Source organism: Anolis carolinensis, chromosome 5 (genome assembly GCF_035594765.1).
Source record: "Anolis carolinensis isolate JA03-04 chromosome 5, rAnoCar3.1.pri, whole genome shotgun sequence".
Classification (NCBI taxonomy): domain Eukaryota; kingdom Metazoa; phylum Chordata; class Lepidosauria; order Squamata; family Dactyloidae; genus Anolis; species Anolis carolinensis.
The window spans coordinates 80,829,300-80,885,341 of NC_085845.1; the positions used below are offsets into that span (position 1 = coordinate 80,829,300).

General features: G+C 41.1%; 2 protein-coding genes across 2 annotated transcripts; both read right to left on the reverse strand.

The window, feature by feature from the left end:
• Positions 1-4,223: 4,223 nt before the first annotated feature.
• chrna9 (cholinergic receptor nicotinic alpha 9 subunit) lies at positions 4,224-16,264 on the reverse strand. Its single transcript, XM_008111624.3, has 5 exons — positions 15,813-16,264; positions 11,805-11,950; positions 8,971-9,125; positions 6,577-7,109; positions 4,224-5,059 (listed from the first exon to the last, which is right to left on the reverse strand). Exons 1-5 carry the CDS (start codon positions 15,877-15,879, stop codon positions 4,491-4,493), a joined length of 1,470 nt encoding a protein of 489 aa, XP_008109831.2. The 5' UTR covers positions 15,880-16,264; the 3' UTR covers positions 4,224-4,490.
• A 6,202-nt stretch (positions 16,265-22,466) lies between these two features.
• Positions 22,467-54,132, reverse strand: rhoh (ras homolog family member H). Its single transcript, XM_008111621.3, has 4 exons — positions 53,684-54,132; positions 45,697-45,830; positions 27,375-27,430; positions 22,467-25,659 (listed from the first exon to the last, which is right to left on the reverse strand). The coding sequence occupies exon 4, from the start codon at positions 25,549-25,551 to the stop codon at positions 24,910-24,912; it is 642 nt and encodes a 213-aa protein (XP_008109828.1). The 5' UTR covers positions 25,552-25,659; positions 27,375-27,430; positions 45,697-45,830; positions 53,684-54,132; the 3' UTR covers positions 22,467-24,909.
• Between the last annotated feature and the right edge of the window lie 1,910 nt (positions 54,133-56,042).

A 56,042-nucleotide genomic window follows, 5' to 3' on the forward strand; every position in this document is an offset into this window, starting at 1 on the left:
TCCACCCAGCTATATAACCCATTTATAATCTTATATTATCTGCTTTGCACTGGATTATCTGGACTCCACACCTTTACCCTTTACCTTAACTACCACCAATTCCTCAATACTTTATTTCCCATACCACCATACTTCACCACAGCAACGTGTGGCCGGGCACAGCTTGTAGAATATAAAGGTGTAATTTAGAGGGGCTGGCTTCAAGAGAATCATAATATTTTCTTTCCACTCCCACTGCTTGTAGCACATGCCACTCATATTGCTGTGTTCCTTTGCTGGTATGAGAAGTGGACCTTTTCCTCAGCCACTTTGTAACTGATGAATTTGCACTCAGTATGGCCCTCAGCTGTGTGCCGTCTTAACATTAATCCTAGCCTTTGAACCTTGCATTATGCATGACAGTCCTGATGCGGTTACATCTTTAATTAGCCTACACAAAAGGCACAACCAGCCATTAAGAATTCTATGTATCATTTATATGATCATCTAGGATTCTAGATCATCTTCCTCCCATAAATTTTGTGGGGCAAGGGGGAAAAGGACAATGACAAAGGTATCGCTATTCCAGTGTCTTAAATTGCGGTCTCACCAGAGTGCAACCCATTAACTGCAGCAATTATGAAAATGAGTTTCGTTCCATGACCTTTTGACTGGGATCTCTTTTCGGTGCCACCCTGCCTTTGTCTGGATCCTGTATCAGGATTTCCAAAACAAGCGCTGGTAATTCACTTGGCACAATTTAATGCTTTCCGATTCCCAGAACTTGGAAAATATACTGTTTAAACCATAACGCTTAGAAGTTAAAATCAGCTTAGCCACTGTACATCCAATGGAGGAGCCTGGATTTATAATCTTAGGACAGCGTTTCTCAACCTGGGGATCGGGACCCCTGGGGGGTTCATGAGTGGGTGTCAGAGGGGTTGCCAAAGACCATCACAAAACACATATTTCTGATGGTCTTAGGAACCCCTTTGGCAGAGAAGGCTGAAGATCTCACCATCTGTCCTTCTCTTCCTTTTTGGAAACAGACGGCCTATCCTCCCACTAAAAGCCCAATTTGCCCAATTCTATCATTGGTAGGGTTCAAGGAACCCTTTGATTGTTCACATTTGGGCATATAGTATTTGTGCCAAGTTTGGTCCAGATCCATTATTGTTTTGAGTCCATGGTGTTCTCTGGACAGGGCTGTAGCCAAAGGGGGGGGGGGGTTAGGGGTTCACTTGCCCCCCCCCCCTGAAAATTTTAAGGTTAAAAAAACGGGTTTACTCATGAATTTTAACTGATTAACCAAATCCCCATGAATGTCCACTGAAGTTAATCGATGGAGCCTGATTTCTAAAATATTTTGCGTTATAGAACTACTCTTCATGATTCACCAAAAAAAAGTTTCAACTCCCCTACCCACAAATTTTCTGGCTATGGCCCTGTCTCTGGATGTAGATGAACTTCAAAACTCAAGGTCCATGCCCACCTAACCCTTCCAGTATTTTCTGTTGGTCATGGGGAGTTCTGTGTGCCAAGTTTGGTTCAATTCCATTGTTGGTGGAGTTCAGAATGCTCGAACTATAAATCCCAGCAACTACAACTTGCAAATGACAAACTCGATTTCCCTCAACCCCACCAGTGTTCAAATTTGAACGCATCAGGCATTTGTGCCAAATTTGGACCAGTGAATGAAAATACATCCTGCATATCAGATATTTACATTACAATTCATAACAGTAGCAAAAGTACAGTTAGGAAGTAGCAACGAAAATAATGTTATGGTTGGGGGTCACCACAACATGAGGAACTGTATTAAGGAGTCACGGCATTAGGAAGGTTGAGAACCATTGTCTTAGGACCTTATCCCACACACACTGGGCTCCGTTTCCACAGGCTTCAGAAACAGAGTCCCGTAGAGGCCATTGCATGACATAAAGGCAACAACAACAATTTATTGATTAGCCAGTTGGCCTTATCAAAGACAGACAATACAAAAACAACACACAACATACATCTGGTTCACTTAAAATAAAATACAGATATACAGGTGTCTGCCTGCTTGGTGCCAATCTAGTTTAGCTAAAGATCTATGCATCAACTATCCTCATCTCCCCTGCACTGCACCCCAATCTCATCTATGTACTCTGATCTCCTTTTAGCAGCTTTAAACAAATACAGGGCCACTTTTGTTGTCAGAATGGGGTTATAACCGGCCAACAAAAATGAATTTTTGGCCTCAATAACCCAGCTTGTTTTATTACCAATAAAAGGCCATAAGTATTGTTTCCTTTCTTTTTTATATAGGTTACAGTTGTGCAAAATGTGGTTCAAATTTTCAACTTCAGGGCTGCCACAAATACATAATCTTTCTTCATACGGGATATGATTGAATCTGCCGTGTCTCTCCATGGACTCTATTTGTTCGAATCTTGCCCTAGTGAAAGTGATTCTTAGGTGTCTTGGCATATCTGCTTTTAGGTACAGTGCCCTCTGGAAATTACGTTTAAAGCGTCCTAACCACTTCAGAGATCCTGTATTAGACAGGGTGGCTATGTCTTTTTGGGCATTTCCACTGGGACTCTGTTTCTGCTTTTTAAGGAGTTGGGTAGCACTAGAAAGTAGGGGAAAGATAGACCTCGACAAGGAAATGGCATGGGATGGCTGATCATTCCAGAAGATGGACCTCGATGGGAAGGAACAGAGTAAGACGGTTCCCTCTGCTTTCCCCAGCTTTCCCTTCACTTATGGGATGAGGCCCTTAAACTAATGGTTGGGATTCTATATTGCAGTTATATTATTGTAACTTAGAGTTACAAATCTGTAACTGTTCCATATTCAGTGATACTATGTAGTTATGACCATAGCATTATTGCCACAACTCTAAAATAATCTCAACAGCCAAGAGCTGCTCTGAGCTAAGGAGTTCTGGTCAGCTGCTAATTGGGGAGATGGAGGGTGACATTTCCAACCCTCTTCCATCAGTGAGTGAGGCTGCGACAATATGACAAACAGGGCCCTTATCATAATTCATTGGTGCAGCCTCCCTCATCGGTGGAAGGGGGCCGGAAATGCCATCGTCCAAAATCTTCAACTGGCAGCTGCACAGATGTCCTTCACTCAACGTGGTTATTGAAATTCTTAGACTACATAGAGAAGCCACTGAAATCCACAAGCACATGGACAATTTCAACATAAAGGAGGAATCCAGGAAAATGAACAAAATCTGGCTGGTAAAGATAAAGGTTTCCCCTGACGTTAAGTCTAGTCTTATCTGAATCTAGGGGTTGGCGCTCATCTCCATTTCTATGCCGAAGAGCCGACATTCAAATCAAATCAAATCATTTATTTCAGTCATAGACCAGCACAGGTCTATGACCGAAAGTTTGGCAGTTCAAAGAGCTGGCATTGTCTGTAGACACCACCAAGGCCATGTGGCCAGCATGACTACATGGAGTGCTGTTACCTTCCCACTGGAGCGGTACCTATTGATCTACTCACATTTGCATGTTTTTGAATTTCTAGGTTGTCAGAAGCTGGGGATAACAGCATGAGCTCACCCCACTCCCTGGATTCGAACTGCCAACCTTTCAGTCAATAAGTTCAGCAGCTCAGCGGTTTAATCCACTGCGCCACCAGGGGCTCCTAAAATCTGGCTATCAGTATTTTAAAAACTCTAAAATCAGGACACCAAATAAAGAATAACACTCAGAAAACAGGAAATCCAGACATGAAACAATCAGGGCCAGCTAAGACATCCCAACAAAGGATTCCCCCAGGCAGAAAGCAGCCAGGTGTTGAAGCTGCAAGGCAATTCAATGCTAATCAAGGTGGCCAATTCACACTTGCCTCAAACAGACAAGCGTTCTTTCTCCCACCCTGGACTTTCCACAGATATATAAACCCCACTTGCCTAGTTTCCAACAGACCTCAAACCTCTGAGGATGTGGGCCACAGATGTGGGTGAAACGTCAGGAGAGAATGCTTCTGGAACATAGCCATACAGCCCAGAAAACACACAGCAACCCAGTGATTCCAGCTATGAAAGCCTTTGACAACACATAAGAAACAATTATCTGCCTTTTGTTCCATCCAAAATTAGCTGCTGGAGGGAGTTGTCTCATTCTGACAGAACTAACCCTACCTTCAAATGTCGGGCTCTTTGTACAGATTGAGCCTTGAGTGTCCTCAAATGAGACATCTTAACATGTGAGAGGATTTGAAAACAAAAATCAAAAATGCCTAACAAAAGCATAATTTATTGAGAAGAATTGAAATACACATTTCAAAGATCAGTTTTTTAAAAAAGAAATACCGTTATAATTCCAAAGAGAAAAATAAATAAATTCTATTTTTTGAACATATAGGTCCAGGAATACTCTGGCCACACTGGCTAAATTGATTAGGGATTCTGTAATCTTTCCCAAAAAGTAATTTTTCCAAACTTTTGCTAAAGTTTGCAGTAAAACTTCTGGTGGTCCAGCTAGAGCCCAAATATATATTGCCCATTAAAGAGCTTTGCCCATAACCAAAATGCTCATGAAAAACACCATAATAAAAAAAATCCACATGAAGAAACGGTCCATCACTTTGGCTACCTTTTTCCACTCTACCCCTTTTGCATGGTTGGCTTTCTGGCGTCTCACACAGTTCGCAATATATTCAATATTCTTAATCAGTATCCGGTAACAGGAGCAGCAGCTCACAATATCCCGACTATTTTCCCCTTGGACGTCATAGCCGTTGCTTACGTCTTCTGGGAACTTCTTTTTCAGGGTGCTGTCATGGTTCCTGATATTAGCCAATGGTTGACTTTTCCTTTCGTATTGTACTGGCTCTTTGGGGGACGTATTGGGTTTTTTCAAGATTAGGTCTTGTCCTTTTGCATGCTGTGAACTTGTGCAATTTTCACCAACATCATAAACAAAAAAGATCTTGGACATGTAGTCTAAAATCACGACCCTCGCCCAGTGTGGGACAGGTTTGGCTCCTGATCCGCAGTAATGAATATTCATGATGATGATTGTCAGTGCTGTGGAGGCTGTGATCATTGTCATAGTGGCGATGTAGTATTTACCTGCAATGTTGATTCAAACAGAAGCAGTATTAACCTGTGCATGAAAAATCACATCACAATAGATATAAACAAAAACAGGGTGGCCACCAGACTCCCATTGAGTTAGAGTGAGGAATGCATAAATACTTCCAGTGATACAAAGTAAATTCCATTCTGATCCCCTCAATCTGTATTTATTGGGTAGCAGCCACTTCAGTTGACAGGGATCTGTTCCCCGTTAATTGGGAAGCAGCTAATTGACATTCCCATCCCTTGTAATGAACAATTTCCAGTGAGATAGGTAAAAGAAGGACCCTGTTGCAATTACCACTTGTACCAAATATCACTTGCTACAGGAGAACAGACCACAATTGCTACCTAGTAAGTAGGGAGTAGGGAACCTTCATGGTCCCTATGTATCTCCTAAATGGCTATGTGAAAATTGTGAATATGAAACAGTCACAAGTGCATACCTTTAGGATATGCATTCATAATCATAATTGAATAAAAAGGTTATAGAGCCCATAGAGCTGATAATGACAGCTTGGAAAAATTATGTTTTGGACTGTATGATCAAAGGAATGTATGATCAAATGGGCCAGAAACATAGGAAGAACTATAATGTTGGATGAATGGGAAATAATCTGGAATAAAAAGCTAAAATAAATCTACTCGTATGATTTGAAAAATGGCTAAAAACGATGCACCAATGGTACATGACCCTCCAAAAGGTCGCAAAATACTCAAAAGACCTCAATAACAAGTGCTGGAAGCATGGGAAATGTGAAGGATCCTTCCACCACATGTGGTGGTCCTGTAAACAAGCCAAAATTGTCTGAAAAGGGATTCAAGAATCATGCCAAAAAATCCTCAAAGTAAAGATTCCACTGAAACAGGAATTCTTCCTATTGGGGATGACTAATGTGGAATGGGAAGAAAATAAAGACAAAATATTTACTTATATAACAACGGCGGCAAGAATTGTGTTTGCAAGAGTATGGAGACAAAAAGCAATACCATCAAAAGAAGATTGATGAAATAGAGAAATGGATAGAGAAAATGGTAGATATCATGAAAATGGATAAACTGACCTCCTTGGTTTCCAAATTGCAAGGTAAAAAGACAGACTGGACCCTTTTCAGGTAATGGTTGAAAGTGAATAAAATAAAGATGCTAATATAGATGGATTAGAAGAGATGACAAAAACACCACCACTGATAAGGAAGGACATTGTAGAACTTTTTCTTTTTTTTCTGTGTTCTCTATATGCACACACCACTACAAAGAAGAATGGAAGCACATCATCTTGGGTTTTTTTCTTTTTCTCCCCTTTTTTTCCCCATTCCTTCTTTCCCCACCCAGACACTCCTTCCTATCCTTCATATCCCCCCCCCCCGAAACACACCCACTCCCCCATATTACCTAATCCACATACCCACCTCTTTTATTGTATAATGAAAATTTTCAATAAAAACTATTTTTTTTAAAATTATATTATCACTGTCTATAAAACATCGCGGTAGTGTGTGATGACCTACCGATCAAAGGTACATTTTCAGAAGGAGGCATGCTTTCGGCAACCATAAGCTGAAACACGGTGAGGGCCAGCAGAACAGTGACTCCGAGAGATACTTTTTCTCCAGAGTCCGCTGGAAGGTAGAATCCCAATGGAGCCAGAAAAGAGATCAGCAGGCAAGGGAGCAACAGGTTGAAAATGTAGAAAGATGACTTCCTTTTCAAAATCAGGGTGAATGTAACATCTGGATAAGGCTCTGAGCAGCAGCCATAGGTTATCACATTCCTGACAGCTGGCATGCCATGAATCTCCCATTCCACATCTTCTATAAAGTCGGAGAGGTCACCGCTGTCTAAAGAATTGAATATATCTACCTGATTGCCATTGTAAGTCCAAGAACCAAAGGTAAGATTGCACTGTTGGCTATCGAAAGGGAAGTAAGAGACATCCACTACACATGAACTTTTGGTTATAACGGGTGCGTCCCAAGTAATTTTTCCATCATATCTCAAAACGATGTTTGTATTCACTGGCTCAGAGAAGTCATCATCAGCCCTTAGAAAAGAACAAGAGACAAAACAACCCTGAGAAAATGAGGAAGCGGAACAAGGTAATCAATGGGTGATACATAAACCCTTAAAGCAGCTTTTATTATAATGTAAATGTAAAATCATCATTGGCCAGAATGTCAATTCGCATTATGAATGAATCACCTACACAAGCATTTCTCAACCTGGGGGTCGGGACCCCTAGAGGGGTTACGAGGGATTGACAAAGGGGTCGCCAAAGACAATCAGAAAACACATATTTTTGACGGTCTTAGGAACTCCTTTGGCAGAGAACACTGAAGATCTCTTCAGCTGTTTGGCCCAATTCTATCATTGGTGGGCTTCGAGCGGCTCTTTGATTGTAGGTGAACTATAAATCCCAGCAACTCCCAAATGTCAAAGTCTATTTTCCCCAAACCCCACCAGTGTTCACATTTGGGCATATTGAGTATTCGTGCCAAGTTTGGCCCAGATCCATCATTGTCTGAGTCCACAGTGCTCTCTGGATGTAGGTGAACTACAAACCCAAAAGGTCAATGCCCACCAAACCCTTCCAGTATTTTCTGTTGGACATGGGAGTTCTGTGTGCCAAGTTTGGTTCAGTTCCATCGTTGGTAGAGTTCAGAATGCTCTTTGATTGTAGGTGAACTATAAATCCCAGCAACTACAACTCCCAAATGACAAAATCACCCTCCCCAATCTGTATCGTGTATTTGTGCCAAATTTGGTCCAGTGAATGTAAATACATCCTGAATATCAGAAAATTGCATTATGATTCATAACAGTAGCAAAGTTACAGTTAGGAAGTAGCAACAAAATTAATTTTATGGTTGGGGGTCACCACAACATGAGGACCTGTATTAAGGGGTTGCGGCATTAGGAAAGTTGAGAACCATTGACCTACACCCTCTTCCATGTTGACAAGAGTTCATTATTAAAACTGGAATGTTTTTATGCAAGATGGAAATACAGGGCTTGTGTTCTTCCCAATGTTTTACACTCCCAACAACTCCAGTGGTCAGGGTTGGTGAAGGTTAGAGTATAACAAATCTAGAGGACAACCAGTTCTCATATAAGGTAATACAATCCTCCCTGGACAACATTTATGGGACCAATTGCCCCATAAAATATTACATTCACAAACAAACATTGAATAAAGAAGAGCTTCATGTGAGTCTGTAAACAGCACATAAGAAATCAAAGATGATTTAGCCTGATTTGTGCTTAGTTCACATCTCACCTCATCTATGATTTCACCAGTACATGCTAAACCCATCTTGTTTAAACGTTAAGGCTCCAGGAAAATTCTCTGCTGACAGTTTGATTTTTTTAACAGAAGGAACAGCGCATTTTTTACTTTCCTATTGTAATGTAGACTGAAGATGGCTGGGCAAAATCTTCAGGATGTAGTTATCATTAGTTACTTCTTGTGGCATTCCCTTCTCTCCAAAGATCATAAACATTATTGGAGCCCTCGGTGGCGCAATGGGTTAAACCTTTGTGCCAGCAGGACTGCTGACCAAAAGATTGGCAATTCGAATTTGGGGGTGGGGTGACCTCCCATCTGTCAGCTTCAGCTTCCCATGCAGGGACATGAGAGAAGCCTCTCACAGGATGGTAAAACATTCAGATGTCCCCTGGATAACGTCCTTGCAGACGACCAATTCTCTCACACCAAAAGCGACTTGCATTTTCTCAAGTCGCTCTAGAGACGGGGGGGGGCATTATTTGAGGTGGCCCCATCTGTGCCATTCAAATTTTTGAAGAGCTTGGAAAAATCTAGCTGAGTTATTCTAGAATCTATAGCCAATTTTTCCAAGTTTGGATTTCTGGCCTGAACATCTGTCACCTCTTCCTATCATACTTACTTGTTATACAGGACAATGTCTGGTCTCCATACAAGATTGCTGGGGATCCGAATAGAGTCCAACCCATCATATTGGTCTTTGTCCCATTTCAGAAAGGCATCATACCAACTTTGTCGAATCCACAGGTAAGCTGCCAAAATTTGGTTTCTCTCATCCTGAGGCATGATAGAAGGACAGTATAAACTCAAGCAGAGGATTCTACCAACTTGAACCAGTTGTGCATCGAGCTTAGCATTAGCTACAGCCACGTGCCAACAATGACTTTTCCAGTGTGTCAAGCAGAACCTTTTCCAGATTTACTGAGAGATTTTGGGAAACAAACCTGGGAACTTTTACGTGGAAAGTATGTGTATTTCCATTCAAATATGGCTTTTTTCATTAATGTGTCTGGGATCAATACAAGATTGAAAAGTAACTGCTGTGGATAGTTTTTTTGTGTGTGTTTTGTTGTGTTGTTAGATTTCTCTATATTATTAGTTTTGTATGTGTTCATGTATTTAATATATTTAATAAAACATTTTTTAAAAGAAAACTGATTTTTTTTATTCTGGTGCAATATTCAGTGTTGGTTCATAGAAAACCTGCCACAGTTATTAACTCTTTAATGTCTTGTGAGTGAGTGTTGACCATTCTTTACTTGCTGTATTATTTTGTGGTAATGAAACAATGTAATGTGGTTAATGAAGTATGTTAAAGATACCACATTGGTGGAATCGGAACTTGAATTTCACCTACGCAATAGATCTTAAGGAGAATTGGTATAAAATGTTCTTTAGATGGTACATTATCCCACATAAATTAGGATTTTTTTTACAAAAATATGCAAAATAAGTGTTAGAAATGTGGAATGCAGGAAGGCACATTCTACTACATCTGGTGGACACGTGACAAAGCTAAAGATTATTGGAAACAGATTCAGGAAGCATCCCAAAAGATTCTTAAAATTAAAATCCAACTGAAGTCAGAATACTTTCTACTTGGAATCACAGACAGTGATATGGACTTGGACCAACACAGAGAAATTCTCTTTAATTATTTGGCAACAGCAGCAAAAATTGTATATGTGAGGAACTGGAAAATTAAAGAACTACCCACGAAACAGCATTGGTTAATTAAAGTCATGGAAATTATGGACATGGATAAACTAGTCCAATTGATATCAAAAGGAACAGTGAAACCCAGCGGATTGGCAACGATTTAAAGACTATATGAACTCAGAGAGAATGATAATAATTTGAATATATTAGGCAAACTCATGAAAGATACTCCCATTAAAAACAAAGAAAAGGAAAAACATACCAAAGAAGAACTTTAAAAAGACCAAACATGAAAAGGAAGATTGGAAGACACCAACCCCCCTTCTTTTCCTTCCCTTTTCTCCCTCCCTTTTTCTCCCCCTTCCTTTTCTTTTTCCATTCCTAGTATCCCTGAAATTTCTAGTATCACCCCCTTACAGTAGGACTCCCTTTATTTTGCCCTCACTATCCCTCAATACCCATTACCATTATCCCAAAGCCTTTTCCAATTTTTACCTATATGTACAGACTGAAAAACTTTAATAAAAACTATAAAATAATTTTTAAAAGATACTACATTAGGCTATTATGTTATCAATATGGGTCTTGACTGTTGCATGTGTTCAAGTCATTTCTGACCGATGGCTCCTCTAAGCCAAACCTATCATGGATTTTGTTGGAAAAAATTGTCCGGAAATGTTTGCCTTTGCCTTCCTCTGAGACAGAGAGCGTTTCCTACTGGGTTTCCATGGCTGTGGCAGGATCCACACTGTCCTATATCCCAGGATCTGATCCCAGTAACTGCTTATCCCAGATGATCTGACATATAATTCGCTTCAAACCAGATAATCTTGGATCAGATCCTAGGAGATAGGGCAGCATTGATCCATCCTGAGTGGGGATTTGAACCCTTGTCTCCAGAGTCATAGCCTACTACTCAAACCACTGCATCACGTAACATATTAGGTATATATTGTTTTAATTAAGTGATTAAGGCTTTTTGGTCAACTGTGATCTTGTTTTGAGTAAGTTCTTGTCTTTATACAGTGACAACACAAACAGCAAATTAATTAATCTACTTAATTTTTTACAATGTGAATTTTCATGGATTTTAGCTCATTGCACCAAATCCATAAAAATGTATCCAGAATTTTAGGAACAAATGCACAACAATAATGGTTAACCCCTTCCCACTTCTAGAAATGGAAAGTACTGACTGTGTGACCATTACTTTATTAGCGTGCATGACATATACACTAGGGACCCTTCTACACAGCTGTATAAAATCCACATTGAACTGGATTCTCTGGCAGTGTGGACTCGAATATTCCAGTTCAAAGCAGATATTGTGGATTATCTGCCTTGATATTCTGGGTTCTATGGCTGTGTGGAAGGGCCCTAAGTGTGAAATTAAAGCTAATTTAGTTCCTTGGAATCTGAACTCAAAATCAAGCATACACTTGCAGATGCTGGACTGTGGTGGAGGCTCCTTCTTTGGAGGCATTTAAGCAGAGGCTGGATGGCCATCTGTCGGGGGTGCTTTGAATGTGATTTCCTGCTTCTTGGCAGGGGGTTGGACTGGATGGCCCATGAGGTCTTTTCCAACTCTACTATTCTATAATTCTATGCATATGTTATATGCTGACATTCCATTTTTGTACATTCAGTCAGACACTTTATAGTACTAAGACCCCTTCCACCAGTGCTAGGGTTGCCTTAGTGTCGCTAAGATCAGAAATGGTTTGAAGGTACACAACAACAACAAAACAACCGCAACCACAACAATCTTACTGGTAACACCCTGATTGTTATACTTACCATATCTTTTATTTGGGAAAGTGTGATCTGAAGAGTGACATTCAGTACTGAATCTGTATCTTCCACTGGTCTGAGAGCATTTGAATAGTCTTGGAAAAGTTCATTAAAAAGCTGTTGGGCATACTTCCCTTGTGCTGCATCGGCACCTATTCAAAACAAATCTATTCAGTGTATGTATTTCAAAAGTGAGGAGTGTTTCTTTATTTAACTATTAACTTGGGTACCTGGCATTGCCCGGGTTATTCGAAAAAGTAATTTTTTAAATTGTACAAAATGCATAAGGTTGTAGCTTAACTACACCTGACATTATGCCAGGTTAACCCCGAGAAACTCCATTAGTTCTTAAAGTTGGGCAAGTTTGCTCTAGATGGATCAGCGGTGGGGTTCTGTGTTTTCTGTCTGTAGGGTAAACTACAGCTCCCACTATGGTGAGTCAGTCCTCTCAAACCCCTCCAGTAGGTTGAGTTAGTCATGGGGGTTCTGTTTGCCAAGTTTGTTCCAGGTCCATCATTGGTGGAGGTCACAGTTTCCCTGGTTGTGGGTGAACTGCAACTCCCAGAAAGGAAGGTCAGTTCCCCCCAAATCCCTCCAGTAATCAAATTTTGGCATATCATGTATTTGCGCCAAGTTTAGTCCAGATCCATCGGTGTTTGGGTTCACAGTGCTCTCTGTATGTAGATGAACTATAACTCCCCCAATCCAAGGTGATTTTTCCACAAAGACCTCCAGTATTTTTTGCTGATCATGGGGGAGAGTGCAGAGTTTGGTCCAATTCCATCTTTGATTGCAGGTGAACTATACATCCCAATATCCACACCTCCATAATGTCCAGGCCAATTTCCCTCAAAACCCACATGTATTCAAATTTGGGCATATCAGGTATGCATTCCAAATTTGGCCCAGATCCATCATTGTTTGGGTTCATAGTGCGCTCTGGATGTAGGTGAACTACAACTCCTATAGGTAAAGGTAAAGGTTTCCCCTGACGTTAAGTCCAGTTGTGACCGACTCTGGGGGTTGATGCTTATCTCCATTTCTAAGCCGAAGAGCCGGTGTTGTCCGTAGACACCTCCAAGGTCATGTGGCCAGCATGACTGCATGGAGCGCCGTTACCTTCCCGCCAGAGCGGTACCTATTGACCTACTCACATTTGCATGTTTTCGAACTGCTAGGTTGGCAGGAGCTGGGGCTAACAGCGGGCACTCATTCTGCTCCCGGGATTTGAACCTGGGATTTGAATCTTTGCAAGTTCAGCAGCTCAACGCTTTAACGCGCTATGCCACCAGGGACCCCACAACTCCTATAAATCCCTCTAAAGACCGGCAGTATTTTTGTTGGTCTTGGGGGTTCTGCATTCCAAGTTAGTTGCAGGTCCATCATTGGTGGAGATCAGAGTGCTCTTAGATTGCAGGTGAACTATACATCCCAGTACCTACAACTCCTATAAATCATGGTGAATTCTCCCCAAACCTCTCTAGTATGTTCAGTTGCTGATCAATTCCTATGTTTGCTGTGTGCCAAAGAAAAAAATAGGTACAAGTTATGGGAGAGGCAGTGGGTGGGGTCATGCAAATTCCACACCAATGGAGGGAGTAAGAAACACTGGGATGTCTGTGGTGGAGGAAAAACAAAACATCTATGATAAAATTGTCCCCTTCCGAAAGCTTTCAATTGGGTGGTGGGCAGTATGGTATTTGTGGAGGACATTGGCAGGGCTCTTGTACATGTTCATGGCTCTCTCCATAACCTGCAATGTCATTGGAGGGAGGGCCACTGGTGTCTCTTGAGTAATGGGAGCATTAGCTATTTGTGGAGTCAGGAGCATAACTGTTTTTTGACTAAAATTAGTTTAATCAGACACATTAAGGGAAATCCTTAATACGAAAAAAATGGAAACAGAAATCCAAGTAGAAAAAATATAAATATAATAATAATAATATAATAATAAAACTTTATTTGTATTCCGCCCTATCTCCCCGAGGGGACTCAGGGCGGATTCCAACATAAAATGGCAAACATTCAATGCCTCCATAAACAAACAAATATTGACATAAAAATCCCAGAGAAACCCCACATATAAAAATAAGATTAAAACCTCACATCATTTTAAAATCTAACATCAATAAATTAAACCTAACATCAATCAATTAAACTACGTGTAGTCAAACAAAATTATATAAAAATTATATAAAAATCCAAACAAGCATCGACATTAGTTTACAACAGCCAACTAGAGTTCACAGTGTGGGTCAAACGTTGACCATTGGGCTGGCGTCGACTAGGAAGGTCCAATACAATACAGTTCTCATAAATAAAATAAAAGCAAACATTGAATGGCAGATTGGTGAAATTCAATTAAAGTTTAAATGGCACATAGAATAATCAAACTAGCTAGTCATAAAAGCTGTAATGTTAACACAAGCATGTGAGGATTGTTAATTTAATGAATATGTGGGCATCATTGTCCTTAATTGTAATCAATTCAATACCATCAGACTGTAATAATTCTAATTCAGGTAGAAAGGTAAAGGTTTTTCCCTGACATTAAGTCTAGTTGTGTTCAACTGGGGGTTGGTGCTCATCTTAATTTCTAAGCCGAAGAGCCAGTGTTGTCCCTAGACACCTCCAAGGTCATGTGGCCGGCATGAGTGCATGAAGCACCATTACCTTCCCGCTGGAGCAGTACCTATTGATCTATTCACATTTGCATGTTTTAGAAGTGCTAGGTTGGCAGAAGCTGGGGCTAACAACAGGAGCTCACTCTGCTCCCCAGATTCAAACCACTGACCTTTCATCAGCAATATTTTGCCTTAAAATTCCACAGGAGAATGGCAAGTCTTTGAAGTTTACAACACCTACTGGTAAATAAGATGCACGTGTAAGTGGAGATAACATTTTGTAATTAACATATGACTATGTAAGCCCCCGGTGGCGCAACGGATTAAACAGCTGAGCTGTTGAACTTTCTGACTGACAAGGTTGGAGGTTCAAATCCAGGGAGCAGAGTGAGCTCCCGGTGTTATCCCCAGCTGTTGCCAACCTAACAATTCAAAAACATGCAAATACGATTAGATCAATAACTACCGCTCTAGCAGGAAAGTAACAGTGCTCCATGCAGTCATGCCGGCCACATGACCTTGGAGGTGTCTATGGACAACGCCGGCTCTTCAGCTTAGAAATGGAGATGAGCACCAACCCCCAGAGTTGGACACGACTAGACTACATGTCAGGGGAAAACCTTCGCCTTTACCTATATGAACTGATTAAAACATTTTCAATAATAAAAGTCTTCAAAAAAGAAAAATAGGTAAGGTGCATTAAGAAGTAATTTTTTGGCATGGCTGCATTACATATTTTAACCAATTTCAAAACCTTTTCTCTCTTAGGACCCTAGGCAACTGATCCTGAAATCTCTTTAGGTAAAGGTAAAGGTTTTCCCCTGATGTTATGTCCAGTCGTGACCAACTTGGGGTTGGTGCTCATCTCCATTTCTAAGCCGAAGAGCCAGCGTTGTCCATAGACACCTCCAAGGTCATGTGGCCAGCATGACTGCATGGAGTGACGTTACCTTCCTGCCGGAGCGGTACCTATTGATCTACTCACATTTGCATGTTTTTGAACTGCTAGGTTGGCAGGAGCTGGGGCTAACAGCGGGAGCTCATTCCGCTCCCGGGATTTGAACCTGGGACCTTTTGGTCCGCAAGTTCAGCAGCTCAGCACTTTAACACACTGTGCCACCAGGGCCCCCGAGAACTCTTTATGCATCCCCAAATGTCAATATTGCTTCATTTAAACAAATTAATAAGTTTTGTCACACTACCACCCCAAAATCCTGGGCTGGGGGATTCTGGGAGTGGTCATCCTTCAAAATCGACTTTCCCGTGTTCTGCTAAATTATGTTCCAACCCTAGATTGCAACAGATCCTTCACTGAGATTCCACAGCCATACATATCTTCCCCAGAAATCCACTTTCATACATCCTGCTATAGAGAAAGAAAGCCTCTTACCATGAAGTATTCCGATTGTGAAAATGCAGGTGAGACAGAAGATATAGAAGGCTAAGCTGGTGTTCATTGTAGCAAGATGTGTTTTCCTGGGTATTGTGGGAACAAGTTTAAACTGCTCTGTGGAGGAAAATAATCATCGTCTTGCCAACCCACAATGAATAAAAACAGCAAAGAGAAGAAACTGCTATATGTACTCGTTCTTATCCCAGCTTTAGCCAGTCTGCCTTGTCTTCTGGAGTGCCAACTGTTGTCACCCACCCCTTTTCTCCATCTTTATGAGCCTTTGCAAGTCTGGTAACCTGAGACTTCTTTGCCAAGTAAAAAGGTGAAGGGATGTAATAAGGAAACCATTCTTCTCAGCTTCATTCAAGCCCTCCATGCTCAGGTTTCCTCCCTCTGGAAATAGAACTATCAAGCTAGAATGCATTCCAATAATACTCCCTTGCAAGTGAGCGATTTTTCTTGAAGCAAAAACACTAGCTCAGGGAAATCAGCCTGGTCCAAACAGTAGGGAAATACCTACTTATTAGTTCAATGCTTTGTTTGTTTTTAATTTTTTATCTTGGTTTAGAAAATAAACTAAGTGGATGCTGACATTTCAACCTGTATCTCAGAAAATGTGTTTTGTGTGTGCTGAGATGAAAATGCTGCTGCCCAATCCATTGTGGGTTTATTTGGAAATAAATCTTCCTCAGTTCAATAAAACTGGATCCTAAGCACTGACAAAAGAGCAGTGAGGTGATCAAGGTTACATGACACTTCTTTCCTTTCATTCCTAATAATATTTATTCAGAATGTGAAAAGACGGTTCCTCTTTCTTTTACTTGGCTAAAGTATTTCTATGGGGGCAATTGGTTCAAATCAACCATCCGGTTTGAATCTAATTTAAAAAGAAATGTCACAAAAATAAATCTTCTTCTTCTTTTCTACAGAAAGTATGAAGAAACCCGTTTTATTTTGTTTCGATGGGCAGGTGTTTCCGGTATAAAAAGAAAAACATCTCTGTGGTTAGACTTCTTTCCGTTAGTGGATACACCATCTCATTCACCACCCAATTGGTGTTGCACAGAGACTGAACCACAGCATTTAGGGCTTGTTTGAAAAATCCAGTGCAGGAAGTATGCATGGTATCGTTATCCTAGATATCATTATTGATCTTGTTAGGAAGTACTTAGTGTCCCTAATATCCTGCTAGCAGCATGTCAAGTATATTGCTGTATTTGCTCCTCCGGTTCATCGAAACAGCTTGTAAAGGCGCCATGACAGGCCGAGGCACCGTCAGCCGCTTCCTCTGCAGCGTCATGCGCAACGTCCAGTTGCCAGTTGCAGCACTTCACCCTCACCTTCAGCATGGACGCCATAGCACACACAGGGCCAGAGAATACATTGAAGAAAAAGTAGTGGACTTTGCCAGACAGAACCCAATCAGGCCTTAGAGATCATCTGTATTTGAAAGCCTTTCCATACAGATAACCCCAGCATTCAAGGCCAATGGCACCCATTCACAAACAAACCCAGTTTACTCAATGTGCAGAATGTTAGTCAGTGGTGTCAATATAGAATCATAGAATCATAAAATCATAGAATCGCAGAGTTGGAAGAGACCTCATGGGCCATCCAGTCCAACCCCCTGCCAAGAAGCAGGAAATCGCATTCAAAGTGTGATCGAGGTGACCACCCCCCCCCCAGGACTTTGTAAAAGATAGTTCAAAAATCAAGACTTTATGTTCTATATTCCATATATTTATAGTAGAAGGTGATTGAGACTTTTTACTGGAGTTTACTGTGGTTTACTAAAACTCTCTGTACAAAAGGTGTTTGACCTTTTAGCCTGAGGCAAGAAATAACAACTTCATGAATTGTAAAATCATGCTGCTAAAACTCCACTTTTATGAATTTCCATGCTGGGTTCTCCAGATGTTATGATCTTCGTTCTTATCAAATATTTTCAATTGTTTATATCATTCATGATTCCCCTTTATGCAATGTAACTCACTTTTATGGATTCTCCCTTATTTCCATGAAATCTATCTATCTGCCTATATGTATTTGTACTCTTTGGGATCCCCGGAAAATATGTATTTTTCCCAGCATGGTTTATATTCCAACTTTATTTTATTTTTCATTTTATTTCATATAATTGTCAAATCATGAAATCAAATAGGAAATATTTTGAACTCAACCTGAACCCCAGAACTTATCCCATTTCCTATGACCCAGGCTTCCTTTCCCAAAAACAAAAGGATAATCTGCCACCGCTAAATCCAATCAAATTCAAATTGCATGGACAATATAGGGCTTGAGTCGCCGAATTCGGAGTTTGCTGACCTAAAGGTGATTCGCCCCAAGGCAAACATTGTCATATCTCACCCAAAGGAAAAACCAGGACACCTCAGGAAGGCGCCCTGCAGAGCCTGTCAATATGGCTCATCACCACCCATCTTTGCTTCCATCTCTGACACCCCAAGGCATATCTAAAATCTGTATACGTGACAGAAACCCGGACACCCTTGATTGCTGCCATTAATAAATTAAGCACCCTTTAGAAATCGGTCTAGCAGGACTTAATCCGCTAGTTCCTGTCCCGTCACCTCATTGTTTCGATAACTCCCGCCTTCTCTTTCCTGATTGGCCCGAGTAGAGACAAAAGGCAGCTTCCTATTGGGCCAATGGAGCAAGGCGGGAAACGAAAGCCCGCCTCGTTCAACCTTCTAGCCTATCAACGATCAGATGGGCGGGGAAGCAGGGCGGGAAATTCAAAGGGTTGTCAGACTGAAATTTTGTATAAGTATGGCTTTATTTTGATTGTATGGTACCCTAGTAGACCGAATGATCGCTACTAGAGTCCTCTTCAGCTGAATTGCTCAATAAAGACTCCTTGGCGGATTTTCCTTCAACTTTGGCGGACCTTCTTCATTTCGGCTTCAGGTTGTATTGCGGCTCGTAATTCTCCTTTTGGCTTCGCCAAGGTCCGTTCTTTCAGGACCGGATCGGGTCTCTCCTTAAGGGCCCGATCCCCTAAAACGCGGTCGACAACAAAAGCACCCCCGACAGATGGCCATCAAGCCTCTGCTTAAAAGCCTCCAAAAAAGGAGCCTCCACCACACTCCGGGGCAGAGAGTTCCACTGCTGAACAGCCCTCACAGTGAGGAAATTCTCCATTAAATATGGATTTAAAAAACAGTTTGTAAAAATTCAGCATTCAAATTCTCCTGATATGGGAATTTTGTGTGTGTGTGTGTCAGGAGCAACTTGAGAAACTGCAAGTCGCTTCTGGTGTGAGAGAATTGGCCGTCTGCAAGACGTTGACCAGGGGACGCCCGGATGTTTTGATGTTTTTACCATCCTTGTGGGAGGCTTCTCTTATGTCCCTGCATGGAGCTGGAGCTGATAGAGGGAGCTCATCCATACTCTCCCCAGGTTGGATTCAAAGGGGCAACCTTCAGGTCAGTAACCCAACCTTCAAATCATCAGTCCTGCTGGCACAAGGGTTTAACCCACTGCACCCCCGGGGGCCACATGGGAATAGCAAGTAAGAAGAGATCCAAATTGCTGCATGACCATAATGAAAGACACATGAAATGCAAGTTCTAAAATGAAAGTATTCATTTAAGAACAGATAAAATCCACCTCAGTTCTGATACATAAGAATTCAAACACATAAATTGACTATGCAAGTGATTACTGATTAAAGATTTTTGATTTTAAATAAGGTACTGTAAAAGGGTCACCAAAAATTGGCAGCATTGCCTAGGGTTTGTCTAAACTGGCCCTATACTCCAAAGCGCACCAAACGTAGCTCTGGGGTGTTCAAGTGACATCCAGGTACTTATGGTCATTTGTCACATTAAGGACCTCATCACATGATGAGGTCCCCAATGCCGATTTGCCAGTCTCCATGGCATATCAGCGGGGCAGTGGGGCAATCTCGGCACACAACACACTGTTTGGCTGGCAGCGATACTTCCCAATGGGGAAGCCCCATTGTCCCTAATGGAACACAGGGAAGTTCCCATGTTTCTACCACAGCAACCTAGGACACTCTGCCCAGTTGAGCAATGGAGCTCCACCGGAAGTGAGGCTACATTGTGTGATGGGTGGCGTGGATCTCACTTGTTCAACTGGGGCAGATTGCTAAAAATTCCTCATGTGATGAGTTCATAAGTAACGTCTGCCTGAGTCTGGCACTTTGGATGAGTGTGGACAGAAAGACTGGCTCTAAGCCAAATTGGTCTGTGTCCACATGGGCTGGCACTGCCATCCTCGTTTCCCTGTGCTTGGCAGAGCAGGGAAAACGAGACCACGACCCAGTCATCATGGGAGATGGCTGTAGCAAGGCACCAGCAATAGTGCCTCCACAACCAGATAAAGGGGAGATTCTCTTTGCTGATGTCACCCAGTGATGGTCTGGCGCTCTCCTAAAGCTCCATGGCTATCTGCCAAAGCAACAGAGACAGCAAAGATGAGGTGGCATTGGAAGTGGGGAAAGTTCTCTGATTGGCTGCCAGGTGCCGCAGCCCCTCCACGTGGAGGGAGTTTCTCATCCGGTATCAGCCACTGACAGAAGCGACCCTAGGTAATTTTGCCTCGTAGGCAAGCCTAGTGGCAAGCCCCCCCCCCCCCGAAATTGCACCCCCCCAAGGCCCCGCACATACTTGCGGCAGCGGCGGGGACCATTGGGTCCCTCCTCGCCTAATGCGGAAGTCCTCAATTGAGGCCTAGCTCATCTTGCGAGACCTTGTAAGAAGAGCTAGGCCTCAATTGAGGCCTTCCGCGTTCGGCGAGGAGGGACCCAATGGTCCCCACTGCCGTTGTGGGGGCGCCTCAACAGCACCCCCGGTGAAATGAGCCACAAGCAGGTGCTTACATTGGCCGCTACGTTGGGCCAGCACTGGCCGCTGATTGAAGTTCTGAGTTTTAACCTGCCAGAAAGATGACTGAGGGAAAATCAACTCATTTGAAATGCTTGGTAAAGTAGAAGATAGTAAGAAACCAGATAGATAGACTCAATCAAAGTGGTCCTAAGTTTGCAATACCTGAGCAGAGCTTTTAATGATAGGGTGACTACAAGATACCTTGGCAGAAATGTATTATGGGCATTGCCCCTCCAAAAAGTAATTATTTCCCTCCAGCCAAAATGTCCCTCACTCCATAAATTTCTAGCATTGCAGAAATTTAAACAGAGAGTCATTTGCACCTAGGAAATTATATATAATTTTATGTGCTTAAAAAGAATACAAAATAAAACCTTCTATTACAGGATTTTTAAAATAGAAGAAATTATCTTCTACCATCTGTTGATGGGACAAGAGAACAAGTGGAAATCTGACTTCCAGTCTTTGGAAGCTCATTTACACCTACATTAAAATCTGGGGTCAGTCCAGAGTAGCAATATTCCAGAGTTGCTCCAAGGGTGACAGCACTCCATGTCCATTCTACAGTGGTGATGGGGTAGAATCCACACCATTCAACAGGTCCAAAACCAGTTCGGTCCTAATGTTCAGGTGGAATCGCCTTTCCTGTAATTTGAACCCATTGCTCCTAGTCCTAGTTTCAAGTGCACCAGAAAATAAGTCTGCTCCCTCTTCCTTATGGCACCCTTTCACATATGTATAAATGGCTATCATGTCCCCTCTCAACCTTCTCTTCTGCAGGCTAAACATACTCAGTTCTTTAAAACGCTCCTTGTACGACAAGTCCCTTCGAGGAGATAGAAGCAGGATACAAAGATAAAGCTATTATTATTATTATTATTATTATTATTATTATTATTATTATTATTATTATTATTATTATTATAGGGCATGGTCTCCAGACCTTTGATCATTTTAGTCCTCCTTCTCTGGACACCTTCCAGCTTGTCAATATCTCTTTTAAATTGTGGTGCCCAGAATTTGACACAATATTCCAGGTGAGGTCTAACCAAAGCAGAATACAAAGGCACTATGACTTCCCTCGTTCTAGACCTGTGATTCCGTGGACCACCAATGGTCCACAGCCTCACTATTACTACACTATTGCAATGAGAGCGACTGGTCTCACAAAACCCTCTTATAGTGACAAGGCAACGGGGATGTCAGGAGCGGGGAGGCTGACCACCCACGAAAGGCGTGACAAGCCTCCTGACTGTTACTTCTCCTCTTCCTCCCTCCCCCTGAGCAGAGCCGTTCCATGTGGTGCCTGGAAGCAGGGGCACCTTGGTGTCTTCATTTTTAGGCCTTTAATCTCTTAGGTGATTTTGAATTGTGAGCCTTTCTTCTGGAGTATTAGCTATCCCTCCCAATCTGGTTTCATCTGCAAATGTGATAAGCAGGCCTTCTGTACCTTCATCCAAGTCACCCTTGACCCAGTTAATACTAACTCTGAATCCAAGACATAAACTTTCAGTTTATCCTCTTGATATGTGCCTGTAAGTCACCTGTCATCTTATAGTGGCCCCATGAATTTAGTAGAATTTTCTTAGTTTATTTTTTTAACTTGACCCAGCTGCTGTACCTTTACTGACTTGAACAGCAGTCATGAACTTCTGAAAGTGTCCTGTGTCACCAAGAAAATATTTTGAAAAGAACCAAATATAGACCACATCATTTTTTCCCTTGTGATATAGTGGTCATAGTGGTCATTGACAATTCCTTAAGAAACTAAAGGATGCTGTTTACTACAAATAGCTTTATTATATAAAAAAGATTCTGATGTAACTAGGTTTCAAAAACATAAAAATTGTGTACATACAGTTTTAGTGCTAATTTGAAATCAGTAACATCAAAAACACAACTGTAATTCATAAGCCTCCACTTCGGAAGAAGTCCCACTGAAATCGTCAGCTATTTTATGTGGCTTTTTCAAGCTTCCAGTTGTATAGGAAATGACATTTATGTATGTCTTTTTTCACCTAAATTTAAGCCTCAAAATGAAACACAGTTTCCATTCTGCCCCTTCAGAATTCTGCCCCTTTGGTGTGACAACCTTTATCTTGAAAATGAAAGATAGTTAATCGTGACAGTGTAATCACCGGTAGTACAACCACCAGCAGCAGCAGCAACAAAAGAAAAAGAAAAAAAGCATAATTTATGGTAACACAACGGAAGGGTTCTCAGGATCTTCTGGGCACATGTTGAGATAGCAGTTTCCTGCCTGCTGTTCTTTCACTTGTGCGACTAATCCAGATACAAAGAAAGCCAGCACAGATCAGAGAACACGTTTTGCATTCTCGGTATAATGCCTGTTACAGATAGTTTTGAACTGAACTAAAAACACATGAAGACCAGCTTCTATGCCTTGAACAACAGCTTGGTCTTCAAAAATCAAGCAGTAAAGACTTTCATGGCATAAAGATAAGCAGAACCAGCTGGCAATGGCTGCAGATCAAGCTGATATTGAAAAATACAGGAGCACTGACTTCTAAAATGTCCATGTATGGGGGATCTGCCCATGTGAATACTAGCGAGGAAATTGTGGAGAATGATATCTGGATTAGTTTTGGCAATAATTCCAGGATATTAACGGGAAGCAAGTCTTTGCACAGTGTGTAACCACCACAATATGTAGAGATGGCCATTAACTTAAAGGGCTTTTAAAAAAGTACTCAGATATATTAATTGGTGCAGCGGATTAAACCTCTGTGCTGCTGAACTTGCTGACCGAAAGGCTGGCAGTTCAAATCCGGGGAGTGGGCAGCTCCCGCTTTTAGCCCCATCTTCTGCCAACCTAGCACTTCTAAAACATGCACATTTGAGTAGATCAATAGGTACTGCTCTGGCGGGAAGGTAATAGTGCTCCATGATGATGCCCACATGACCTTGAGGTGTCTATGGATAACACCGGCTCTTTGGCTTAGAAATGGAAATTAGCACCAACCCCCAGAGTCGGACTAGACTTAATGTCAGGGAAAATCTTTACCTTTACCTTATATTATTTACAGTAACTGTAAATTGTAATCAGTCTTGCCTCAGCAGAGCTTGTCTTTGGGAATCCCTAGCACTAATCACCAATGATTAGAGATTAGGGAAAGCTGAAGTCTCAAAGGTTGAATCATTGGTGATGTTATATTAGCGAGCCATGGAGTTGAAATCTAAAATTAACTTTCTCCAAAGCTTGAAATTACATGTATAGAAATTAAAAGTATAAAGACAAGCAGCAGAAGATAATTTTGCTTCCATCCTCACAGTTGTGAGCTTTGAGAGGCGACCATTTCTGAAAACAGGATGTTCAACTAGATGTCTAATTAGGAATGTGATGGCTAATATATGGATTTTGAGATTTGAGAAGATAACAAATAGCTGTTGTATGTGAATTACCCGAGTATCTGCCTAGTAAATTAGATGGGACCATAAGAACTCGTAAAGATATTAACAATTCCAACTTGTAAATTTCATGGATAGATTTATATGACTGGGTTACAAGGAAGCTAATCTTCTCATTTATTCTTAAATCAAGAGTGTCCATTGAGAGGAGACAAACTTCACCAAGGAAGCCTAAACAACTTTTTAAAATATAAATAATATACTTAGTTTAAAATTCCACATCCAGGTCTTATGCACATATTCAGTTTTCTTTTGACCCTGGCTTTGAACACAGTATTTTTCTAACAGAAACATGTCATTTCCTGTCACCAGGGAATCCTATGACCTTTCAAGGTTTTTGTCAGTAACATGATACTCAGCAGTTTCAACAACAACAAAAATCCCAATGTTAATATGGGAAATACCTGCATAAGTCTCTGAGATATATTTCATTAATTCCACAACATAAAAGGAGAAAGTATTTCTCCAACAGCAACTCAGCTTCCGTTGTTAAATAAATAGGCTCTGAAATCCCACATCATAATAATGGTGGTTGTGCTGCCATTCTTAAATCTTCAAGTCTGGCTTCCCATCAGTTTACATGCTGGGGAGGGGGAAATGGCACCAGTGCCATATTGGAATTGGGTCGGTCCAGAATTCCACTCAGATTCTCATGGGGAGAGGTCCTGACGCCAACCAGGAGAAGCCTGCATCAACCATGAAGGTGGCCCTGTTTTTCATCTGCTGAAATGAAAACACTCTGTGGCAGGAATTAACTCAGTTTTGTGATGATGGCCAAGGAGACTGCATGGAGCTTAAAACACCTTGCACTCGTTGACAGAGAAAAGATTCCTCCTGGCTCGCTTTTTTGCTTGGTTCACTGCTGTCCGGACGGCACACTCAAAAACCTGCTGCACTCCCCTGTTAGTGAGAGAGGAGCACTCCACATAGCCTTTGGCCCGAATGTCTTTGGCTAGTCGCTTGCCATGCACTGGGCTGATACAGGCTGCACTATGAGGTCCCGTTTCCCTCTGGTCAGTTTGGGTCGCCACCACTAAAATTGGGATCCGGGGCAAGTGCGTTCGGATTTCCGTGACCCATTTGTTTCTCAAGTTGAGGAAAGAGTTGCGATTGGCCACCGAGAAGCACATTAAGACGACATCTGCTTGTTGGTAGGAAAGCGGACGTATGCCTTTGAAGGAATCACCACCAGCAGTGTCCCAAAGGCCTAAACTGATCTGGACACCATCTAGGAAAACATCAACACCTGTGTTTTCATAAACTGTTGGCCGATACATATCTGGAAACGTCTCTGATGTAAATCGCAGCAGCAGGGCTGTTTTCCCAACGGCAGAATCTCCTACCAAAACGCATTTGACTGAGTCCAACATTTCCTCAGAGTCTAGAATAGTGTTTGAAAGCACAATCCCAGGAAGGCTGCTACTGTTTAACACCATTCAGTTGGAATCCATCATGGCCTCCGTGGCAGTTCTCGGAGAACTCAAGGACTCCAAATCTCTTGCTGTCCCACACTATTCAGTGCTTCAATAAGTCCAGTTAGTTTCCTACAACAGTAAGACAATACATCAGCATTTTATTTGCAAGTCACAAGTAAAGGTCATTGTGTGTTTGTGCATGTGATATGTGCCTTCAAGTTGCCTACATGAATTTCACAGAGTTTTCTTAGATAAGGAATATTCAGAAGTAGTTTGCCAAATCCTTCCTCTGAAATATACCTTCGTATTCAATGGTGGTCTCCTATCAAAGCATTGACCAGATTTGTACTTGCTTAACTTTCAAGATAAAATAGGGAGTATTTCTACACTGACCACTTAAATCAGTGTGAGAATGGATTAACTAAAAGTGGCAATTAAATGCTGCACAGGGCTGATATGGGTTAACTTAATGTAAGTTGGGAGAAAGGCAGAATCCTCGTCTAGAATTTGGGTTCTAGCTCAATTTCGGGGAAGTCAACCACAGCTGGCTGCAATCTATATATATAAATGAGTGATGGCATCATGGCGACCCACAAAACAACAAAACTACAGGCCCCCCAACCTCGAAATTTGACAACACAACCCATCATCCACGCTTCTAGATTGATACAACAAAAAGATAAAAAAATAAAGTCCTAATTAGAGGGAGAGCAATAATTGTTTTTATCCCATTGCTGCCAGTTTAGAGGGCTAATCTCTGCCCACTTGGTCTCCTAGCAACCAACTCAGCCAAGGGACAGCCAGGGTTCAGTTAAGGGATAGGCAGATTTAGGCCTCACTTAGGCTTCTTCCACAGATTCTCTAATTTGCACTGGATTATATGGCAGTGTAGACTCAAGGCCCTTCCACACAGCTATATAACCCATTTATAATCTTATATTATCTGCTTTGCACTGGATTATCTTGACTCCAAACTGCCCTATAATCCACTTCAGTGTGCATTTTATACAGCTGTGAAGAAGGGGCCTCATATAATCCAGTTCTAAGCAGATAATATAAGATTATCAATATACAATATACAATTCCTCAATACTTTATATTCCATACCACCATACTTCGCCACAGCAACGCGTGGCCGGGCACAGCTAGTTGTCTTATATAATAATAATATCTTTATTCTTATATCCCATCCCATCTCCCCAAAGGGACTCAGGGTAGCTCACACGGTGACCAAGCCCAATGATACACAATAAAATACAACCACATATATACATGTAAAACATAAACATAAAATCTTGACTGCCATCCCACGTTCTCTAGGCTCAAGCGGCCTGAGGACATTGTATACAGCTCCCTGTGTTATCATCATCCCACCCACCTCAGTCTCTCAAAAGTCCTTTGCTTGGTCTCACTGAAACTGTATCTACACTGCCATATAATGCAATTTCAGAATACAGATTACTGCATTGACCTGGGTTATATGGCAGTGTATACTCATATAAACCAGTTCAATGCAGTCAATCTGTATTCTAAAACTGCATTATATGGCAGTGTAGCTCCATCAGCTCTATCCTATTGCACGCCATAAATCTGAAACCATAGAAATTTATTTCATTGCTTGGTGCATATGCCTACACAACTGGAAAACAAATGTACTTGCAAAGCATATAATAATGGAATTTGACATTTTTCTAGATACGGTAATGAAAAAATTACTTTCATAGACTCCCAGACTATTAGTGCTGTTTTATAAGAAATGACTTTCTCAACATCTGCATTTTCCCTTTGTCTGCCACAGGAGACGTACTGGATCTTTCATGTTCAGTAAGGAAGGTGAATCTTACCTCGTGAGTATTTGCCTCCAACATAGATTCCGTCTTCTTCTTCTGATGAGATCAAGCTGGAAAGAAGAAGCAAAACACCTTATTCCAAATTCATTTTGTTTTCTCCATATGTCTGATGAAGCAAGCTATTGACAAAAGAGCTCCTATCCATATGTTCTTGCCATAAATTAATCCAACAGCTCCTGAGCAACGGATTTTAAAATCTCATAAAGAGCTTCCATCCAATCCACTCTGGTGGCTTTTGTTCCGACTTCTGCTCAGCAGTACTTATAAGGCAGGCATGGCGTAAGAAAGCATTTCCTGGAAGACAATACTTACATCACAAATGGTTCATTATACCCTGTAGAAAAAAATGACCCATCCTGACTTTCAAATGCTCCAGAAGAGTATATCCAAGTGATATTTCTGTAAAGTCAAGTTAATTAGGATTGTTGTTGTGTGCCTTCAAGTTGTTTTGGACTTAGGACAACCCTAAGTCTAAAATTTAGGGTGGGGAGCAAGTAAATGATCTTGGAGGCCTTAGTTTGGGAACCTCTGTTTTATACACTTACAAAATAATTTGTAAAGAAATCTTGCGTATGTTCAAAATAATGATACTTCATGAGGTCCTTAGTTTTTTTGCAAGAGGTTTATTGGATGTCTTTAGTTCCTTCTACTTTTAAAAAGCCAGCAAGGAGAATACCGGGTATGAGGCAGAAGTGACTTTCGTATTTGTTTGCCCTGCAAACAAAATATACATAACATTTTGAGAGTGACTGTCGAGGAAGAGCAGCATTTGATTTGAAAGATTAGAATCTCAATTGAAGTTCACTTTGATACATGAGAGTTTCTTAATTTTTGTAGTCTAGAATCTGTCTGTTAAAAAATAGCTATGGCAGTATTTAAAATGTATGTCAAATATATGGGTCATTGACAGAGGAAGACCTGCATTTCCAAACACAGAAATAGATACTGAAGACAACTGCACCTCACCCACCCACATATAAGCTGTGGTGCAGCTGGCTAGTAACCAGCTGCAATAAATCACTACTGACCATGAGGTCATGAGTTTGAAGCCCTGGTCGGATTAAGCCCCCGACCATTAAATAGCCCGGCTTGCTGTTTACCTAAGCAGCCTGAAAGACAGTTACATCTGTCAGTTAGGAAATTTAGGTACACTTTATACGGGAGGCTAATTTAACTAATTTACAACAACATAAAACTGCCAGCAACAAGTGGAAAGGAATGAGGAAGTACAGCACTCGGTGTCACTTGTGGATGGTGAAGCAACAGCTCCCCCTGTGGCCGGAATCGAGCATACCCTCATGAAAGCTGGAAATGTTAAAACTGCCTCTGTGTGTGTCTATACTATATGTTGTTTGTCTGATGGCATTGAATGTTTGCCATATATATGTTTATTGTAATCCGCCCTGGGTCCCCTTCGGGTTGAAAAGGGCAGAATATAAATACTGTAAATAAATAAATAATACTTAGGAGATTTCTGATAATCTGTTAAGAGACAGAATAAGTATGAACCTAATAAACTGAGTTAAATTGCAGTTTTGCCCTCCCAAATCTTTGCTTATGGACTAATAAATGGGATTGCTTTTACGAACCTTGGTTACTTTGTTTCAACAGACTAATATGGCACTATGAGAGTTCTTGGTAAGAGTGTTGTGTTAAGACTTGGAGATGTTGGGCGGTCACTCGTTCATAGGGTGGCCATAAAGTGACATCAATTTGATGACAAATAACAACAATGACATCAAAATCAATATACCTAAAATAAACTATTAAGATATTTTCATTAAACAACTGACCAGTAGAATTCTTCAGCAAAAAGTAAACTTGCCAGCTGAACATCTTAACCAGAAAGAAACACTTTCAAAGCTGTCTTCTAAAATAAACTGTCTTTAATAAATGGCAAAATCCATCTAAATTCCAGGGCAGACTTCACACAGTACTAAGATTGCTCCCTTCCCATACAAATACGCATTGCTTTTGACCATATAATGCTGTTCAGTGCAGTTCATACTGTAGTATATGATCAGTGTGGAACCAGTGTAGAGTATACTAGCCAGAGTAAGGCTGACCAAATAATGCTTCTAAGGAAAGTGTTTAACTAGCCATGATGCCAGATGAGAGACTCCTTCCTGGGCGACTTGGAAGGTGCTGAACAGACTGCGCTCTGGGACCACGAGATGCAGAGCCAACCTTAAGAAATGGGGCTACAAAGTGGAGTCGACAGCATGCGAGTGTGGAGAAGAGCAAACCACAGACCACCTATTACTATGCAGTCTGAACCCTACCACGTGTACTATGGAGGACCTTCTTACAGCAACTCCAGAGGCACTCCAAGTGGCCAGCTACTGGTCAAAGGACATTTAGTATAATGCCAAGTTTTTTTTAACTTTGTTTGTGTTTGCTAATATATTGCAACTTGTGTCCTCGGTTCACTTCTGACACAATAAATAAAATAGCCATGCAGTACTTGCTAGATCAACTGTACTATAACCCCTATAATTCCCAGGGACAATTCTAATAATCCACAACAAAGGGCAGCAAGTTGAGAAAAAGTGCTTTAAGTTATAAGGACATTTGTATGTGAACAAACAGTCCTTCGACTGTGCCCATCATGGAGTTTGACCTCTTTCCCACTATTTAAGCATTTATTGAAGCCTAGCTTCTTTTTTCATCCACTTTTGCTGCTCTCCATGTCCACAGCAACAACAGCTTGACCTTAAAATGACAAGCTTCAACCTTGCACAAACTATTCAGGAATGGGGCACACTCTGACATCCCCTCCTATTCCTTGCAAGGGTGCACCAAGCTGTAAATATGCACGCTCCCGCCCACAGCTACTAAACTCACAAAGGTACTAAATGTTTGCAACCATTCATTGTGCCTGGCTGACTTTTCCAACATGATCCTGTGTACAATGATCCCAAAGATCACAATGATTTTAACTTCTAACAAACTATCAAAGTCTCAAATTACAGAGGTAGCAGCAATTGCAAAGTCCCTGTGGAAACTGATTTGACACCATGGCATTATGCAGCCAAGGAAAGTAAAAGGCAACTGCTGTTTTAAAGTAATGATGCAGCTGGAGGAATTGAACCCTGAATGTTGAGTTGTGTTTGACGACCTCGTCAGACAGGCAAAATTGCTCATCCTATGACAGTTCGACTTCACTTCAGGAACAAAGCCCACCAAATCCCATCATACGACGTAGATCTACTTCTGGTAGGGCTCCGTTCCTGAAGTGAGGTCAAACTATCGTAAGAGGCAGCTCCGACAACCCGGGAGGCTTCCTGCGTTGCATAGAGAACAATGGGGAGAAGCCGGTGGTAATGCTTCCCCCATGGATGAAGTAAGGAGCAATGCGGTGATACAGGGCACAGATTCCCCACATTCTCCACCAGATGTGCAACGATCTTTTTTTGAATCCCTCCACTATTGCCTGGATCAGTGACCTCAATGTGATGAGGTCCAAAATGTAGATCTAAGTCTAAAAGGTAAAGGTTTCCCCTGACGTTAAGTCCAGTCATGTCTGACTCTGGGGGTTGGTGCTCATCTCCATTTCTAAGCCGAAGAGCCGCCGTTGTCCGTAGACACCTCCAAGGTCATGTGGCTAGCATGACTGCATGGAGCGCCGTTACCTTCCCGCCAGAGCGGTACCTATTGATCTACTCACATTTGCATGTTTTCGAACTGCTAGGTTGGCAGAAGCTGGAGCTAACAGCGGCTGCTCACACCGCTCCCGGGGTTTGAATCTGGGACCTTTCGGTCTGCAAGTTCAGCAGCTCAGTGCTTTAACCCACTTCGCCACCGGGGCTCCAGATCTAAGTCTACTTCATCATATATAAAACTAGAATACAACAACTAATAACTCAATCTGAAACCTATACAACCCACACTACTAAACACATATCAAACATATAACAACAAGAACTATTCTACATGGCTCACATCCATTCCCTATTGATTTCTACTTCTTACTTTCTGCTCCCTTAAAATATCATTATATATCCACTATTTTACTTTTAATAACACTTTTCTAAATCAGAAATCTAATAGTGAAAGTTTGTTCTCATCTCCATTGTAGGAAAATAATAAATGAATCATAGTCTTTCTTAAAATTAGTTAAGGATTTCTCCTTGATGAATGTAATCCATTTGTCCATCTCAGCTAATTCACACATCTTCATCAGCCATTCTTCTTACATCGGGATAGCTGGCTCTTTCCATTTTTGGGCATAGATAATTCTAGCTGCCATAATCATATATAGTACAGTAGAGTCTCACTTATCCAACATAAACGGGCCGGCAGAACCTTGGATAAGCAAAAACGCGGGATTAAGAAAAAAGCCTACTAAACATAAAATTACATTATGATTTTACAAACTTAGCAGCAAAACATCATGTTTTACAACAAATTGACAAAAAAGCAGTTCAATACACAGTAATTTTATGTCGTAATTACTGTATTTAAGAATTGAGCATCAAAACATTGCAACATTTACTACAAAAACAATGACTACTAAAAGGCAGACTGCCTTGGATAATACAGAACCTTGGATAAGTGAAGCTTGGATAAGTGAGACTCTACTGTAATACTGTTCCATGTTTTCACACGACTTGATTATCCAGCATTCCCAACAAGTAAAGCTCCAGTTTCGTCATGATTTTAGTTGTAACGATTTCTTCTAACATCATGTGTCTTTGAGTACAGTATTTCTGGGCCGTTTTCCAAGACCACCACATATGGTAAAATATCCCAATATTTTTCTCATACTTTCACATTTGCTAAGACTGCCTTTACATGTGTCAGAAAGCCCCTCTGGCGTCAGATACCATCTATACATCATTTTGTAAACATTTCCTTTCAAATCATTTCAAACTCTTTGTCCAAACCTTTTCCCATTATTCCAATTGAATCTGTATACCTATATTTTGTGCCCATTTAGCCATGCAATCTTTCACGTATACTTCCTCCATGTCATATTTTAACAATTTGTTCTAATTCTACTTCAGACTGATCAGAGGACTTTCCTGAAGATTAAAAAGTGAGTCATATTTTCCAAGATAAGGGTAGCTGTGCGGTAAGGGGTGAATTTCACCATCTCAACCTGTAAAATTTGTTTTCCTCCATGCTCTTTTAAAAACTTCCAGATTCTGAGACCTGTTTGAGAGTGAGCTGCGCTGCCTCCAAGTGTGGTGGATTCTCTTTCTCTGGAGGTTTTTAAACCAAGGCTGGATAGGGTTGTTGTGAGTTTTTTGGGCTGTATGGCCATGTTCCAGAAGCATTCTCTCCTGACATTTGGCCCACATCTATGGCAGGCATTCTCAGAGGTTGTGAGATATATTGGAAAAACTAAGCAAGAAAGGTTTATATATCTGTGGAAGGTCCAGGGTGGGAGAAAGAACTCTTGTCTGTTGGAGGCCAGTGTGAATGTTATAATTAATCACCTTGATTAGCATTAATGGCTGGATAGCCATCCATTGGGAGTGCTTTGTGTCTTCCTGCATGACTGAGGGTTGCACTGGATGGTCCCTGTGGTCTCTTCCAACTCCACGATTTTATTATTTTTATCTTTATTTTTATACCATCCCCAACAATAGAGACAATTTAAGTACTGTGGAGTCTCACTTATCCAACATAAACGGGCCGGCAGAACATTGGATAAGCGAAAATGTTGGACGATTTTACCATTTATGTGTTTTAAATGCAATTTTTTATCCTGTATTTTTGTTTTTATTGATATATTTTATTACTGTTTTATCTTTTTATAGTGTGATTTGTATTATGTTGCCTATGTTTTGTTCTATGTTGTTTGGGCCTCTACCCCATGTAAGCCGCCCCGAGTCCCCACGGGGAGATGGTGGCGGGGTATAAATAAATTATTATTATTATTATTATTATTATTATTATTATTATTATTATTATTATTATTATAAGGAGGGATTAAGGAAAAGCCTATTAAACGTCAAATTACGTTATGATTTTACAAATTAAGCACCAAAAACATCATGTTTTATAACAAATAGACAGAAAAAGCAGTTCAATACAAGGTAATGTTATGTAGTAATTACTGTGTTTATGAATTTAGCACCAAAACACCACAATATATTGAAAACATTGACTAAAACAAATTGGCTTCTAACAAATTGACTACAAATAAAGATAAAATTGTATAAAATGAACTTACAGTAACAACATTGTCAGAAATTAAATCCATAAAAAGTTCAATCCTTGCTGCCTAGAGAAACAGCTGTGGATCGGGGTGGGAGGCAAACTGCGTTGGATAATCCAGAACGTTGGATAAGTGAATGTTGGATAAGTGAGACTCTACTGTAATGCCAAGATGCTTAAATTTCAGAATACAGGGCTACTGTGTGTCCACACTTTTAGAGCAACCTCTTGGTTGGGAGACACTTAAGCCTCTTGTCTTCCAGAAGTCATAATACAGAGCTTTCTTCACTGCAGAGTTACTCCGGGCAGGAATGAAAGCAAGACAGGGGAATCTTTTGTCCTCCAGATGCTTGGACTACATCACTAACAATATCCTGCTGACTGGGAATTCTGGAATTGGAATCAAAAATACCTGGAGGGTCAAAGTTCTCCCATCCTTGGAAAGTGGGGGCAAAAAACAACATTCTGGTCACTTTTTACAATACAATTAAATACAGATTTTATAGCTATTTTTATGTGCCTTCAAGCTGATTCTGACTTTTGGAGATGCTATTGTTGGATTTTATTGGCCAGAGTGTTTTAGAGGAGATTTGCCATTGCCTTTCTCATAGCCCAGATACTTGCCCAAGGTCACCCAATGGATTTTCATGGGATTTAAATCATGGTCTCCTCATGTTCTTATACAACACTACAGCATACTCATTCTGTATTACTTCTGTGATATGTATTACAGTAGAGTCTCACTTATCCAACACTCGCTTATCCAACGTTCTGGATTATCAAACGCATTTTTGTAGTCAATGTTTTTAATACATCGTGATATTTTGGTGCTAAATTCGTAAATATAGTAATTACTACATAGCATTACTGTGTATTGAACTACCTTTTCTGTCATATTTGTTGTATAACATGATATTTTGGTGCTTAATTTGTAAAATCATAACCTAATTTGATGTTTAATAGGCTTTTCCTTAATCTCTCCTTATTATCCAACATATTCGCTTATCCAACGTTCTGTTGGCCCATTTACGTTGGATAAGTGAGACTCTACTGTACTTGAAAAGAGAGTTGCCAGGTGTAGGGCTTCTTAGCTCCAACTGTTTTCTTGGGCTTTAGTCATTAAAAGTTCAGTTCTTCTAATTGCAAATACGTTCAGAACCAGGCCTGATTGTTTAATTTTTGCTTTTAATATTTTTGTAAGTAGAACTACTAGTGTAAACGTAACATTTTTCAAAGAACCACACTTGGAAGAATAATTTACAAGCAATGTCACTACCTGGAACAAGGCATGTGTGTCTTTCTTTGCACATGTATGCCTGCATGTGCAATAAGGGTGATGCAAAGTGACATTTTAAAAGTAACAGCATGGGAACAAAGTCAATTTTAGAAGAACAAATTAAACTTTTATTTATAAAAGCTAAATTTATAGATGGTATTTTCAAGATATTTTCACTGAATCTTTTCAAATTTTACACCATTCTTTTATCGGTTCTCTAATGAGAAAGAATGTAAACAACAAGTAAAAAAAGCAATACGACTTAGTTTTAAAATATCATTATGAATAACAACAATATATTGCTTGCAAAATACTATATTAGTGACTATAAACTATATTGTAGGCAGCAAGAAGAACTGACTGACTGAAAATGCACGCTATGAATCCCTTATCCGAAATGCATAGCACCAGAAGTGTTTGGGATTTTGGATTTATTTATTTATTTGTTTGTTTATTTGGATTTTGGAATACCTGTATTTGTATGATGAGTATATGATGAGTTATCTTGGAGAGGGGATTTGGATATAAACATGACATAAATATATGTATCTTATGCACCTTATAGATATAGCCTGAGGGTAACTTTATACACAGAGTGTTTAAAGTTTGTATACACTAAATAATAAGAAGGCCCTGCTCTCGGTCCCACCACCATTTCAAGTACGACTGGTGGGAATAAGAGAGGGCCTTCTCCATGGTCACCCCCCACCTCTGGAACCCTAAAGAAATAAAGCTGCCCCCCTTCCTCCTGTCCTTCAAAAACCATCTGAAGATCTACTTCTGCTCACCAGCATATGGAGAAGAGGAGGATTAGATAATGAGAGATCACTACTGGGCCCCTGGTTGAGAACTATATCATATTTAGACCTTCCTAGTCCATGCCAGCCCAATGATCATCATTTGACTACATAACCAACCCACACTGTTTCATGAACTCTAGTTGGCTGTTGTAAATTAATGTGGATGTGTTAGGGATTCCTCTTCTTCAGAAGAGGAAGGGAAACAGGAAAGTGTTCATGAATCTGAGGGTGAGTTGGAATCTGAGGAGGAGATTTTGCAAGCACCCACATTTCAGGAGAGGCTAAAGGAAACAGAGCAGAGACGTCTCGCCAGAAATGCAGCTGAGTAATTAGGAACTGCCCTAGCAGCTGTGAGGGGACTCAGGGCTATAAAGCAGAAGCAGGTGCAGCCAGCTCTTGCTGGTAAAAAACTGACTCTTCGCTCCCCTTGTGCCTGCTTCAAGTCTGCACCTGGGAAACTGCTCCTAAGGATTTATTGCTGTTTCTTTGTCTGAAGTAAGACTGCTATTTGATTTGGGAATTTAACAGAGACTAAGAACTGTGTTTACCCTAAGACTTCCTTGCTTCCTTTTGCATTATCCCACTGAGTGTGCTGTACTTAATCTTTTGCTGAAATAAATCAGTTTTCATTTACTTACCACAGTGTTTTAGGTCTGTTCTTGAAAGACAAAACAGGACAGGATGTTTGTTTAGATTTTGTTATTATACAAATTCGTTTGACTACGTATAGTTTAATTTATTGATGTTAGGCTTTAATTTGATGTTAGGTTTTAATGTTATTTTCATATGCGGGGTTCCTCTGGGATTTTATGTCAATATTTGTTTGTTTTATGGAGGCATTAAATGTTTAACATTGTATATTGGAATGAGCCCTGAGTCCCCTTGGGGAGATAAGGCGGAATACAAATAAAGTTATCGTCGTCGTTGTTGTTGTTGTTGTTGTTGTTGTTGTTGTTATTATTATTATTATTATTATTATTATTATTATTATTATTATTATTATATTACATGACCCACTGAGCCATCTCACCTCCCTAAGACACAGGAGCTTTAACACAGTTGTGTCTCATACTAGGGAAAGTTGAAGAATGCTCTAAGGCAGGCCTGCACAACATGTGGCCCAGAGGTGGGATGCAACCCACACAAGGAGTTGGTCCGGCCCGCAGAGGGACAAAGCAACAAAAGCACAATGCCGCCCACCACCACCCTCAGCTCCATGTTCCTGGCACACAAGGCTTTATCCTATCTCCCCATCCTCTTGTAGCTATGCCTCCAGAAAGAAAGAAAAGGGGGAGGCACTCTGGAAGGCTTTGACTCGAGATCTGTATCTAGTTCAGGTTCATGTCCAGGCTTTTTGGCCGAACACACCTCCTTGTACAAACCTGTCCAGGCCCTGAGATGTTCAGGAGAGGTCATTTTCTTGATTCCATTTCCATCTCAAGCTCAGTTGATAGGAACGAGTATGCTCAACTTGTATTATATTATGTAACAGGAACAAATTATTTTTAAGAAGGAACTTCTCAAACTCTGCAAAAAAAAAACTTACAAAAAGGAACTGCTTGAACATAGTAAAAGCCTGATGGCCAGAGAACTGGCATTGTTGCTGTTTATTCATTCAGTCAAGGACTATCCCACGCTAGAGCTCCCTGGCAGCCATCGCCACCCCCAGCTCTTTAAGGTCAAGCCAGTCACTTCAAGGATATCATCCATCCATCTTACCCTTGGTTAGCAATGACCTGGCTGATTATCCCCTGGTGCTGACCATAGCTGAACATTATTAATTCGCTGGATCAGTTTGCCATACCCCGCGCCCCTCCTTGCCAGTTGCTGATATTTCCCCATCACACATGGAGAAGTGCCACCGCATGGCTTCCCCCTGTAGTAACTCTGTTGCTCCTGATGGAACATGGGGAGGCTCCCACGCTAGTGGCACAGCATCGTAGGACACTGCTGTCCCAATTGAGTCACGGAGCCCTGCCAAAAATGAGGCTACGTCATATTGATGTCCGAAGCGCCAGCATTCAAATTGATTTGAACCCGCAGCGGAGAGTTCCGCAGATCCATCACCAAAGGAACAGAGCGGGACCGCAGCAGACTATTATTAAAAGATTTTTTTTCTTCACTTTCCCTTCCCTGAACTATGTAACAAATCCCCCCAATAAAAGTAGTATTCATTTTTAACAGTAACACTCTCTATCTGGTTATTTTGTGTCTTTCCCTGACTCCTTCTTTTACACGCAATCCTCCCCCTCCCTCTCTCTCTAACCCGTCCGTCCTTTAAACTCTGGCTGAGGCTCCTCCGCCATAGGTTAATACGGCAGACGATACAAATTGGCTCATATCTTTATCAAAATTACCCCTAGCACGCTCTTCTTCTAGTTCTAACCCTTCCTAAGGCTCCTGACCCAAGGACCACCAGTGGAACCAAAATCGGTCCAGTTTAAAACTTTGGATCAGCTGACTGTCAAAAAAGCCGGCTCCGATCGCTCCTTTACAGCCACAGCCGCTTCCCGGCTCCCGCAGCGAGCGGATTGCCTCTGCAGGGACACAAGCTTCTCCCAGGACTGATGGTAGTGGACTGCCATCTCCCCTGGAAGGGAAATGTAGTTTCCTCAAGGACCAGCTGTGATCTCTACTGCAGAAAGGACTCCTGGATGAATTTCTTCTATTCATTCATCTTCATTTTTATGAATGACCGGACTTCTCATTCATATACTTGTCTTCAGTTCTATTAATCGCCAGGCTACCAAGAACAGAGATCGACAGGAATTCTTTCACTTTATTATTTTTATGAACTTCCAATTGCCTGAGCTGTTTATGAACTTTTCATGAATTGCATGCTTATATGTTTATGAAATATTGGAATCAATTCTTTATTTACTGTCTAGCCAAATGTCACTTGGTCTATAGGTCCCCTGGAAGATTCCCAAATTCATATATTTTCCTATATATATATATATATATATATATATATATATATATATATATAATTACAAAAAAGAAACCGGATTTACTCTCTGCTTTAAAGCCGGAGAGGATTTGAATTTCCTCCCGGTCCCTAAGAAACCCGCGATATGGCCAGATTGTTTACCCCCTCCCCAGCCTATATTTCCACTCAGAACTCACTCAATTTCAAACCAAAAATACCCTTTTCATATTTATGCCTATAATTGTCTAGTCTTAAAAATGCAACCAGCAGAAACCACCTTGGACCATTTTTCCTCGGCTCAACAGCTGACTGTCAAATCGCTCTCGTTGCGTAAATAGCCTCCCCGATCAGCGCTATTAACGCAGGGAGGGAAAATGAGCTATAAGTGTTAATATTTAATACTTTTTCTGGCAGTTTTGGGGTAAAATGGCTATAATATGATTCTCTATATCACCTAGTATGTTTAATCAATGAAGGCACAGTCTGAACTCTAGCTGAACCCAGAAAATATGTATTTTTCCCAGCATGGTTTATATTCCAACTTTATTTTATTTTATTTCACATAATTGTCAAATCATGAAATCAAATAGGAAGTATTTTGAACTCAACATGAACCCCATTTCCTATGACCCAGGCTTCCTTTCCCAAAAACAAAAGGATGATCTGCCACCGCTAAATCCAATCAAATTCAAATTGCATGGACAATATAGGGCTTGAGTCGCCGAATTCGGAGTTTGCTGACCTAAAGGTGATTCGCCCCAAGGCAAACATTGTCATATCTCACCCAAAGGAAAAACCAAGACACCTCAGGAAGGCGCCCTGCAGAGCCTGTCAATATGGCTCATCACCACCCATCTTTGCTTCCATCTCTGACACCCCAAGGCATATCTAAAATCTGTATACGTGACAGAAACCCGGACACCCTTGATTGCTGCCATTAATAAATTAAGCACCCTTTAGAAATCGGTCTAGCAGGACTTAATCCGCTAGTTCCTGTCCCGTCACCTCATTGTTTCGATAACTCCCGCCTTCTCTCTCCTGATTGGCCCGAGTAGAGACATAAGGCAGCTTCCTATTGGGCCAACGAAACGAGGCGGGAAGCGAAAGCCCGCCTCGTTCAACCTTCTAGCCTATCAACGATCAGATAGGCGGGGGAGCAGGGCGGGAAATTCAAAGGGCTGTCAGACTGAAATTTTGTATAAATATGGCTTTATTTTGATTGTATGGTACCCTAGTAGACCGAATGATCGCTACTAGAGTCCTCTTCAGCTGAATTGCTCAATAAAGACTCCTTGGCGGATTTTCCTTCAACTTTGGCGGACCTTCTTCATTTCGGCTTCAGGTTGTATTGCGGCTCGTAATTCTCCTTTTGGCTCCGCCAAGGTCCGTTCTCTCAGGACCGGATCGGGTCTCTCCTTAAGGGCCCGATCCCCTAAAACGCGGTCGACAACAATATGATGGGCAGTTTGGGGTTCTGAGGCTCAACTGGGCAGAAATATCCCAGGATCTTGAACTTTCCTTGTGTGGTGAGGTCAAAAGACAATACTATTCTTTGGTCCTGATCCAGACACCTATGCTAGTTTTCAGACACACTGTAGTAGACATACTCTTTTACTTTCATGGACAGCTTTGCATATACCAAGGGATAAGCTACCTCCACTGAATCTGAAAGAATTCCTTTTCTGTTCTTACAGCCCCAGATAGCATTGCTAGCAGGGCTGTAGCCAAGTTGGGGGGGGGGATAAGGGTTCAACCTCCCCCCCTTGAAATTTTTCAGGTTTTAAAAAAACCTGTTTTACTCATGAATTTTAACTGATTAACAAAATCCCCATGAGTGTCCACTGAAGTTTATCTGTCTTGAGTGTCCACTGAAGTTTATCAATGCAGCCTGATTTCTAAATTATTTCATTGCTATTTTTTAATTATGTGTAGGCATCGAATTGTTGCCAAGTGTGTACGCCGCCCTGAGTCCCTTATAACATATAACACCAGTGCTGCAGCATCTGCATTGGCTTCCAACTGATTACCGTGGTCTATATAAGATGCTAGTTCTGACCTTTAAAATTCTTTACGGCCAGGGCCCATCGTACCTTAGGGATCATCTCTCCTTCTCCCATCATCGGAGGTCACAACAACCATCCCAACGCGACTTACTTTATATACCGGGTCCTAGAGAAGTGCACTTGGAAAGGACCAGACGCAGAGCTTTTTCTGTTTCTGCCCCTGCCTTATGGAATGCCTTGCCGCCTTATATGAGAGCCATGCGTGAGTTAGGGCCTTTTACCCTAGCACTCAAGACCTGGCTCTTTACTAGAGCTTTTAATCTATGTTAATTTTATCAATATTTGTATGTATGTATTTTTATCCTTTACAATTTTATCTTGTAAACCGCCTAGAGCATCTTGGATGGAGGGCGATTAATAAGTAATTAAATTATGATGATGATGATGATGATATAAATGTTGCAAATAAATAAATAAATAAATAATTTTGCGTTATGGAACTACTCTTCATGATTCGCTAAAAAAAGTTTCAACTCCCCCCCCCCCCCCCCATTTTTCTGGCCATGGCCCTGATTGCTAGTGATTCTAGTCGTCTTTAAATAAATTGGACTGATTTAGTTAATACGACTTTAACAGAAGAGTAATGATCTTAATCCCTTGTAGCACACTCAGCTAACTATTGAGCAGTGAAAGAAACAGAAAAAGCACTCCTTACTCATAATATTTCATGTTGTTGTGGATCTTCCAGTCATTTCTGAGTTACGATAACCTTAAGAGGAATCTATTGTGGGGTTTTGATGGCCAATGGAATAATGAAACCACACATGTATCAGTAACTGGGTTAAATAAGGGTGACTTTATTTGACCTAGAAACTATTTAAGTTGGAATTCAATCTGGTAAGAAGGAAGAGTGTGGAGCAATGTGACGTGGGTTCAGCTCAGACTAGAGACCTCATCAAATTGAAATACTCCAGCCAGGGGTGAGCGGCAGCATCTGTGGGGCAGCGGAGCAAATCCAGCAGGCAGCTGGATTAACCATTGCCCCCATTGCTCCCTTCCGCATCCCATGGGGGGAAACATCACTGCCCAGCTCCCCCCCCCCCTTGCCAGCTTTCTGAATGAGAATATGGGAAACCTCCCGTGTTCTCAGGGCTCCATCCTAGGACACTTCCAGAATGGAGCCCTGTCATCATGTGGTGGGTTCTGGCAGGCTCCATCTGGGCTCTGTCCAGGAAGCATCCTAGAATGGAGCCCAGACCTCATGTGATGAGGTCCTAGGTGTCAACCCTTAACTACCACCTCAGCCTTTCCTTGGGTAAAACATCTGATGCCCAAGGGCAAGTTGCTAGTTGGGTTGCTCCGTAGACAACTCTATACTGGAAGGTAAATGGCTCCCCAAGTTGCAATACTTTATAATAAGAGCAAGCCACCAAGTTAGCCTTAAAGGTAGACTCCTTCCTGAACCACATTCACAGGACCTGTACGAACCATTCCAGAGACCCGTGCTTCATCAAAAGAGTGGCAAGATGTACATTTAACTCTTAAATTCTTCCCACGCTACTTGACGTTAACATCCTATTTACAGACAGCACCACTGTGCGAACATCAAAGCTTACCACGTACAGTATGGGGTTGACAAAGAACAAAGAAACAATCAGGGAAAATTCCTGCCCAGCTCCAAAGAAATCAGTAAAACGCATATTGCATTAATGGTGGTAGGGTGGATCATGCTGTAAAAATCATTCACTAGCCTCCCACTCTGCCCCAATCATGTGAAACATTTTATCATGAAGCACCATCACATGGTACTCTCTGGCCTCTTCTCATGAAGGCCATCAAAAGTGTATTCTCTGCTGTGTTTTATGTAATTGAATAGATTTGTTTAATGGTTTTGTTGGTTGTAACTATGTATGTTTAATATTTCTATGTCTATTTAATTTGTATATGTGCTATGATTTAATTCATACCTTGTTATAGTTTTTAGTGTTAGCTGCTTTGAGTCTCCTTTGGTAGAGAAAAAGTGTTTTATATAAATATATCATCATCATCATATAATATATCCTGCTTTGCCATTCATTGCACACATCTGAGTATGTATTCTTAAAATAATTTGTTCAGAGAGGGTTTACCATTGTCTTCCTCTGAGACAGAGAGTTTGATTTGCCCAAGGTCATGGCTGAGCAGGGATTTAAACCCCGATACCCCAGCATCCTATTCCAACATAAGTGATAAGTAAGGTAAGGTTTTCCCCTGACGTTAAGTCCAGTCGTGACCGACTCTGGGGGTTGGTGCTCATCTCCATTTCTAAGCCGAAGAGCCGGCATTGTCCATAGACATCTCCAGGTGATGTTGCCGGCATGACTGCATGGAGCACCATTACCTACCTGCTAGGTTGGCAGGAGCTGGGGCTGACAGCGGGCGCTCATTCCGCTCCCAGGATTTGAACCTGGGACCTTTTGTTCCTCAAGTTCAGCAGCTCAGCACTTTAACGCACTTTGCCACCAGGGGCCCATATAAATGATACTATGTTGTAAATGTACACTATGTTGTATGTTGTAAATTTCCCATGATATTTCTTACTATAAGTTAAATAACTTCAGGGACACTAAGGGTGAATGGCACAGCTGATCTCTGTATGTTTTTCTCTCTACCATTGTTTTCTATACGTCGTGCGGTCAATGTGAGGTAAAGTAAATTATACATATACAGCTCACACTGCAATTGATACCCTCGAGACAAACACATGTAGATTTTCTGCAGCTAAATTTCCCCTCAACCATTCACTCAATTCCTGCAGATATTCATGATACCATCTTAGGGATCCTCCAGATCCGTCAGATGTGTTGGTATTCCTACTCCAAAGAGAAATTCTTTCTAAGACATATTAGAACAAAATCGCCCCTCCTCTTCGCTTTCTTTTTTTATAGTATACCAGTGAAATGATACTTTTGAACAATAACTTTTAAAATGAAATTAAAAATTTGGAGAAAAGAAAATTGGCCTTTCAAACCATTGGACTGCCTCAGCAATACATGTCTAGGGTTGTTGTGTGTTTTCCGGGCTGTATGGCCATGTTCCAGAATACAGCCGGGAAAACATACAACAACCCTGTGATACCGGCCATGAAAGCCTTTGACAACACAAATCCATGTCTAGTTTTTAAACAAACCTTGTAGAGTTCACGTACATATCCAAGACATCACTACAAATAGCCCTCCAAAAGAACAGAACTGGTATACAAGGGGCCAATAACAATAGAGAACCCCCAAGGAGCTATATCTCAAGAATTCATGCTTCTTTAGATAAACATAGAAGAACCCTATATTTATTTACAGGAGAATCAATACCATCACACCCAACAACAAGAAAGACATTCTTGCTACAAGATCAAACAAGAAGACACAAGACTGACTGGTCATCAGTTAAAGAGTATCTCCAGCAAAAACGGCAGATTGTATTTGAGTAGAGTGCTTTGACTGTGGGAAGACGAACAGGAAGAGATCAGAAATTAATAGATAGAATAAGGGTGAAAAAGGTAGCAAGTATGGAAAGAATTAGGATTAAATAAATGAGAATCATTATCCCTGTGGAATGGACCGGAGGACCATTGCATCTATCTGCCAACTCTTTTCTCCTTCTATTTTATTTTACCATATTTTATTTTATTTTATTTTGTGTTTCTCCAGTCTCTTCTCCCCCTCACTTTTTTCCTCACCCTGGTGTTTTTTCTTTTCTTTTCCTCTTTCTCCTTGTGATTGTCCTGTGGAAGCATTCAGGAGTTAAGAAAACTCTATATGTAAGATGTAGGTACTCTAAAGTAGTGGTAACGAATGTTATCCATACTTATAATTTATATTTTTTTCTTCACCCTTTTTGAACTATGTACACCCCCTCAAAAACTTTCAATAAAGATTTTTAAAAAACCAAGAAAGACGTGTTTGTAAGAAAGCAAACAAGTCATTTCTGCCTCATAACTGGACTGAAAATCAGATTGTAGAAGATTGAAATATTTATTCAGGGAAGCATGAAGCTAGATTGTCACAATGTGCTCAAACACCTTATTTTAACACATGTATGAATAATGTGGCCCTCCAGATATTGCTGGACTGCACTTCCTGGCAACGTACAAATAGTGAGGAATGCTGGGTGTTGTAATCCAACAACATCTGGAGAGAGATGTGTTCCCCACCTTTGTTGGCAAAACAATGCAATGTTAGAAATACAGACTATGTTTGGTTCAGTTTTGGAGACCGAAGGTCTCTTGGAACCAGAATGGTATAGTGTTGGAGTGTTAGACTAAGACTGGGAAAACAAAGACGAGAATCTTTGCTCAGGCACGGAAACTGACTAGGTGATCTTCTGCAAGTCACACCTTCTCAGCTTCAGTGGAAAGCAATAACAAACCTCTAAATAAATCTTGTCAAGAAAATGCAAGTCACCACAACTCAAAGTTGACTTGAAGGCACATAACAAGAACAGCACAGAGATCTGTTTCTGAACCAAGAACGCAATGCAGCTTCCTACATTACGTCTGGAACCAGATTCTCTGTGAAGGAGGTATTTATAGCATCTGCTGTCCAGCTAGATTAGCAAAGGGCAACTTCACTGGATCCAGTATCCAATTTTACATTCGTTGGATCTCCCAAGGGTTATGTAGACAACAAGGGTGGGCAGGATGGCTGGAAGTCTACTTTTCATCTTGAAAAATTGGTATTTTCGACATTGCATGTAGTCTCTGCAATTGAAACAGTGATTTGCTGCTTCTCTATTTCCAGGAAGGCAGTACATACTTCCTCTTTTACTTTGTCCAGCAAATGGTAATCTCAGGGGCACATTATGTCCATCTCTGAAACTGTCCTGAGTTGAAGGTCTTAATCAGCCAGAAAGGATAAAGGGCTGAGAAACGTCTTCAAACCACATATATGCCATAAGAGCCCTGAGACACAGATTTAGATCAAGGAAAGTGTATAGAAGAAATCTCTCCTCTCTGAGAGTTGCGTCATGGATCAAATTCAATGCGCTCCCGCACAGCAACTTTTACTTAAAAATGAAAACATCAGCAACAGGACTACGGATCCTGTAGTTTACATGTTAAAGACTAATCAATTTATTCTGCAATTAATTTATTTAGCCAAAAACTTACTTCATCAGACGTAGACTGGGCGGGAGTGCATAATGTCAGCAATTACAAATCTTCTTACCCTCCTCCTCTATACATCATCTTCTTGTAGAAATGATTCTGATCAAAAGTGCCTCTATGGAATAGTTCTTTACACACTGAAAAAGAGAGAAAAATGATAAGTATTACAACAGAGTAAATGTTGGAATTTATTGAGAAATAAAAAAGAGATGACAGATCATTCTTGATTATTTATTTATTTATTTACAGCAGTTATACCCCGCCCTTCTCACCGGAGAGCTCACTCAGGGCGGCTCACATAAATTGGAAAAATGTAATGCCCAAAACACAATTATAAAATCAAAACAATAAACACAAAACAGTTAATAATACTATTAAAATACATTATAAAACTTAAAAACATATATATAATTAAATCCATTACAACCACAGTATTCTCTTCTCTACTGAATAAAACGACTACCTTCCTTTCTTATGCATTTTACCTGGCAGTTTAAACTGGTCTTTAAGGAATACCTCCCAGTTTAGCTCCTTTCTGCAGATTGTCTAATGCAGCATTTCTCAACCTGGGGGTCGGGTCCCCTGGGAGGATCACGAGGAGGCTTCAGGGGGGTCACCGAAGCACATATTTCTGATGGTCTTAGGTGACCCCTTTGGCAGAGAAGACTGAAGATCTCTCCGCCTGTCCTTTGGCCCAATTCTATCATTGGCAGGGTTCAAGGGGCTCTTTGATTGTAGGTGAACGATAAATCCCAGCAACTACAACTCCCAAATGTCAAAGTCGATTTTCCCCAAACTCCACCAGTGTTCACATTTGGGCATATTGAGTATTTGTGCCAAGTTTGGTCCAGATCCATCATTGTTTGAGTCCACAGTGTTCTACAGCTCCCAGACTCAAAGTCAATGCCCACCTAACCCTTCCAGTATTTTCTGTTGGTCATGGGAAGTTCTGTGTGTCAAGATTGGTACAATTCCATTGTTGGTGGAGTTCAGAATGCTCTTTGATTGTAAGTGAACAATAAATCCCAGCAACTACAACTTGCAAATGGCAAAATCAATCCCTCCCAACCCCACCAGCATTCAAATTTCGGTATATTGGGTATTTCAGCCAAATTTGGTCCACTGAATGAAAATACATCCTGAATATCAGATATTTACATTAGGATTCATAACAGTAGCAAAATTACAGTTATAAAGTAGCAACAAAAATAATTTTATGCTTGGGGGTCACCACAACATGAGGAACGGTATTAAGGGGTCGCAGCATTAGGAAGGTTGAGAACCACTGGTCTAATGGAATTAAAGAACCTAGAAACCTCCAGGCCCTGCGTTCTTGGGGAGTCTGAGAATCATAATCCAAGCCTCAACAGAAGGAGCCTCCATCACACTCCAGGGTAGAGAGAGATTTCCACTGGTAAACAGCTCTCACAGTGAGGAAGTTCTTCCTAATGTTCAGGTGGAATTTTCTTCCCTGTAGTTTGAAGCCATTGTTCTGCGTCCTAGTCTCCAGAGCAGCAGAAAACAAGCTTGCTGCCTCCTCCCTATGACTTCCCCCCACATATTTGTACATGGCTATCATGTCTCCTCTCAGCCTTCTCTTCTGCAGGCTAAACATGCCCAGCTCTTTAAGCTGCTCTTCATAGGTCTTGCTCCCCAGACCCTTGATCATTTTAGTCGACCTCCTCTGGACACATTCAAGCTTGTCAAAATCTCCTTTCAATTGTGGTGCCCATAACTGGACACAGTATTCCAAGTGTGGTCCGACCAAGGCAGAATAGAGGGGTAGCATGACTTCCCTGGATCTAGACACTATACTCTTACTTATGCAGGCCAAAATCCCATTGGCTTTTTGCCACCGCATCACATTAGCTCATATTCAACTTGTTGTCCACGAGGACTCCAAGATCTTTTTCACATGTACTGCTCTCGAGCCAGGTATCCCTCATTCTGTATCTGTGCCCATTTCATTCCTGCTGCTGCACCATCACCATCTACAATAATATAATTTCAACTATAGTACAGTGGACTGCCATATCTGCTGGAGGTAGGTTCTGGGACCTGCATGGATACAAAAAAAAATGGATGATCATACTCCATATTATTAAATGCCGGTGATGTGAATGCACATGCTTCAGCATGTCTGTGTTCATGTCATCGTCATATGATAAAATGGGACATGATGATCCATAGTCAGTGGAAATCACAAATCCAGAGCCTGTGGGTCCAGAGTGTCGATTGTAATTCGAAAGCACACCAGAATTTTAAAATAAAGCAGGCTCTCTGGAATGGGTATTGGGAGCGTTGCTCTGCAATGGCTCCAGTCCTTCTTGGAGGGTCGTACCCAGTTGGTGAAGCTGGGAGATTCCTTCTCGGACCCCTGGCCTTTGACCTATGGGGGTTCCGCAAGGTTCTGTTCTATTTCCTATGCTCTTCCAGATCTACATGAAACCACTGGGTGAGATCATCCGGAGTTTTGGAGTTAAATGCCATATCTACATGGATGACACACAACTCTACTACTCTTTTCCACTAAGGAAGCCCCTCATTTTCTGGACCAGTGCCTGGCTGCTGTGATGAACTGGGTAAGGGCTAACAAACTGAAGCTTAATCCTGCCAAGACAGAGATCCTCCAGGTCAGTCGTGTGGCCGATTGGGGTATAGGGGGGCAACCTGTTCTCGACAAGGTTACACTCCCCCTAAGGAGGCAGGTCCGCAGTTTGGGGGTCCTCCTGGACTCAGCACTGATGCTTGATGTCCAGGAGGGCCTTTGCACAACTAAAACTTATGTGCCAACTGCGGCCGTACCTAGTGAAGTCTGACTTGGCCATGGTGGTCCATGCCTTAGTTATCTATAGATTGGACTACTGTAATGCGCCCTATGTGGGGCTGCCTTTGAAGATGGTTCAGAAATTGCAATTAGTACAAAGGTCGGCTACCAGGTTAATAACTGGAGCGAATTACTAGAGCAGTCAATCCCCCTGTTTAAACAGCTCCACTGACTGCCGATAAGCTTCCGGGCTCAGTTCAAGGTGCAGGTTATTACCTACAAGGCCTAAACGCTTCTGGACTTCTATCTTCGCAATTTCATCTTCCCCTATGAAACCCCAGAGGCTCTAAGATCTGTGGGGGAAGCCCTTCTCTCACTTCCACCACCATCTCAGGCAAGTTTGGTGGGGACGAGGGAGAGGACCTTTTCTGTGGTGGCCCCCCAGCTCTGGAACTATCTCCCCAGGGAGACTAGACTAACACCCACCCTGTCCACGTTCCGCAAAGATTTTAAAATGTGGCTGTTCCATTGTGCTTTCGATTAAGCAGTTCACAGGAAATTTGGTCCCAACTATAATTACCATCAGTCCTCAGACTTTATCCCTGTCCTTTGTCCTATAGGACATCACTCCTTCAATCCTAATTTATTATTGCCCTTGCATTTTGTCCATCAGCCCTATTCTGAAGTATATTGCGCAAGTTTCCTTCTCCTGAATTCTAGTACTTATTACGGTTCAGACTATTGGTTGTTATGCCTCTGTTTTTACATTATTGTTTTCTGTAATGTGTTTGATTTGAGTTATGTTTTAATCTATGCTTGGTTTTAATCTTTGTTTGGTTCGGGCTTGTTCCCCATATAAGCCACCCCACGTCCCTTCAGAGAGACAGAAGCGGGATATAAAAATAAAATTATTACTGTATATACTCGAGTATAAGCCAACCCGAATATAAGCCGAGGCACCTAATTTTACCACTAAAACTGGGAAAACTTATTGACTCGAGTATAAGACAAGGGTGGAAATGCAGCAGCTACAGGTCAAATTCAAAAATAAAAATAGATATTAATAAAATTGCATTATTTGAGGCATCAGTAGGTTAAATGTTTTTGAATATTTATATAAAAGTGAAATTTAAGATAATAATAAGATAAGACTGTCCAACCCTGAATACCTATATACTCAAGTATAAGCCAACCTGAATAGAAGCCGGCCAGGACCCTCACTCGAGTATAAGACGAGGGGAGCTTGTTCAGCCCTAAAAAAGGGCTGAAAAACTAGGTTTATACTCGAGTATACGCAGTATTATATTATTATTGATCTAGGCCCAGTCAATGACATTGTGGTAGCAGATGTGAAGGACAAGATGGGGTTTCCACATCCTGCGTGCCAAAGCCAGATAGACAAACATTCAAAACCTACTTCTACATAGGCAACACAACTCTGCCTTTCATCATATTAAGAGAAGTAGGATTGCTTAAGTTTGTGTCTAAGTAAGTACACAAGAGTTTCCCTGATGCCTCACCACTTCTCCCTACTTTCTATTATTACATATAGGTGTAATAATGGAAAAATCTGATTGAGATTTCTTTCATTTTTTTTTACATTCAGCCACAGCCAACATGGACCAATGTTCATGCATGATGGCTCTTTTAGTCTAATAATATCTAAAGGAACTACTTTCATCACCCCCGGTCTACAGGAAAGGACACAATTACAGCCAGGTTTTAAAACACTGATTTGTTGGCCCTTTGTATCCACATATTGTAGCCAATATCAAGGACCCCACTGTACATGCTTTCAAATGCCAAATACAGTTCTGTTTGTGAAATACAAATATTTTTATCTTATATTTTATGATGTTAAAATTAAATAAAGATCAAACGGCTCATGACGAAAACAAAATAATTCCAACAGAAACAGATAAAAAGTGCAAAGATTTTAAAATATAGATGCCTAAAACTTATTAGAAAGGTCTCTTAGTGAAAGTAAAGGTTTCCCCTCGTTGTGACCGACTCTGAGAGTTGGTGCTCATCTCCATTTCTAAGCCGAAGAGCCGTAGTTGTCCATAGTTGTCCATAGACATCTCCAAGGTCATGTGGCTGGCATGACTGCATGGAGCGCCGTTACCTTCCCGCCGGAGCGGTACCTATTGATCTACTCGCATTTGCATGCTTTCGAACTGCTAGGTTGGCAGGAGCTGAGGCTAACAATGGGCGTTCATTCCGCTCTTGGGATTTGAACCTGGGACCTTTTGGTCTGCAAGTTCAGCAGCTCAGTGCTTTAACACACTGTGCCACCAGGGGCCCCAGAAAGGTCTCTTACCTGGTGCCAAAAAGAATACAAAACCAAATGGGCTTAGTTTCAGAGTGCTATCTTTAGGTGAATGCTGCCATTGGCAGTTCCCTTGCTCTTCTAAATGCACACCTTGCCCCGGTTAACAAAGGTACCATGGGAAGGGTACAGATGACTGCTTTAGTGTCTGGTTTGATAAATATGGAACAAGACATCTCTTCAAAAAACCTGAATATCAGCTGTTTTAGAGCGCAATGATTCAAAATTTTGGACTGTTCTCATGTAAAATGTTGCAATAATCTAAGCCAATGTCCAGTTAATGATATTCTCTCTTTTGGGTCAGACCTGATCTGTTGGAATCCATGGCTGAGATCCTGCATCAGTTTGGCAGGATGCGATTTTGGCCAGATTGTAACCTAAGCAACTTCATACAGAAGCTGCTCAATTCACCACTGGCTAATGTTAGCTGAATTTATAAAGGTCAATCAAATAATTATAAAGCTCTGCCAATTGGCTCCACTGACTGCCAGTCTGCTACCGAGCACAATTCAAAGTGCTGGCTTTAGCCTATAAAGCCTTAAATGGTCCGACCCAGTTTACCTGTCCGAACGTATCTCCCCCTATCAGCCACTTTGGAGGCTAAAATAATCTGGGGATGCCCTGCTCTCGATCCCGCCTGCTTCACAAGCACAGGTCCTTCTCAGTGGTGGCCCCTCAGCTGTGGAACTCCCTCCCCAGGGACATTAGCCTTCAGCCTTCTAGGCTTCAGAAGGAAAGTAAAAAATTTGGCTTTGGGATCAGGCTTTCAGTGATTAGTACAGTGCAATACTAGACTTGGAATTATGGATAATTGACAACGGAATGGCCTTGGACTATGATTTTCTGATGATATGATTTTAATATTGAATGTAATGTTTTAAATGTTTAATATGTATTTTTAAATTTAATTGATTTTAAGTCTCTGTTTGGATGTATTTTAAGGCATCTAATGGTTGCCATATGTAAGCCACCTTGAATCTTCTACGAGGTAGAGAAAAGTGGGGTAGAAATAAGGTAAATAAATAAATAGATACATACATTGTACATGTACCTTCCCCTCTCCTCTGCATATGTACAATTTACCGGGCAGCTATGAGTATATTATATACCATGCCACGCTGGAGACAGATAGCATTTCAGCGATCCAGAAGCAAGATGTTTTCGGTGTATTTCAGCTGCAGTTGGACACTGTTTGGCTATTCCTGCCCTTCCTTGGTTACTAAATGGCTATAAGAGAAGCACAAGCCACTGCTAAGTAAGACCCCTTCTACACTGCCATATAATACAGGTTACCAAAGCAGATAATCCACATTAGCTGCTTTGAACTGGATTATATCAGTCTACACTGGCACATAATCCATTTCAAAGCAGGTAATCTGGATTTTATATGGCAGTGTAGAAGGAGCCTAAGTTGCCAAGTGGGAGTCATTGCACCACGGAGATATTGCCTACCTCCTTTCGCAGTAACATATTGATATCACCAACAAGATTCCAACCAATATAACTAATTTAAGTCCATTTGATTTAGGTCGTTCAATTCTGATTAGGTACGGGTCTAGTGTTCTGTAATGATGTGTGATTGTGTATCTTCAAGTCGTCTTCATTTTACGGTGGCCTCATTAATTTCATAGGGTTTTCTTAGGCAAGGAATACTAAAATGTGGTTTTGCCAGTTCCTTTTTCTGAAATGTAGCCTGGCATTTGTTGGCGGTCTCCCATCCAAGCAACAATTAGACCTGACCCTGCTTAGTTTCCAAGATCAGGCAAGATATTTATACATGTACATATTAAATAAAATTAAATGCACCTCATTGAAATGGGATAATAACTGGCTGGACTGTACTCTAAACAACTTGTTCATGCAACTTCACAAAAAGGCTTAGCTCATAACTGGCTAATGTTTGGTGAATTTCTAAAAACATATGATAATTAGTCAAATTAAAAGAAAGTGACTTGCATCATATGGCAGAAAGTATTTTGAAATTGACTTTAAGATAGCACTAAACCAGGCTTTGTTACTCTAACCCAACCTATCACTTTATCCTCTAGTCTCACTATCATCTGAAGTTGTCTTGTTGATTTCACCTTTTCTTCTTGGAAGTTCCTTATTCTTGGAAGTTCCTTATTCTTGGATCTGTCCTCACAGGTTAAAAAAATAGATATGAATTCACTGATAGATCTTTGGATAGTTTGCAATAGATTAGTAAGATTAGCATCTCTTTTGGAAGAGATGCTTGAATGAAATAATTCTATGCCCAGAAATTTGCTTTGATCATTAGAATTGAATGGAAGCTACAGTCCTTCCATACCCACAAAAATCCACTTCTGGTTACTCCATTCTTACTTCAATTCCGTAGAATAATTTGTTGGAGGTAACACCTGAGGATAGGAGGAGAGCCATTATGTTGGTACTAATCCTTCATATATACTAAAGATTTCCAGTAGATTTACCACCAGTAGACCCAGGTCTATAATTTGGCTACCTCTGGCCTAAAACCAATCACCCTTCCCACATATATGCTATGGTTTACTACACAAGGCCTTGAATATGTGCTAATCACTATAAATTCAATTAAGTTCTGGAACACTTATCTCAGTAGTGCATGAACTACTGAATTATGATAGATTTCCCCCTCCCTCCCAAGTTTCTAAACACAAAACTATTTGTGCAGCACTTTGGGAAGCATGAGTACTTTTGTGAGCAGTGGGAAACCCCCCTGTATGCGTTACAGAAACTAAAATAGTACAACCAAGTCTGAAATCTCACTTATTTTAAGAGGTGCAATTAAGTTTGCATGTGACTATTGGAACAGAATCGATGAGAAATGTTATAAGTTTGACCAGATGTTGAAAGAAAGGAAGGAGAGAAGGAGCAAGACCGGGAAAAAGACTTACCAAATCCAGACTGCTAAACAAGGTCCCTTGTCAACTTTGGCAGCAAAATATTTTCAGAGTTGATAAAACATGTCCCATTTTCTGCCCAGCTGTAATTTCACAGCAGACTATCAACTTCACTTTTATAAAGCAAAGGAACAGCTTATGAAACCATCAAGCTTTCAAATGAGCTCCAGCAGTTTCTTCAATGACCAGTTGTTCCAGTTGCTTCAACAGTCTGGAGGCAGTAGGAGCTTCAAAGTAAAGAAGAAGAGATCAGGGAATCGTGATGTGTGAGACAGTTTCCTGAAGACTTCTCTGCTCTGCCTATGTGGGTGTTATTGTGGGCTGGTGTGGGATCACTGAGTCTCAATCAAAGCGAGGAGGAAGCGCCTTATCTGAAGCAGCTTGTTTCTCTCTGCCAGTACTGTTACCATCTCTATCTCCTCACCTCGAATCTTTTTGCTTTTAACCCCTGCACAAATTACAAGCACAGCTTTGCTTAGGAGTATCTCCACTCTCACTATGAAAGTGAGGAGGTCTTCTTAAGTGCTTTTGAAATAAGTTTCCAAGCTTTGCTTCAGACAAAAAGCCAAAAGGGTGATGAAATAGGTCTCGGTGGTGGCTAGGGAAGCTTTTGCACAATTAAAACTTGTGCGCCAGTTGCACCCGTACCTTGGGAAGCCTGACTTGGCCACGGTGGTCCACGCTCTTGTTACATCCCAATTTGACTACTGCAACACGCTCTACGTGAGATTGCCTTTGAAGACTGCTCAGAAGCTCCAGCTGGTCCAATGCATGGCAGCCAGGCTTCTCACCAGAGCGACGTACAGGGAACGCACAACTCCCTTGTTACGCCAGCTCCATTGGCTGCCAGTCTGCTACTGAGCACAATTCAAAGGGCTGGCTTTAGCCTATAAAGTCTTAAATGGTTCAGACTCAGTTTACCTGTCTGAACGTATCTCCCCCTATGAACCACTTTGGAGGCTAAGATAATCTGGGGAGGCCCTGCTCTCGGTCCCGCCTGCTTCACAAGCACAGGTCCTTCTCAGTGGTGGCCCTTGGCTGTGAAACTCCCTCCCCAGCAATGTTAGATCAGCACCCTCCCTTCTAGCCTTCAGAAGGAAAGTAAAAACCTGGCTCTGGGATTGGGCTTTCAGTGATTCATACAGTGCAATAATAGACTTGGAATTATGCATAATTGATGACGGAAAGGCCTTGGACTATGATTTCCGGGTGCTGTGATTTTAATATTGAATGTAATGTTTTAAATGTTTAATATGTATTAATTTTAAATTTAATTGATTTTAAGTCTTCGTTTGTATGTATTTTAAGGTATCTAATGGTTGCCATATGTAAGCCGCCTTGAGTTCCCTTCAGGGTAGAGAAAGGCAACGTAGAAATAAGGTAAATAAATAAATAACATTTCCACCTATGTTGGGGACTCAGAGCAGGTGACTCTAAACAAATCAAATTGTTTAAGGTGCTTGTCCTCTTAGCAAAACAGAAATGGGAGTCATACATCACATTGATAAGTGATTTCAGCTCCACTAAAATCGTGGGTTTGAGGGACCGGTGTGCCTAGCTTTCCAGAAGACTAAATCAGACACAGACAGGTAGATGGCAAAATCAGAGGTTTATTCTCAATGGTCAGAGAGGATGTCAGTGGAGAAAACACTCAAAAGTACCAAAGTACTGAGATATAATAATAATAATAATAATAATAATAATAATAATAATAATAATAATAATAATAATAAAAATAATAATAATAATACTTTTTTTTTATCCCGCCACCATCTCCCCGAAGGGACTCGGGGCGGCTAACATGGGGCCAAGCCCAGAAAAGACAAAGTGTAAACAAGTTAAAATATAAAACCAAACAATAAAATGACAAGCAGTATAAAATCAAAAAACTAATTCAGGCACAATTATACATAAATACATAAAACAAGATAAGAAGTTTTAAAACCATATCAAATTTCACCACCAAAAGGACAAAGGAATAAAAAGGGGTCGAAGTAAAGTGTGTAGTAACTAAGTTATTCCATAAAGTGCCTGACCGAGTGTTCCAAAATTTCCAAGATAACGTTAGGGGTAGGATGGGGTGGGTCCAGAGAAAAAGTGCAGAGTGGCGGCATGGTTGTCAAGGAGTCTGTAGTTTCTTGTTTAATCAAAAGCGTGCTGAAAGAACTATGTCTTAAGAGATATCACAATTGCTAGCAGAAAGCACTTTTATTTCATTTGATAGTTACTCAAGAAACCTACACCAGCTCCTGTTCAGCTAGGATCCACGTCCTGAGTGGCTCAGGACTTTGTTGGACATCATCACAGATTGGCTTTTCATGGTGGCGGGAAATTCAATAAAGTATCATTGGAG

Bases quoted from the DNA above. Each gene is read 5' to 3' on its own strand.
- chrna9 (XM_008111624.3), bottom strand. From the start codon at position 15,879: ATGAACACCAGCTTAGCCTTCTATATCTTCTGTCTCACCTGCATTTTC. The intron at 11,951-15,812 runs GTAAGAGGCTTT...TGTTTTGAATAG, and splicing joins CACAATCGGAATACTTCATG to GTGCCGATGCAGCACAAGGG. The intron at 7,110-8,970 runs GTAAGTATGATA...TTCTTTTCTAAG, and splicing joins GACATTGTCCTGTATAACAA to GGCTGATGATGACTTCTCTG.
- rhoh (XM_008111621.3), bottom strand. From the start codon at position 25,551: ATGGTGTTAAACAGTAGCAGCCTTCCTGGGATTGTGCTTTCAAACACT.